Here is a 72,089-nt window from a genome sequence, read left to right on the forward strand (position 1 = left end):
AACTAAGCTTATAGCTTATCATCACATCCAACCATCTTAAGATACTCAGCTAGTGGGGAATGCTCTCTTCCCTGGTGAGAATTGCCCCTTTATATAGGGCTTGTTTGTGTAGTGTATGACATCACGCCACATCATCAGCTGTGGACTCTGTGATGTCATCGTATCTCCATATATGGCCATCTCCGTATATGGAGATATAAGTCGTCCATGCCCAAGTATGGGCTGGTGAGGTCAGACTTTGTGTGATTACACATTCCAGGTGTAACTATGGCTGCCCGTATGACGTGAGAGGTGGAGGTTGTGGATTGGCAGGCAAGGAGTGTGTGTGCAAAGTTTGGCATGTCTTGGGGCAACGGTGGCGGAGATATGAGTTGGGGAAAAGTGTGACATGACGGACAGACTGACTGACTGACAGACAGCCGGTGGAGGTTTTGGTAGTAAATGCGACCTGACGGTCGCAATAAATGAATACACAAATGAGCCGATTCCAGGATGAACACATGAACGTACTGTAGGGCTTGGATCAGAGCCGTGTTTGGTGTGTTGTTCAGGTCCCTGGTTCTCTGTGGAAGCCAAGAACAGAAAGTTGACCCCTTCTTCAGGCGTGGCCTACCTGAAGAAGCTCTATGTCACCGTGGAAAATGTCACCGTCACCATGCTGTTGGACAAGAAGATCCTGGTCAGTATGTCAATCAATCAATCAACCAATCAACCTTTATTCGTCACATGTCACAGGTCAGCCCTTCGGATAATAATCAATAAAACAAGACAACAGGACTAGACTAAGAAGATAAAATAATGAAAATAATGACTTATGCCTCATTCACACTACGAAAAGCCAAGCTAATGGTTTGCTTGGTAATTCAATGTATTCTCTATGCAAACCAGCTTTAAAAATCTCCAAGCTTTTTTTCCAGCTTGGAAATTCTAAAAGCTGGTTTGCATAGAGAATACATTGATTTACCAAGCAAACCATTAGCTTGGCTTTTCGTAGTGTGAATGAGGCATGAATCACGTTACTTCATTTTCAGTCCACAGTTCATAAAAATGTCCATTTAGGTCTGTTTAGGTCTTAAAGTCGCTAGTGTTTCCCTGGCGGGCCAGTACGTCACGCTGCAGATCACGTTCGGCCTGCTTGTGCACTAGGACGGGAACCAATACGCCCGATTTTGCCCTAAAATCATGCAAATCAGTACACAATAATTATGTCTACACTCATGTCATCTTGTTAGCAGGGGGTGGAGCAACACAGAAAGGTAATAATATCAATTCATACAATAAAATTGTTACAGTGTTCATAATAATTTGATTCATCAAACAGTGAACAAAACACAAGCAAAAAAGACATGATTATTACATATCAACTAATTAAAATCTAGAAAATCATGTCATGTTGGGCAACAACGACCCTCAGATACCAAGGTATAGAACATGTCAAATGTCCTAGAAGAGGTGGGGACCTAAACAAATTACTATTACAACGAGAATCTTTCTGGATTTTTTACTTTAAACACTATGTCTCCCAAGGGAATGAACGAGGAGTTCTATATAAGTCACTTTTTGTAACTGTCTCTATTGTATGTGTAGAGGTCTATATATGTTTCGGTATAGATTGTTTGCTTTTTCCATATATATATTTTTCTATTGTTGCCCAACATGACATGATTTTCTAGATTGTAATTAGTTGATATGTAATAATCATGTATTTTTGCTTGTGTTTTGTTCACTGTTTGATGAATCAAATTATTATGAACACTGTAACAATTGTGTTGTGCCCTGCACTGTCCCTCAGCGCCCCCTGTCTCTTCTTCCCCTCCACTGACCCTTTTTGCTCTGTGACTCTGATTTTTGATTGACTCTCAGCTGCACCTCGTTCCTTCTAATTTGTGTGTTTGGTGTTCTACTTATGTTGGGCTGCGTGCCTCATTCGGCACGCTTGCATTACCGTGTTTGGACGTTGCTCTGCCCGTGTACTCTGTGTTGGACTAAAGACTCAATATAACGCTTTCCTGGCCCCTTGGGCTCCACCGTTCTATTCCGCCCTGCGAGGCTCTCAGTTGTTTCGTTCTGCCCTGCGAGGCGCTCTGTTATTTCCTTCCGCCCTGTGAGGCTTTCAGGTAATTCAGTTCCACGGCCCTCTGTGGCGTCCTACTGTAAAGTGCTCTGCCTTTTGTTTCCTTCCGTGTTGAACATTATAGTAAAGTTTAAGTTCTCATTTGTACTCCTGCCTCCTCTGCATCATTATACTGCGCTGCATCTTTGCCTCTGCCTAGCAAGCCTAACAGAATGCAAGCGTCACAAGCAGTTAGTGTGGAGGTTGGCTCGGAGGAACTGGAGAATGTCGGGAGGCGGTTGAGTGAAATTCTGGGGAGCGTTCTGTACCTCTCCGACCGTATGGAGCAGCTCCAGGAAAAGTTCACCGGCCAGCTGGATGTTATTTTGACACGACAGATACATATGGAGAACCGTCTCCGGAGGATGGAGGCGGCGTCCTCCAAAAGTTCCTCTGGAGAGGTGGTGGTGAAGCAGGAGGTGGAAGTCGACTTTCCAATTCCACGTGAGTTCGGCTCTCTAGGCACCTCTCTCCGGTGCTGGGCTTCTGAACCCAGCGTCTCCCAGGACGTGCGTACCAAGCGCCGGAGCACCGAACCAGAGGATTCCTGTCCGTCATCATCTCTGCATCGTCGCCGCCGCCGAACCGTGAGGGTCGAGTCCCCGATCCCTACCCCCCCGTCATCCGACGGAGAATACCAGTCGGCGCGGCAGGGAACCCGACCCCGCACCCCGGTGCCAACTCGTTCCCGTTCCGCCCCGGAGATGGACCTGGACGAGCCGCGCTGGGAGCCACGGCCCGGCCATCGGCGCCAGCCCTTCGAGGAGAGGGAGCGCCGCATGAGGCAAGACCTCTGTCTTTACTGCGGCCTTAAAGGTCATTTCTTAGTGGAGTGTCCTACGAGGCCCGCTAGGCGTTATCAGTAATTCTGTTGGTCTTCCTCCGCTTTTTGTTTTTAGTCTAGGGTCCAGTTTAGCGTTATTGTGTTTTTTTTGTTTTGTTCCTCTGCTTAGTTCTACAGTATTTCTCTGCCGGCTTCTGAGTCCGGACTCTCTGTTTTTGAGCTAGTTTCTCAGTGCTCAGCCCTTAGCTGTTTTTCTCTCCCTACCGGCTCCTTGAGCTGTAGTTTTTGGTTCTTTCCCTGTCTAACTTGTTTTTTAGCTCCTTCCGTTTTTGACTATTTTTTATTTTCGTTTACGGCTGCTTAAATTATTATTTTACTCCTTGTTTTGTTCTCTGCCCTTTTGGTTCCTGTCTCACCTTTGTTTTTGCCTCCTCCTGTTCTTTTTCCTGTGAGTTTTGTGTGAGTGTTGTGCGTGTGTGTCCATTTGGACTTCTGTATGAGTGTTGTTCCTGTTCTGGCGTCTCTTCAGACCCCCCTCTCCTTCCCCCAGGCAGCCTTGACGAGGTGCTGTGAGGCCAGGTTGGCTTGCTGCCCAGGTGGAGCCCGGGACCCTCTTTGCTGGAGGGTCTGCTGTGTTTTTGCTGTACCTGCTGTCGCCCTGCTGCACCCAAGACTCTGGCTGCTCTGGTTTCTCTCCCTGGGGGGCCTCGCACTCATCCTGCAGTCTGCTGGGGTTCCTGTCCCGGTGCCGCCCCGGCTCTGTGTTTCGGTGGTGTCCTCCAGTTCAGTTCCAGTCCCCTGCTTACGCCTTGGATGGGGTGCCCCCCAGGTCTTCCCCCTGCCCTCTGCTTCTCCCCTCGCCCTCCTGAAGACGCCCCCCTGCCCCCTTCCCCCCCTCCCTGTTCCACGCTGGGACGCCTGGTAGTCGTCCCTTGGGAGGGGGGTACTGTTGTGCCCTGCACTGTCCCTCAGCGCCCCCTGTCTCTTCTTCCCCTCCACTGACCCTTTTTGCTCTGTGACTCTGATTTTTGATTGACTCTCAGCTGCACCTCGTTCCTTCTAATTTGTGTGTTTGGTGTTCTACTTATGTTGGGCTGCGTGCCTCATTCGGCACGCTTGCATTACCGTGTTTGGACGTTGCTCTGCCCGTGTACTCTGTGTTGGACTAAAGACTCAATATAACGCTTTCCTGGCCCCTTGGGCTCCACCGTTCTATTCCGCCCTGCGAGGCTCTCAGTTGTTTCGTTCTGCCCTGCGAGGCGCTCTGTTATTTCCTTCCGCCCTGTGAGGCTTTCAGGTAATTCAGTTCCACGGCCCTCTGTGGCGTCCTACTGTAAAGTGCTCTGCCTTTTGTTTCCTTCCGTGTTGAACATTATAGTAAAGTTTAAGTTCTCATTTGTACTCCTGCCTCCTCTGCATCATTATACTGCGCTGCATCTTTGCCTCTGCCTAGCAAGCCTAACAAATTGTATTGTATGAATTGATATTATTAACTTTCTGTGTTGCTCCACCCCCTGCTAACAACGTGACCTATGGGTGTCTCTACAAAAGCAGGCTGGTGGCACACATCTCGAGTTTGACCAGATGAAGAGCTAGTGCTCGAAACGTTGTCAATAAAATTCAGTCATTTGGAGCAGAGTGTGCGGGTTTCTCTTCAATCTTGCTATTTTCCACCCAGCACCTCATTAAGAGATGTGCGTATTTTTCTACTTTTGTACGCTCATGTCATCAACATGGATCTCTCCCATATAGCGCCACCATCAGGCCGATTTTTTTAAACACTTTTTTGGACACTGCTCCTACACACTTTGCTCTCAAATCACGCTGCGACCTGACAGTCGCTTATCTCCCGATTAGGGAGTCTTACTGGTGTATGCCACTAATTTACTACGGCACTATGACACATTATGACTTATAATAGTCTAGTACTATAGTGTTTCTTTAATGTTTTAATTTAAGTGAAAGGACCCCCATAACTCTGAGAGTGTACAAACACACACAGCGTTACAGACCTGTTGTGGTCATTCAGGGCTATCGCTTTATGTGTTTCTGGTAATACTAGTAAGACACCTCAGGGCGACATGAGGTCACGCCAATTCTTGGCCATCTGGCCAGTGATGTAAATGGGACCAGTTTACCCATATATGGAGACCCCTGCATGATAGTCAACAATGTTATGTCAAAACATGCCCATAAATGGGCATTAGCAAATATGGGCATTTCCAGATATGTACTTAATATTGATGACATTGGGACAGGGATTTCCATATATGGGCATAAAACGTATGCTAATTAGTAAAGCCAAGCAGGGCCTTGGCAAGTTAGGGCCTGGGTTTGATGCCTGGGGATCTCCATATATGGGCATAAGGGGGTACTCTAACAGGGCATCATCTGGAAATGCCCATACTGTATATGGACATTTTATTTATTTTATCCTTATATATATATATATATATATATATATATATATATATGATTGATTGATTGATTTTTCTTTATTTTAGTGCCATGCTTCCAAGGAAGCCCAGCCCATATGGACTTACAGGACACTTTTACATTTCATTTAACAAAAACAATTCACCGACATAACAATTCACACAAACAATGATCAAACACATAACCAGCTTTAACACTCAAGCTACTATTTCAAGAGCTGAGACTGTCTTCTACTCCAGGCTAGGGAAACAAAATGTGCCGTCTTAAAGACTTCATAATTAAACAACCATTCTAACTTCTGTCCATCATCTTCCCAGAACAGCTCAGGTTTTTGTTTTTGCATTACATCATATATATATATATATATATATATATATGGACTTAAAGGAGCTATAGTCAACTTTTTCATTGTAGGGCCGACACTTTGTTTACATCCTAGTCTATAGACTAGGATGTAAACAAAGTGTCGGCCCTACAATGGCCAAAATGATTATTTGATGATGATTATCATTATGTTACGCTTTTTGTGGTCATTTTTGAATAGAAACACATATATGAAGCTTATTTTTTTATAAAGTATTTTCGAAACATTATTTTTATTTTAGCATCCGGCATCCGTTTTTCAAGAAAAAGTTGACTATAGCTCCTTTAATATTAACGTTTTCGGGGAAGGTAGGGTGTAAATCAGAGTAAAGCAGGCTCTCGGGCCACTATCTAAAATATGAACCCTTTTTTTGTGAAAAAACAAAGTTGTCCTTTAATCTCTAATTATTTCTCCTCTCCTCTCCTCTCCTCTCCTCTCCTCTCCTCTCCTCTCCTCTCCTCCAGTCCCTACTATGACCAGATGCGCGGTATGTGCCGCAATTTCAACGGCAAACCGGACGACGACTTCACCATGCCAAATGGCATGCTGGCAGACGGAGGACGAGTACGACGAGGATGTGTGAGTTTTGGCCTCCCTGTGGGATTCTGGGACGTTAGCCATAAATCATAACTTCCAGGAGAGGGTGCTAATATTCGGACGTTATGTCTCTCCTGGAGTTATAAGGGAGAGTCATAGGGTTATCACTGGTTGAGCCCCAACATCCATACTCGGCTCAAAACATGTACAAATCAATAAGATGCTCACCGCGTCGTCGAAACAGCTTTATATATACCGGCGAGCCCACTCGTTGGCATGTGTTAGTCCATATGTTTCTAATAAATTAATGTTTACTCAAACTTCTCCGAGCACCATCTCTTATGCCTTAACTTAAGACCTGGAGGCAAATGCCTGCTGCTTGGCCACTCAAAACATCCAACGATATACGTAACAAAGGTATTAAACTGACACTATCGACAATCTTGTCAAATAAACAATTGAATCACAACAGCAAACTTTGAACCATGAGATATTTAATTGGTGTTATTGTAATGTTTCATCCTTGTGGTCTCTAAGGCCTGGGTTAATTAAATTACCATCTCTCTCTCTCTCTCTCTCTCTCTCTCTCTCTCTCTCTCTGTGTGTGTGTGTGTGTGTGTGTGTGTGTGTGTGTGTGTGTGTGTGTGTGTGTGTGTGTGTGTGTGCGTGCGTGCGTGCGTGCGTGCGTGCGTGCGTGCGTGCGTGCGTGCGTGCGTGTGCATGCATGCGTGTGCTTACGTGTGCGTTTGTGCGTGCATGCATGTGTGTGGAGCTGCCTGGCAGCTAAGGGATTGTAATTCGGCAACTGGTGAGTTGAAGATGCCCTGGGCTAGTGGGCTTTACTCTTGTTTTCTCTCAAACCTCAGTGGTAACTAGGAGAGTGGCCACTTGAGAAGTCTGGACACCTTTTTGTTTATTCTTTAGAATCAGGTGGATATTAGGCCTATTTTAGATGTTTTACTCAAGGAAGTGCAGTGCCTGACATTGAGTCGTTCAGATACAGTTGGTGGCTGTTGAGCTCGGCACGTTCTATGGGGCAAGCTGCCCATATCATGCCTGTCATGCCTGACTCCACTGTCCGCCACTAGGGGAGGGGCGGTTGTACAGAACCGCAGATCTGACCGCAGATCTGACAAATATGTCCATACAGGATATAGGCATGTATGGATATCCAGTTATCAAAACATGTACAAATCAATAAGATGCTCACCGCGTCGTCGAAACAGCTTTATATATACCGGCGAGCCCACTCGTTGGCATGTGTTAGTCCATATGTTTCTAATAAATTAATGTTTACTCAAACTTCTCCGAGCACCATCTCTTATGCCTTAACTTAAGACCTGGAGGCAAATGCCTGCTGCTTGGCCACTCAAAACATCCAACGATATACGTAACAAAGGTATTAAACTGACACTATCGACAATCTTGTCAAATAAACAATTGAATCACAACAGCAAACTTAGCAAGGCATTGAACCATGAGATATTTAATTGGTGTTATTGTAATGTTTCATCCTTGTGGTCTCTAAGGCCTGGGTTAATTAAATTACCATCTCTCTCTCTCTCTCTCTCTCTCTCTCTCTCTCTCTCTCTCTCTGTGTGTGTGTGTGTGTGTGTGTGTGTGTGTGTGTGTGTGTGTGTGTGTGTGTGTGTGTGTGTGTGTGTGTGCGTGCGTGCGTGCGTGCGTGCGTGCGTGCGTGTGCATGCATGCGTGTGCTTACGTGTGCGTTTGTGCGTGCATGCATGTGTGTGGAGCTGCCTGGCAGCTAAGGGATTGTAATTCGGCAACTGGTGAGTTGAAGATGCCCTGGGCTAGTGGGCTTTACTCTTGTTTTCTCTCAAACCTCAGTGGTAACTAGGAGAGTGGCCACTTGAGAAGTCTGGACACCTTTTTGTTTATTCTTTAGAATCAGGTGGATATTAGGCCTATTTTAGATGTTTTACTCAAGGAAGTGCAGTGCCTGACATTGAGTCGTTCAGATACAGTTGGTGGCTGTTGTTGAGCTCGGCACGTTCTATGGGGCAAGCTGCCCATATCATGCCCGTCATGCCTGACTCCACTGTCCGCCACTAGGGGAGGGGCGGTTGTACAGAACCGCAGATCTGACCGCAGATCTGACAAATATGTCCATACAGGATATAGGCATGTATGGATATCCAGTTATCAAAACCCACTGATCCAACCAATACGCCCATATGGGCACGCAAATACAGTATATGGCCATAGTGATGAGGTACAGTATTATATCGTCATAAAAGAGACAAGGACTGATGGTTACAGATATTGCCATATATTTGCATACATCATCAACAGACATCTCCATATATGGGCAGTGGGCACTAAAGGTACACAGACAGACGCTTATTATTATTACTAAAACCGCGCGTCGGGTCGGGTCGAGGCCCGGCACTGCACTCCGCGCCGCGGCGGGGAACGCGCGTGCCGAACCTGAAGCCGGTGTGACTAACGGTTCTCGAGATACGCGGATTACAGACAGACAGACAGACACACACACACGCAGACACGCAGAGACTTCTCGCATTTATAGATAGATTATTATTATTATTATTTGTTTATTTTTATCCCACGATTTTTGTAACCCATTTTTTCACCCTGCGTCAATTATCTAGTGTAATCCTGGGCGCTACACTCCCTCTGCCAATCTGGGGAGAGCAACGGATTAACCTCATGCTTCCTTCTATGCATGAGGAGTCCAAGCCACTTCTTTTCACCTGACAGGGGGGAGTGTCCCCGGTTGGACGTAGCGTGTGGAAGGAACACAGGTTATTCCAATCAGTTCCATTTTCCTCCATCCGGCGCCCCGGCTGGCCAGCCCTGTGGCGGCCTGCCACGCCTTGTTTTTGTCCGCCACGGCTTGATTTTTAGGAAATGTATATATTTTTTTATATGAGGCTCTTTGTGAGCTTGTAGGTGTGTCACACACCGGCATGCGACAAAGTATGAATTGGACCACCCGTGTTCTCATGCTCTCCTAGCTGGGTCTATGGGTCTCCTGTAAAACTCTGGACAAAACAGCAGGACAAAAAACAGGACAAAACCGGAAAAAACCCAAAAGCGGGCATGAGGAGCCCAGTCCGCCACAAAGTGCCACCCTTTGGCCAATGGTTGTGAGTTTCGTTTCTCTGTAGTTGTCCACTTCCCTCTAACCTACTGCTGAGTTTTGTAAAAATGTGACTCTTTCCCTTGGGTAAAAACATGCAGTAATCCTGGTCTCTATACTGCCTCCCCCTGGCCAGCCGGGGCGCCGGATGGAGGAAAATGGAACTGGTTGGAATAACCTGTGTTCCTTCCACACGCTACGTCCCCCCTGTCAGGTGAAAAGAAGTGGCTTGGACTCCTCATGCATAGAAAGAAGCATGAGGTCAATCCGTTGCTCTCCCCAGGTTGGCAGAGGGAGTGTAGCCCGGTCGAAATGATGGGCGTTCGCAAAAGCGAGATTTCCCCGTGTAGCGCCCAGGATTACAATAGTATTGTATTTATATAGCAACTTATAGTGTCATTGACACATTACAGGACACAAACAGTGGTGTAAAATATATAACTAAGTACATTTACTCAAGTAATGTACTTAGGTACAATTTCGAGGTATTTGTACTTGATTATTTCCAATTTCCAATATTCCAATTTGTGGATATTGTGAACTTGGTGAAGTGGAGAATGAAACTCACTTTTTATTGTACTGCCCTTTTTACCATGACTTAAGAAAAACACTCTTTGATAAAGTACATGTAGATATATTTCTGGATAGTGATTTAGTTAAAGCTATACTGTGTAAGTTGCTCAACTAGTGGTCAGTAGCGTTATAGCAAACCACGGTCGCGTCTGCTTTTTTCGGCCGTTTTTCGCCGCGGACCGGGCCTTCAGACCACCGCGTCCGCCTCGCCTCGCCGAGACCTATCCATAGAGGTCTTTCGTGTCCCTCTACGAGCCTCGGTTGGGGAGCTACATGCTAAACTCCTAGCCCAGTGTAAACACTGCAGTGTACTTCCTGAAGAGCTCGGCAGTGTATGATCTGGGCTTTGATTGGCCGGTAGGGAGACACGTGTACAGAATGATGCATATGACGTAATTTTGCCGGAAAAACAGCCCCGGTCACGGCCACCAGGGCTCAGTAGAACATATATAAAGAAAAGGCTTTGGGAGCTGAAATGAAGTGGGTGGGAGTGGGTGTTCTAAAACTTTAGCGATTTAATAATTAGGACAATTTTAAGATTTGTTTTATTAAAAAAGTTACATTGTATAGCTTTAAGTATTTATTTGATAACCATACATTTGCAATCTCCAATTTCATACATAAAGCCTGGAATAGAAGAAGACATGCAACTTACACATAGACAGTGGCACTGTGATGGATCATACCAACCTATTACTCAAGTCTGTTTCTTGTCCTGTTTCTTGTTCATTCTGTCTTTAGTCGGGGGCCCCAGGGATATTTTGGTTCAGATTCTCGCAAATTCGCCAAATTTGGCACAGATGTTGTCGATAACATACTTAATCATTTTAAGATGGGTGCCAAGATGGGCACCCCATGGTACTGCCGTATTGCGCAATCCAATTGGGCTCCCATTGACTTTCTATACAGGGTATTTAAGGAGGATCTGAGGGGTCTAACTAGGGGTTTGTCATGATGCTGAATCCATTGCAGGCATTTGTTTTGCACAAAAAACATTCCGTGGGCTAGAAATGGTCTCAGAAAACAATACACGTATGGAAGAGTATTCATGTTAGTCGGAGGCCTTAGGGTTTTTTTTCTCGTGCTAATCAGTCTAAAAGTTCAAAATTTTGCACAGATGTAGCTCAGGGCATGCTCTAATGATTTAGCTAGGGCGCCCGAGTCTGCGACATTCGGGGTCGCCACTAGGGTTGCCACCTTTCAGAAATTGAAATAAGGAACACCTCTTCCGGGCACGCGGTGCGTGCGTTCTGTGCGTTCTGTGCGCGTGGCACAGCCGCCGGCCGGCGAAGAAATGCAGTCCCAAACCCATGAAATGCATAGAATAGTTATAGGCCTAACTATAACACACAACATGATATAACCTATATTGTATTTTTGCTATGTTTGATTTGTTCTTTTCTTATTTAAATAAAAAATGAGAACTTCCCCATAGGGGTGCTGTAACACCTGCAGCATCCCTAGTTCCCATGCTGTTCCCATGCTCCTGCACAGTGACCACTGTGCCACAAAATCACATTCACTTTGTCTTTCAGCAGTGTGCTGTGGAGATGCGTGGAAGCAAAGAAAGTCATCACAGTTTGATTTGATCATTGCTTTAGTCAATTATGAAGGGATTTTAAAAATTAAAACGTCTCCATGTTGCTTGGGAAGACTACTTCGCAGAGAAACCGTGGCCTTTGCGATTCGCTAATCGCGGGATTTCACATCGCGATTTCGGTTTGAAAACGATTAACCATGGAGCACTAATTATTTTCTGCTTTTAAAGCGTGCGGTGTGCATCTGCCTGGTGGAAGGAGGAAGTTCAGTGATCACTGACTGTAACTAGGTAACGGTGATTGACAGCGACATGCAGCGCATTATGCAGACAGGGGCCGGGCAGCCCGGGCAGAGAGGAGAGGAGAGGACGAGGCAGAGCGCAGAGCGCAGCGACTGCGAGCCTCTCTCTCCTTTTGCTGTCTTTTCCTGTGTTTTATTTCATTCATTATTGTTAAATGCTGTGTTGAGGTTTGTGTGACAGGCCTTTATGGGGCATTTGGTTAAATACGGAACAAACCGCGTTCCGTATTGGTTCAATACGGAACGCATCTTTTAATTGTCCAATACGGAACGATTCCGTATTATACGGTACGGGTGGCAACCCTAGTCGCCACAGCGGCCAAATCAAGTTGGGCTCCCATCGACTTTAGTGATGAAAAGTGATGAGTCATCACTTTTCTGAGTTTTTTGGGTGCTGTGGCGACCCCGAATGTCGCAGACTCGGGCGCCCTAGCTAAATCATTAGAGCATGCACTGAGCTACATCTGTGCAAAATTTTGAACTTTTAGACTGATTAGCATGAGAAAAAAAACCCTAAGGCCTCCGACTAACATGAATACTCACCCATACATGTATTGTTTTCTGAGACCATTTCTAGCCCACAGAATGTTTTTTGTGCAAAACAAATGCCTGCAATGGATTCAGCATCATGACAAACCCCTAGTTAGACCCCTCAGATCCTCCTTAAGTACTGCCGTATTGCGCAATCCAATTGGGCTCCCATTGACTTTCTATACAGGGTATTTAAGGAGGATCTGAGGGGTCTAACTAGGGGTTTGTCATGATGCTGAATCCATTGCAGGCATTTGTTTTGCACAAAAAACATTCCGTGGGCTAGAAATGGTCTCAGAAAACAATACACGTATGGGTGAGTATTCATGTTAGTCGGAGGCCTTAGGGTTTTTTTTCTCGTGCTAATCAGTCTAAAAGTTCAAAATTTTGCACAGATGTAGCTCAGGGCATGCTCTAATGATTTAGCTAGGGCGCCCGAGTCTGCGACATTCGGGGTCGCCACAGCGGCCAAATCAAGTTGGGCTCCCATCGACTTTAGTGATGAAAAGTGATGAGTCATCACTTTTCCGAGTTTTTTGGGTGCATTTGTTTTTTTGTGCAAAACAAATGCCTGCAATGGATTCAGCATCATGACAAACCCCTTGTTAGACCCCTCAGATCCTCCTTAAATACCCAGAAAAAAAATATTTTTCTGGGTATTTTCCTCCTGTATAGAAAGTCAATGGGAGCCCAATTGGATTGCGCAATACGGCAGTACCATGGGGTGCCCATCTTGGCACCCATCTTAAAATGATTAAGTATGTTATGGACAACATCTGTGCCAAATTTGGCGAATTTGCGAGAATCTGAACCAAACGGTCCTTGTATTGCCTTGGGGCCCCCGACTTCTCTCTCTCTCTTGCCCTCCACTCTCGTTCAGAACAACAATTGATGTACTTTTGATCTTAATTATGCAGTATTACTTTATTTTGTTTATTTGTTTTTGTGTCAGCTTGTTGGCACTGGGAAAAGAAGAAAAACAAATGTATGTGAAAAAGAAAATGTTATGCAATTGTGTCTGAATAATCCCGTAAGGGATGGGCTGCGAAAGGCAGCCAGACACGAAAATAAAATCATTCATTCATTCATTCATTCATTCATTCATTCATTCATTCATTCCAATACTTTGCTTCTACTCCACTACATGTCGGATCCAATATTGTACTTTTACTCCACTACATTTATTTGAAAACTTTAGTTACTAGTTACTTACAAAACATATGTAAATCACTTAAGGCCTATTTTATACCTAGGTTATTTGAAAATAGCCGATCTACAAGCTCACAACATGTCACATCACAACGCGTTGTGAGCTTTTAGATCTGCTATTTTCAAACATCTAGTGTAACATCTACGTAGTTTTACTTTTGGTACTTTAAGTACATTTTGATGCGAACACTTTCATACTTTTATTCAAGTACATTTTGAATTCCGGACTTTAACTTGTAACAGAGCATTTCTATATATAAAGTAAAGCTATTGATACTTTTACTTAAGTAAAGCATTTGAGTACACAAAACATTATTTTCATATGATGAAAGATTACGTAATGCCATAAGGTGGCACAGGGGATGGCACAGCACTGCTGGGTCTTGGTGGTGTGAAAGATTACATAATGCCATACAGTGGCACAGGGGATGGCACAGCCCTGTGTATAAAACGTTTCAACTGGACAATTGGTTTAGAGAAGGGGGGAGGGGGTTAGGCGGAGCAGGACAGTCATGAGGGATTCTCTAGACACACACCTGCTTTCATACTTGATAGTGTTCTCTTCCTTTACTCCTTTGCCTTCCTCATCTTCCTCTTCTTGTGAGTTACAGGCAAAGTTTAATGTCAACAGAATTGACAAGGCTGGAGACGTGGTTCTGGGTGGCTTGTTTCCAATGCACTTATCCTCTGTGTTCCCTGGGCTGTCTTTCACCTCCGAGCAACAGGAGCCCTCTTGCAATGGGTGAGTATCACAAGCACAACAGGGACCTTGTTTTGATGTGCAGCACCAGGATTAGTTGATGTTGTACATTTTGACAAAGATGCATATTACATACCGGTACACGCTGAGATAAGATACACATAGGTGCATCTTAGGGTGCAGACCATGTATGTCCAAAACTGTTAATTTTCTGGAAAATGGAAAAAGAAAGAAAGAACTTGTTCTGATTGCGCCAATGTAGTTTAGTTACAGGCTCAGAAGCTTTTGTAAATACCCCAAATGACATTCTTTATTTCTTTTTTCCTTTTGCATTCCTAAGCCAATAATTTGATTATAATAAATGTACCCCCATTGAATTTGGATGGAATCATGAATCATGATTTATCATAATAACATTTTTGTCTTAGGAATGCAATAAAAACAAACAAAATTGTGTGTGTGTGTGTGTGTGTGTGTGTGTGTGTGTGTGTGTGTGTGTGTGTGTGTGTGTGTGTGTGTGTGTGTGTGTGTGTATATATATATATATATATATATATATATATATATATATATATATATATATATTAATGAACTCAAGTCTCAATGGGGTGAGTAATCGAAATAAATCATTCTGGGGGTGAACTACTTCTTTAATAACTTTCATATATGTATATACTGTAATCACTGATTGTGCTCATCTGTGAGGAAAATGCTGTGTGCAGTGGGTGTCTGGCATCATCCAGTATAGTATGGATACTGTCATAGCCATAAAAAGTTGAAATAAGGAGATACAATGATATTCGAGGCTACAGTGTAATCGTGTGTTAGCTTTTACATTGAAGGGTTCAAAGAGGCCCAGACCATGGCTTTTGCCATCACAGAGATCAACAGAAACCCCAGCCTGCTCCCTAATGTCACTCTGGGATACAGTATCTATGATAACTGTTACACGCTTGGAGTTACATTCCGTGCAGCGTTGTCTTTGGTTGGTGGGAGAGAGCGGAGAGAGGAACAGTTTCAATTGGATGAGAGCTGTGTTGGGTCCCCTCCAGTGCTCGGAATTGTGGGTCCTTCCACCTCAACAAGTTCTATTGCCATCTCTAGAATATTAGGTTTGTACAGAGTGCCCGTGGTAAGTTTCCGACTTGAATCCCCTTTTACCACAACATTTTAGTACATGCTTAATTTTGGTTACAAATCAAGAACACAACAATGTATTTGGTATTTTTTACAGTTTGAAAAACATAACTTATTTACTTGCAGCAGAGTGAGCAGAGAGGGCAGGTTGTGAACAAAGTGTGAAGCAGGTTTTCAAGAGCACAATGCATCTGTGTTAGAAGTTTGATTATTTGTCAGGAACTAGAACTCATACGGTCCTGAGTCAATTTGTTAGTGATATTAAGTGATATGTCACATTTGTAACATCGTATCATTAAACATATTGCACCTTATTATACTGTGCTCTATAAATAATAAAGCTACAAAAAGGTTATAATACTGACTACATGACACTTGTACCTTTAATTTGCCAAAAAAGTTGCTTATTTTGCTTTTTGCTTTTTTTTTTCCTATGGTGATCACCCTGGAGGATTTATTGTTATTGCACGTCTTGTGAAAAAGTCAATGTCTCACAGTAAAATGTGTAGCCTATTATTCATTGGGGGTTAAAAAAAGTTATGTTTTATGACAGTGTTGCTGCCCGATGTTTAAGGATGCATATGTGTATTTTATGTGTCATTTTGATTATGACGTAGGATGAGTGCTTGTGTTTCAGTTTTTCACAATTGTTAACACACAGCACAATTTGCACAACCTTAACTTGATGTACCTATCGCTCGACCCAATTTGGCACTACTTCACACTCCCTTTTCTGCATTAGACTCTGATTTTCCTTCTTTACACTCTGATGTCAATTACACATGACCTTGTTGTCAAAACACTAAACACAATGTTCAGTTAGTGCACGTATGACGTAAAATCTCTAAGCATCAACCAAAATGTGTGTATATCTAATGATATTTGGGCCACTGCTTCCACCGGGATTCGTCGAGGGAAATCTCGCTTTTGCGAACGCCCACCATTTGGACCGGAGGGTTAGCGACTCACTCCACGGAGGTTAAGGTTAGGGTTAGGGTTAGAGTCGGGTGTCGAAAAGATGACATGTAGTAACAGTGACACGCTCCCGTTTGTCGAGTGCGTGAGTGGTTCCAGGACCACCCCCATTTTTCTGTTCTGTACCTGTACCTGTACCACCTTATTCTCCTTTCCTAATTCCATTTGAGGAGTTCTTTTCAGCTTGGAGGTGGAAGGTTTATGAACGGAACCCATATAGCTGGGTCCCACTTCTCCAGGCCATGGAAGAGGCCTGTGGCAACGTCAGTTTTGAGGCCTGTCCATTTCTACGATTGTGTTTTCAATTTTGCACTTCAGTGTGCTGTAAATGCTTGGTAGTGTGCGGCAAATGCTTATAGTTGTGTGTACTTACAGTTTTTTTCGATTGCTAAAACACAAAAAGCAAAAATTAGGCACAATTTTCACAACCTTTACTTCTGTCTCCAATCACTTGACTCAATTTGTTACTACTTTAGATTTCCTTATCATATTAGACTCTGACTTGTCTACCACACACAATGTTCAGTTGTTGCACAACTGAACATTGAGACAGGAACCGGAGGCAGAGATGGGCACAAAATACAAAAAAATATTTGAAATACAAAGGTATAAATACCAGGATACTGTCACCAGGATAGTATCTTGGTGACAGTATCCTGGTCAGTATTAGACAAAGTACTGACCAATTTCTTTCAAAATATGTTTTAGTTTTTTGTGCCCATCTCTGACCAGAGGCCTGATGCCTAAATCTACTGTAAATCAAAACTTGTTTTGGATGCATATTTGTGTGCTGTTTTATGTTTGACTATGAAAAAAGTAGGCCTACACTGAAGTCATTTTACAAAAGGAGAAATATCTTATTCTCCAGAGCCATGGTCATTCTTATGTGTTCCATTTCAAAAATTGTGTTTTCAATTTTGCTCTTCAGTGTTCTGTACATGCTTGGTAGTGTTCAGCCAAAAGCTTAGTTGTGTTTATTCAATGAATAGTATGTGTGTGTCATGTGAAAATATGGCTGTGTTTACCAAATTAAAACACAAGTTCCATTTTGTGAACATGTTAAGAGATTTGATGGCAAAGAGTTGTTTTGCAAAGGGATGCCAGGGTTTAGCAATTTGTGTGTAATGTTTGGAGTTTTGTGTGTGCAGTTTTGAAAAGAACGTACAGTTTTGAAAAATGTGTTTTAGCAATCGAAAAAAAAACTGTAATGAATGGTACGTGTCATTAGAAAATATGGCTGTGTACAAAATGAAAACACAAGTTCCATTTTGTGAACACAGTGAAGAGATTTGACGGCAAAGAGTCATCTTGCGAAGGGAGTGTCAGATTGTCCCATTTTGAGAAAGCCTTTATTGTATTGAGAAACGTGTGTTAACAATTGTGAAAAACTGTAAGAGCATATTGTGTGCTTTCTGACGCGCGCGCGCGCACACACACACACACACACACACACACACACACACGCATGCATGCACACACGTACATATACTGGTATATAGGCATATATATATATATATATATATATATATATATATATATATATATATATATATATATATATATATACTGTATATATACTGTATATATATACTGTATATATAAATGAATAATAATAAATAACTGTGCCCGTAGGTCACAGTTTACTATGAAACCCGGCAGATCCTGTCCATCAGTGAGTCAGTCAGTCCGTAATGCCTCAATGTCTATAGACCGATTTCCTGAGCGCTTTTTTAAAATCTTTTTCAGATAAGTTACTATGCTAGCTGCTCCTGTCTGAGTGACAAGTATCAGTTCCCATCCTTCTTCAGAACATTCAACACTAATGTCTTCCAGGTGAACTTCTACACACCATACAGATTTGTTGCTATGCACTAGTTCATGTTCCACACACTTCTTCTAGTGCAGCCAATGTTCTTCTAGTGCAGAATTCCAAGACGTCCAGGATATTTCAAGTAAAATACTTGGGAATTGTATTGATAGTATATCATTAATATAAGGAGAAAACAATATGTTGAGAAGTTTTTAAAACTTAATTAAAAAGACAAACAAACATTGTGATACCGATAAATAGGAACTTGCGTTAGAAACAGCGTTGCTGTCGGACAGGAAACCATGACTTCCATATTTTAACTTTATTAAATTAATGCCCTACTTGATCATATTACACTGTCACACAAAAGCATCAAAGGTAGCCGATCAAAAATTATTATGGATTTTGTATTCACTAATTAACCGACTGTGTGTGACATTCTCTATCCAAATCAGGTGGAAGCTATGCTCCAGATTATGAGGTGGTTTGAGTGGACTTGGGTAGGAGTGTTGTTTAGTGATGATGACTATGGCCACGATGCTGCCCTAACATTCCAGTCCGACCTGGTCCAGTCTGGTCTAGGTTGTGTGGCTTATTCAGAGGCTCTGCCCTGGGACAATGACCTGGCTAAACTTCAGAGGATTGCCACCGTGATGAAGAAATCCACAGCTCGTGTGGTCATTCTATTTGCCTATGGGACTTACATAGTTAATATCATGGAGGAGGTCTGTGTAATGATCCATTCAATACAAAAAAAAAGAAAGAAAATAAAAATGTTTTTTTTTTTTTAACCTCTTTAATTTTTATCCCACAATTTTGCAACCCTTTTTCACCCAGTGCCAATTGCCTATGTAATCCTGGGCTCTGCTCTCCCCCTGCCGCGCCTGGGGAGACAACGGACTGACCTCATGCTTTCTTCAATGCATGAGTAGTCCAAGTTGTTTCTTTACACCTGAACACGTTATTCCAACCAGTTCCTTTCCCCTCCATCAAGCGCCCCGGCTGGCCAGGGGGAGGCATTGTTGAGACCAGGATTACTGCATGTTTTTGTGAGGGTATCAACCCTAGGAGACACGGGGAGAACATGCAAACTCCACACAGAAAGGCCCTATCGCCGACCCCACCTAGGGTGTGGGCGCTGATGACGCGGAGGGAGAAACACGCCCCCAGCACCCACAGCGTCCCCCGGCGGGAATCGAACCCAGGACCTTCTAGCTGTGAGGCGAAGCGCTAACCACTGCGCCACCGTGCCCCCCAAAATATGTTTTTTTAAGCTTTTATTAGTTTTACACAAGACTGTCAGGGTTGAGATTTGAGAAGGTGTCTTTTGAATCAGCCTCAGGTCTATGTGGATTCATAATAGAAGAATGTTTTATATTGAAGATGATTGATAATGTATTATTGTATTTCAACACAATCAACAGGTGGTAAAGCAAAATGTTGCAGGTATGCAATGGATGTTACCTGCCGATTCAGGTTGGACTACAGATACGACCATCCAGACTCCTCACTACTTGCCATACCTGAGAGGCACCCTGGGTTTTGCCATTCGTCGTGGAGAGATACCAGGTCTCAAGGACTTCTTGTTGAAAATACATCCTGAAAATGACCCTGACAAGAGCCATGAAAATAGCATAGTGAGTCTTTTGTTTAATCTGTTCTATATTTAAAATTGCCTAGACCTGGGTGGGTCGACAGTGGGCGGTGGACGTCACAAAAGTAATAACCAGACCTGTGAGGCACAATGTTGCTCAGAACCGCACCAAAGCTTGTCAGGGGTCTGCCATCAGAATAGCCACAGCAGAGGACACAGGCGCACCATTGCTCTGTCCCCTCTGTGTTTCTATTGGCTGGGGCTTGAAAAGCCAAAACTCCCAGCATGCTTAAGAGCGTCTGCTAAATGCCTAAATTGTAAATTGCTTAAAGCTATACTGTGTAAGTTGCTCAACTTGTGGTCAGTAGCTCTATAGCAAACCTCGGTCGCGTCCGTGTCTTTCGGCCGTTTTTCGGTTCTCTCACCCCCGCGTCTGCCTCCACCTCGCCGAGATCTATCTTTTGAGGGGTCCCTGGTTCCTGTGCGTTCAGCCATTCCGGAGATACACTCCTTCACCCATGCTTCAATAGCTCACCGCGCACCCGAGTATAGAGAGACACACGGGAGACTACAAATATTGCCGCCCTAGCGACCCCACTCCAAGATGCGCTGTGATTGGCCGGCAGTGTATAAACCTCGCTGTGATTGGCCGGTAGTATGATGACGTCATTTTGCCGCGAAATTCTCCCCCCCTCACGGCTCATAGAAAACATATAAAGAGAAGGCTTTTGAAGCTGAACATAACGGAGTGGGGGTTCTAAAACTTTAGCGATTTAACAGTTAGGACCATTTTAAGATTTGTGACCGCTCGTGGCGTTTTCAGACACAACGGGGCCATGGTCATTTTTCTACTTTTCACATTTTCCGAAAGTACAGAATCTAAGCTTTCATATGATGTATCATTATTAGAAATTTGACAAAATTTGAAGAAGATACGGTCATTTGAAACTTGTTGATCCAGAAACACCAAAGCAAAGAAAATGCCCTTGAAAGGTTTCTCTATTTTAACACCTTTTCAGGTCCCAGAAAATGGGAGTGATATAGTAGTTAACCCCACCTCTAACCACTCCCCAAACCACTCCCCCACTAGCTAGCTGTCAACTGTCTGTCAATATTTAAAACACATTTCACATGAAGACAGACCTTCAAGCCAATAGATCTAATAATACTCATAACTCATGAATGGTATTTAAAGCAGGGGTTCTCAAACCTTTTTAGGCTGTGACCCCCAAAATAAACAAATAAAATGACATTAAGCTAATCATCTGGGGACCCCCAAATATAATTTGGAGACCCCACAGTTTGAGAACCACTGGTATAAAGTAATTAAGTACATTTACTTAAGGTACTCTACTTAAGTATAATTTTGAGGTATTTGTATTTGTTATTTCCAGTTTCTAATATTTTTACTACACTACGCTGTGAGCTTGTAGATCTGCCATTTTCAAAGTATTATTTTATAGCTTACATTTTGAAAACATGAAATGAATAATGAAAGATGTCTACTTCATGAGTAGGCCTATTTCTATGTTTACTTTAAGTAGACCTAGATTTTGATGGAAATACTTGTATACTTTTAATCAAGTAAATTCTGAATATTTCTGCATTATAGTATTGATACTTTTACTTGAGTAAAGATCTGAGTACTTTTCCCACCACTACTCTCTTATTTCTTTGCCCAAAGACACGATTCTCTCTCTCTCTCTCTCTCTCTCTCTCTCTCTCTCTCTCTCTCTCTCTCTCTCTCTCTCTCTCTCTCTCTCTCTCTCTCTCTCTCCCCCTCCATACAATGCGATCGTCACTTTACCAGTCACTCCTCCCCCCCTCTCTCTCTTTCTCTCCATACAAAGCCGTCATCTCTCTCTCTCACAGAGAAGGTAGCGACGACGCGACAGGTTTTGTTACATGAATGAGACAGAAAGAGGGAGCTCAATGGTCATGTGAAACGGTGCATGCAACAAGAATAAACTTAATCTGACGCTGATTATAAACCAATTGATCCCCGGATCCTTCTATGCTAGATTGAACCACCGAGTCTTGACAAAGAAAGAGAGAGAGGGGGAGGGGGAGAGAGAAAAAGAAAGAAAGAAAGAGAAACGCTCCTTGAATAAAAGCGACTCAACTCCGCAGTCAAGCTGGACTTTCACTTTGTCGTACAACGTGTTGCAATGCATTCTGAAACTAGCTGATCTATAAGTTCACAACACGTCGCATTCGCAACATGTTCTGAGCTTACAGATCAACTCTTTTCACCACACTAAAACTTCTCACTTTTTCGACCTGAGTGATCGCCACTGTGGAGACAGGCAGCTGTCCTGTTGTGTTCCTGGTACATGATTCAACGCATTATAGCAAGCGTGCTGACACAAAGTGAGTAGCAAACTTAGCCATTAGGAAGATACATTGATATTGTTGTGTTTACTGTTAGAAACACGTGTGCTTAGGGGCGGTGCTGCGGTGCTCAGCCAGGAGGGAGAACAAAGGCGAGACCAATCGCAAGCACTCTATGTAAATTACGTGGAAGAATGTTACACCCCCAAACAACCACGGAAAATGTCTTAAACAGAGCCATGTTTAAGATTTAATTTTAACCATTTAGTGAACCTAAAACGCCTATCTCTTGTTATAAAAACCTCCTACAACATTCAAACTGTTTTATTTTGTCTAGAAACGAAAACCCCCCCAAAATATTTTCGAATGCATTTAGCTCTATTGTAGAGATCCATTACTGCCGACTTGTGTCTGAAAACACTGTGAGGGGACACATTTGTTTTATAAAAGAAGTTACATGGTATAACTTTAAGGCCCCAAACTTGGTGGGTAACTCCAGTTCCCAACATGCTAAATGCTCTTAACTTGGTGGGTGGTCCAACAGACTTCCAATTTCATAAAACAAATATAGCTGCAAGCAGCGATAAAGTGGCCAAGGCAGAAAAAGCAGGAAAGCAAAAAAGCATCAAGGGAAAGCAAAGAACAAATCAAAGAAAAACTGGAAGCAGTGTTCTTCCGAACAGGTCTCCGGCAGGTCAGGTGTTTTTTGTTTGGTTTTTTTTGGCCTAGTGGTGACTATAATAGGCCAAAGTGAAAAGGGTACCACGTGTTCTTGGGCATTTCACGGCAATCGGACGCTGCATGCAGGATTTGAGACATGTTGTTCCAAAAATGTGTTTTGCAAAAATTGACCCGCTGGTGGTGCTATAACAGGCCAATGTGAGAAGGGTGGCATCTGTTCCTTGGCCTAGTGGGAATGTGTGTGCAAAATCACACACACACACACACACACACACACACACAGGCACTCCTCTGTTGAATGTGCATGTCACGGCCCCTTGGCCTGGCCTGTGTAGCCCTATGTATGGTGGATCCCTGTATTTGTGCTTCTTCCACAGAGCCTATGGGTGTCGGCCAATGGAGCCTGATGATTAGGTGCATTGGGAGCACCTTGCCAGTGCTCCCTGGCTCCCCATAAAAGACTGGGTGGAAAGCCAGTCTCTCTCTCCCTCCCCAGATGACAGCACCCTTTGTTTGTGCAGTTCCTTTGAGTTTACACTCTTTACAACACCCCACATCATCATACTTACCACAGATACATGCATTGCTGACACTACTGATTACTGACTTAAACACCTCATACTCTAGTAAATATGAGTTAACCCTTTTAGTTAATAAATTGTTATTTATACCCCTACCATGTGTCCTCCTCAATTTGTCATTGCCTACGGGCCAGGTCGTGACAGTGCAAGTCAAACAGAACAGGGCTGTACCACTCCACTTAAATAGGGGTGGAGGTTGCCAATACTGTGGAGGAGGGGGGGGTGTTAGACAAAGACATTGAGCAAAGTTTTTCTAACAGCTCTGTACATGAATTCCAACCTGAATATGTAGTGTAAAACACTTTCACATTTATTGAAAGGGTAATGTATTCAGAGAGAGAGACTGTAAGCTGCTATATCAGCCATTTCAAGGTAATTGGTTTCCTGGTTAGTGGTAGGATCCACTCCTTTAAAGGGAGGCTGCTAACCAGGGCAACTCTGTTATGCTCAGCAGAGCGAGATGAACAAATCTCAGTGAGAGTTGCAAGGGCCCCATAGCCTAGTGCAGTGTTTGTTATTTTTGCCTTTTTCTTGAGTTTTGCCTTTTGTTCCCGTTCCCGAGTTCTCTATTTTTAGATTTTTGGCAAAGTTTATTTTTGCTATTTTTGAATTTTGGGTTTCACTGTACATGCATGGTGGGGGCTGGATAAATAAAAATCTTAAAGAGACACAAATTGCTTATTAAAAGCAGACATGGCAACCCAGGTACATTCAGAGCCCAGAACGCCAACTACTCACACTTTAATGCAAGGACAACAGGAAACCAAATTATGTTTTTCATGCCAGCTTTTTCAGCCTCCGCCTCTTTCAGGATATGAACAGAATGCCAGGAATAACGTATAGAGAGAAATATTTGTTACAAGTAAAAGTTCTGAATTCAAAATGTACTTGAATAAAAGTACAAAGGTATTGACATCAACTTGAAAGATTTTGAAAATAGCAGATCTACAAGCTCACAATGCAATACGTGAGCATGTACTGGAGTAGCCTAGAATTAAGAGTAAAGTATAAAATACCTCAAAATTGTACTAAGGGTAGTACTTGAGTAAATGTACTTGGTTACTTTTACACCACTGGCATTGTAGACCCAATTATATTATATCCAACCAGATTCTTGTACAACATGATAAAGAAATAGTCATGTAATAGTATGAATTTCAGTTTATTTACACAAAGGATTGGCAATTACAAAATATTATAGCAGGATTGTTTTCTGTAAGTGGCTAGCAGAGTCAGACTTAACCAAAATTAAAGGAGTAGTTCACCCCCAAAATGATTTTTTTTCTCTATTGATTAGTCACGCCATGGAGATTAGAGTTCAATGATATTTTTCGTTTTTTGTCGCATTTCTAAGACAAAAATGTGATAATAAATTTACCCCCATTCATTCCGGATGTCCGGAATCAATGGGGGTAAATTTACTCGATGTCTTAGGAATGTGACAAAAATCCAAAAATATTATTGAACTCTACTCTCCATGGCGTGACTAATCAATAGAAAAAAAGTCATTTTGGGGTGAACTACTCCTTTAAATTGTCTTTTTGAAAAACATTGAGGGGAAGGAGCTGGGGTCAAAACTTGAGGGGCTCACAGGCGGCTCTGGTGTCCTGTCAGCAGAGCAGAGAGAGCAGTGACTATGAATTCCAATTTTTTGGGGGGGGGGGGACTCCGCTTTCCCCCAGGGTGTTGGCGCCCTGCCAGCCTAGGTGGAGGAGGGAGAGAGAAATGAGTACTTAGGCTGATTGTCAGATGGCCTGCAGGTGTGAACACCCAGTCAACTGGCATGAGAGGCTGAGTTTCCCCTGGTTTGCCACAATGAATCAATAAATAAATGCATATATAAATATAATTATATACTCAAACATCATTACTTTATAAAGAAACTCAAGTCATTACTTCAAAATCTAATCAACTACTTCAAAACAAACTATTACATTCAAAATACTAATCAAAACTCAAGCAGTGGATTGTTTGCTCTGCTAGCGTTTTAGCAAAATGAGGAAATCCCATGTTAAAGTCAGCCTTTTTGCTAAATCAAACTAACAGAGTCCTTTCAACATATTTTAGAAAACCAACCAACCAAGCCATTGACAATAAATCATATAAATCATCATGTTAACTCACCGTTGAGTATGTATAGCCTACTGAAGTCAGCAACCAGCAGCATCAACCATGCTTCCAAACACACTGAGTGAGGAGGAAGTGGCCTCAACTCAACCACTATTTATACCCTTGCTTAAGAAGGTTGCCATGTTTGGTTGGGTTGCCATGTTTGGTTGCAAAACCAGGGTTTTCACGGCAAAATGTTGTAAAATGTATTTTAAATGCATGAGGTAAGGCTTGAACAGGGGACCTCTGGAATGATAGACAAAGACCATACCAGGTGAACTATGCACAGCTCTTCACAGTGAGAAAATATTACTTTAAATGTTTGTTTTAGAAGCAGAAGAATAATTTGCATAAAACCGCAATATGCATTGAATTATTAAAAAAGCATGTTTCAATTTTTAAAAAATCCGATCTGACAGATCTTTAGATATTGGTCCAAAGTTCATGTAAAAAAAGCTCTGTGCACGTGACGCAAAAGTTCCGGAATAAAAGCGGGTTTAAGTGTTTTACAAACTGCTCAAAATGGCGGAAAATCTAAGGGCGGAGCTTACTTAACAAAGACACAGATGTCTTCCGCTTGAGTCAAGGCACGCGTGTAAGCAAGTTGCATGTCTTCAAACAAAACGAGGCATGACTTATGCCCCTTTAAAGTTTGAGTTTTCAAACGCTTCGTATAGCGCCCCCCTTTGGCCAATTGGAGTAAGATTGCTTTCAGTGATATTTGGACTAACCCTCTACATATTTGCCAAATGCCATGAACGTGTCACTTTGCATGTATGATTTAGAGGCAGAAGAATAATTTGCATATAACTGCAACATTGAGTGAATTATTAAAAAATAATGTTTCGCTTTAAAGAAAATCTGCCTAACTCTCTGACCGTATTGGTCCAAAGTTCATGTAAAAAAAGTTTCGCGCACATTACGCGAAAATCCCAGGAGGAGATAGATTTTGACTGTTTTTCATATAATTCAAAATTGTGGGAGAGGTAAAGGTCAGAGGTCAAAAGTCAGAGTGTAAAAGTTGTTCGGCATGAGGAGACGCATAAGTGTATACAGGTTTCATGGCTGGACCTGAAACAGAGCATGAGCTTTACCTGTTCAAAGTTGGCATTTTTCAAAGGCTTCCTACAGCGCCACCCTTTGGCCGATTGTTGCGAGCTTCGCGTTTTAGCCGTTTGGCATATAGACAGGATCAATTTTCAGAAAATCAGAACCCCGAAGGCATTTTGCGAATATTTATTATATACAACATTTCTAGGAATATTAAGGGGTGCTGAATCCAAATTTGCTGTATATAATGCTCAAACATGTTCCTAAATGGCTCAAAATTGAGAAATCCAACATGGCCGCCACTGCAAGGCTGAAATCTATTTAAGTGCAAATCTTTTTGACTAAACAAGGTAGAAACTTGAACTAAATGTGTTTTTCTAGGTTAGCCTACATGGGGAATTTGAAATTCTATCCTGATTTTAGATCAGACGTGAATAAATGGCTTGAAACTCATACATGTATGGCAGAAAAGGTTCGTTATTGATGCATAATTCGTCAAACAGAAACAAAATACGAGCAGATGTCATAGGTATCTTGCAGCTGCATGCATCCAATTCCACTTTTCCTGAATAGAATAGAATGGATTATAGAGAGACAACGTTGATGAAAGTAGACTACCGGTATGTGTGTCTATGAAAGAGCATGGAGTGTTTCAAGATGGTGGTGACACGCTAAGAAACATAATCAACAAGGATGTAGTCACACCTGAGATTCAAGAATCTCTGCTTGGTGCAGAACACCTTGGACAGGCACAACTGAAAAAGTTTGTGGACAAACGTCTGTGTGAACCTCCAGAGAGTGACTAGCACCTGGACCTAAAATCACCCATTCGAAAGAACAAAGCCAAGACATTTTCTTCTTTATATGAAGTTGTGCAACTTGCCAAGAACAAGCAAAACACCATCAGATTCTGCAAAGGCTCATCACAGCTTACAGAGCAGGTCGTAAGGTAGACCTGGACCATATCCTCCAGCATGAACTCATGCCCATCCCACCATCTCTGGCTGCAACTAACGGAAGTCTACATTCCACCAATAAGTCTGTGTTAGCAAATATTCTAACCAAACAAGTGCAAACCCCTGCAGATATTACCCCTCAGGGACCCAGTTGCCTAGTCATTGATGGCCAAGCTCTGGTAATGGCCCTTGGAAAGCCACCTGACAGTGCAACATTCGGTGACTATGCCAACAACTTCACTGACACAGTGTTGAAGATGGGAGAGAAGTACCAGAGGGCTAACGTGGTCTTCGACAGGTACCATAAAGAATCCATAAAAACAGGCACAAGGACAAAAGCGCAAACAGCGACACAGACCAGTACGCCGTGAAATAGCCAATGAGTCCGTTCCAATTCCAGCAGACTGGTCAAGCTTCATGGCACTGGAGGAGAACAAGGCAGATTTTGCTCGATTACTCTCAAACCATCTGATAGAACACAGTCTGGAAAGTGAACCTGTGGTGGTAGTATGGGGTTTGCCGAAGCGACGACTGTCAAGTCAACAGATCCGGATCTTAAAGTCTCCTCCCTGAGTGCTGACCACGAGGAAGCTGTTACACCAGCCCATTCTGACCCCCTCTGTGTCACCCTCCCTTCCCAACTTGCTTTCTGCTTCACCCGTGCGACACTTTGGAACGTTTACAGCGTCTACGGTCAGACGAGAACGGAAGGAGAATGGAGAGTCTTAGTACACATGCGCCAACATGTGTTTACTGGAATATTTTCCAGTCACGGGGAATCGAACCCCCGGTCTCAATTTTAGCTGTCATCATGCTCTACCGACTGAGCTAAGGAGACGACTGGGAAATTTCTTTTTTTTTGTGCTTTTATCTTTGACAACGTGGATAATAACGTAGTCCCTTCTTTGAGCCGCATTCGGACGCGGAAGCAGTCCCCATGTCAAAAAATCAACTGGACACACTCCTTGCCTTCCATGCCCTTACTGGATGTGACAGTGTGTCTCAGTTCAGCGGCCACGGAAAGAAGATATCACACTGATCTTGCTGGCCTTGGGAAGGGCCCTTTCACAGAAGATATCGTGACATCATCAGAAAGATTCATTTGTAAGATCTATGGTGTGCCTGATGTTGATTCATGCAACAAAGCACGAGCGAAGTTATTCTGCAAAGGTCGTCCCCAAGAGACTCTGCCACCAACCACAGATGCTGTGAGGTGCCATATCATGCGTGCACACCATCAAGCAGCTATATGGAATCAAGCTCACCTGCCACACCCCGATCTTCCTCCAGTGGAGGAAATGGGATGGATAATCAAGGAAGGCCAGTTAGTGCCACGGCTACTCTCTCTGCCACCTATGCCCAAAGCCTGCAGGGAGTTCACTTCATGTGGGTGTACAAATGAGTGCCTCAGCCAACGCTGCAGCTGCAGGTATGTATGTATAATAGATTGTACTAATGGGATTTGTTAATTTTAGAGAATATCAGCTTACTAGACTGCATACTCTAGACTCTTAGATGTTGACAGATTGATGAACCCTACCCTGATGTACTTGTGCTGGCTATAAACATTGTATCCCCTTCTCTTCTCTTCTATTCTATCCAGAAAGAGTCATATGGCATGTATGGAAGCATGCAACTGCAAAAAACTCAACACTTGCCGGAACACTGAGGAAGACTGAATAAGCTACCACAGTAAGGATTACAGTAAGAAGTATTCCCATGTACATTTACTTTTATTGATATGGTAAAATACTATTATATTATATTATAATCCATTCTATTCTATTCAGGAAAAGTGGAATTGGATGCATGCAGCTGCAAGATACCTATTACATCTGCTCGAAATATTGATGACTATATATAATTTGCAATGTTCATAGATGCCCCCCGAGCGCCCAGAAGGAAGGATTATATCTCCAAACTGGCCTGGGAATGCCTTGGTATACTCCCAGAGGGAGTGGAGGAAGTTGCTCAGGATAAGGAAATCTGGAAGTCTCAGTTGAAACTGTTACCCCCGCAACCCGATTCCGGATAAGCGGTTGAAGATGGATGGATGGATGGATGGATGGATGGATGGATGGATGATAGCAAAATCTAAATCAAAAGAGTTTTGATGAATAAAACCATGGTTCATCCTGCTTTTGTTTCTGTTTGACGAATTATGCATAAATAACGAACCTTTTCTGCTATACACGTCTGATCTAAAATCAGGATAGAATTTCAAATTCCCCATGTAGGCTAACCTAGAAAAACACATTTAGTTCAAGTTTCTACATTGTTTAGTCAAAAAGATTTGCACTTAAATAGATTTCAGCCTTGGCAGTGGTGGCCATGTTGGATTTCTCAATTTTGAGCCATTTAGGAACATTTTTAAGCATTATATACAGCAAATTTGGATTCAGCATCCCTTAATACCCCTAGAACAGTTGTATATAATAAATATTCGCAAAATGCCTTCGGGACTTTATACAAGCACATTTTCAGAAATTCTGCCTTGTCTAATAGTCCTCTGCCATACTGCCGAGTTTCGTAAAAAGCGACTGCACGGTCTAGCCGCTAGAGAAAAAGTGGCGGAAGAATAATAATAGTGCTGAAGTCCAATACCAATAAGTCGCCTTCGGGCACTTCGTGCCTTGGCCACTAATGACCACCTACTTCCGGGTTGTCAGATTGCCTTGAAACCTCACCCACACACACGTGGGTGTGGAATTCAATGGCAACCCAGTCAAGTGGTCTGTGTACAAGGAATCCAACGGTAAAGACCAGAAGTCAATCCGACCACCGGAAGTTGGTGAAATTGCAATTTGTTCCCCACTCTGATCATTTCTTTGCCCACTACCTGCCAAATGCAAGGTTACACAGGTATGACAGTGGGCCTTGGTGCTGCAAGTGCATAGTTGCTCCAATTAGCACTATACGTGCCTCAAAATCTTTTCAGGGGTCTGCCATGACAACAGTCACCATGTGTCGGGTCCCCTCCGGGGCTACAGGCACACCAATGCTCCAATCCCCAACTCGCTGGCATTGCTCTGATCAGCGCAATATAGGACTGAATTTGCAGGCTAATTTTGTATATATTCTCAAATTATCATTGTTGTGACTTGCAGGTGAGGCAGTTTTGGGAGCACACATTTCGGTGTAAATTTACACCCTTTCCATCAGAGTGGGTGGATGCTGGTGGAAGGGTGTGTACTGGACAAGAGGACCTGGGAACAGCACAAACTAAACTTTTGGATGTGTCTGAACTCAGGTCAGAGTACAATGTGTACAAGGCTGTGTATGCTTTGGCCCATGCCCTCCATGACATGTTGCAGTGTTTGCCAGGAAGAGGGCCTTTCACTGGGCACAGCTGTGGCAATTTGAAGACGATACAGCCATGGCAGGTGTGGCATTAATTCACACTTAACATGGATTTAAAAAAAAAATGTTGATATTGGTGGAAACAAGATAAATGGACATAGTAGGATCTTTCATCTCTGGTCCTATGTTGAAGAGGCTGACTTTTGATGGTAGTCGGTATAGTGGGCAGACGGTAGTTATAGGTTCTCTTATTATCTTATACAAGGGGGTAGATAATATAACAGTTCCTGTCAACACACAGTAGGTTTTTAATGTCTCATGTTCTGCCTGATTCTGCTCATCACACTTTCTAGCTTGTGCATTACCTGGAAAAGGTAAACTTCACCACATCATTTGATGATCATTTTTCATTTGATGAGAATGGTGATCCTCTACCAATCTTGGATATCATGAACTGGGCGTGGCTCCCTGATGGAAGCACAAAGGTTCAGAATGTTGGTGTGGTCAAGAAGTCAGCCTCCGGAGATAAAGAACTCATCCTTGATGAAGACAGAATCTTCTGGAACTTTGAAACCAAAAAGGTCTCTTTGGGCTGGTTAAAATACCAAACGTTGAGCTCATGATGTGAATGTAATTAAGTTTGGACTTTGGAAATGATCATTGTTACTTTCCTCTGTAGCCTCCTCGGTCTGTGTGCAGTGAGAGCTGTTCCCCTGGAACCCGTCTGGCCAGAAGGAAAGGAGAACCTGTCTGCTGCTTTGACTGCATTGCTTGTTCTGAAGGAGAGATCAGCAATGACACTGGTAGGTTTATATTATATTATACACATGGGGGCTTATCTTAAGCATATACTATACTTGTTTGTGTCTTTAATCGTCTCTCCTTTGTTAGACGCTACAGAGTGCACCAGTTGTCCAGAGGACTTCTGGTCCAGTCCCCAGCGTGACCACTGTATCCCTAAGAGTGTGGAGTTCCTCTCCTACCACGAGGCCCTGGGTATCTCCTTGACAACCATCTCATTGCTGGGCACACTTATCTGTGCCGTCGTCCTGGGAATCTTCATCTATCACAGAGACACGCCCATGGTGCGAGCCAACAACTCAGAACTCAGCTTCCAACTTTTGTTGTCACTGAAACTGTGTTTCTTGTGTTCTCTTCTGTTCATTGGTCGTCCCAGACTGTGGACCTGTCAGCTGAGACATGCAGTGTTTGGGATTAGTTTTGTTCTGTGTGCCTCCTGTATCCTGGTAAAGACTATGGTGGTGTTGGCCGTGTTCAAGACCTCCAAGCCTGGAGGAGCAGACATTAGGAAGTGGTTTGGTGCTGTGCAGCAGAGAGGAACAGTTCTGGCTCTTACTTCCATCCAAGTAATAATCTGCCTAGTTTGGCTTGTGTCAGCCTCTCCAACTCCTCATAAAAACACACAATACCACAGTGATAAGATAGTCTATGAGTGTGATGTGGGATCAACAGTTGGTTTTGCAGTGTTACTGGGTTATATTGGTTTACTAGCACTTCTGAGCTTCATTCTAGCATTCTTGGCAAGGAATCTTCCAGACAACTTCAACGAAGCCAAGTTGATCACGTTCAGCATGTTGATCTTCTGTGCCGTGTGGATAGCCTTCGTCCCTGCATATGTCAGCTCTCCAGGCAAATATGCAGATGTAGTGGAGGTGTTTGCTATTTTAGCGTCTAGTTTTGGCCTTTTGTTGGCGCTGTTTGGACCAAAGTGTTATATAATGCTTTTGAAACCCGAGAGAAATACTAAGAAATCCATCATGGGTCGCGGTGCCACCAAGACATAGAAGAAGAAATTCAAAGATAATACATGTTCTTTAGATTGATTTGAATGCATATCCCCTTGTTAGTAATATGTTAAACTAAATCCAGTCAGAGATAAAGATTGCTTAGTTGTCAAATTGGGTCAGATCCTGGCCTTTTTGTGTGTGGTATTTTCATGGTAAAAAGGATTTAAATCAACATGTGAAGGTTTCATAACATTAGCAACCAATGTCCATTGCTGGCCATCCTTGTAGATTTTTCGAGAGCATTGTTTTCAATTGTCAAGGATTGGATTGGGGGTAAGTCCCTGCAACATAACGTCATGTCAATTTTAACCTGAAGCTGCCTCACGCTAAAGAAACAGGAGATAGGCTGGGATAGATGTGGTGTTGCCCCCTCTCCATTTCCTAATTTAAGTCAGTAGATTTGGTATTTGGTTTGCAGGGTCACAAATGAAATAAAATTCTGATCAAGGATCCTTGCCATCTGTAATCCACTGGTTTATTATTGCGACCGAAGGTCGCATATACTCTGAAAAACCGTGTCGCTTGAGTGACCTTCCTTCCTTCCTTCTGTAACCTTCCTTCTGTACGGGAGTGATGTCAGTGTGATGTCAGCGAGTTGTGACATCACTTCCTGTACGGGGCGGCTACACGAAATGTGGATAACACTATATATGGAGATAGTCCAGTCCATCATGTAATATGGGACTACCGTCATAGACAGTAGCCAAAAGAGAAGGATACACAAGACTAAGAAAGACAAAAAAAGGAGGAGGAGGATAAAGATACCAAAAGGAGAGAGAAGAAAGGGTGGATGAGGTACAATGTGTCTAAGAAAAGAAAATGTAACAAGGAGGTGGCAACGGGGCGGCTAGATAAAGTTATTAGGCCTGGATCCGACTTTAAGTCGACGCACAGGATTCCAGAAGTGTAGCGCTTATTCGCTCTTGTATCAAACTGGTACTCGAAACGTTCTTAGAATTTAATATATATTTTCTTAAGTAAATATGGGGGCGGCTGTGAAAAAAAGAGAAGAATAAAAAAGAAAAAAAGGAGGAGGAGGATAAAGATACCAAAAGGAGAGAGAAGAAAGGGTGGATGAGGTACAATGTGCAGTATCCTCCTTGTCAAGCTCGACGTTGAGCATTTGCACCTATACATGGAGAAATGGAGCGAACCTGTTTGGCCTAAACATGGAGATGTGGTACAGAATGACTCATATATGGGCATAAAAAGTATGTCATGTGACATCACTTCCTGTACAGACAGTCAGACAGACATTGACTCCGGCCTAGTCTCGCGTGGCCAGACGGTTGCCTCCGCGATTTGGTCAAATGCTCCCAGCATACAGTCTGGCAGACCGGGGAAGAAATGATGAGTGCGAGATGAGAGCGGAAGTGAAGCCCCCACGTCACTTCCGTTTCCGTCTCACATCACACACATTTATCATTATATAAATAAAAATCATATAAGCATGTTTAGCTTGCTGCTTAGCAGAAATGACATTTTAAAATGTATTTTTTTGAACGGTAATGCCCGTTTTCGATACTCGCCGTCAGGGAGCTGCTGTTCCAGACTCTATATAGCATTCAGAGATTGTGGAATAGTTGTCTGGCTACGCGAGACTAACTCTGGCCTAACAATGGCTACTGTCTATGACGGTAGTCCCATATGACATGATGGACTGGACTATCTCCATATAGTGTTCTCCACATCTCCATGTTTAGGCCCTATCGCTCACACCCTAGGTGGGGTTGACGATGGGGCCTTTCTGTGTGGAGTTTGCATGTTCTCCCCGTGTCTCCTAGGGTTGATACCCTCACAAAAACATGAACAAACTCCCCCCAGAATGACAACAACTAGAATCGTCAGAGAAACGCTGTGGTTGGCCAGATAGTCAAGTCGCATGTCACCCTGAGGTTGCATTCCACCCTGAGGTTGCATTCCACCCTCAGGTGTCTTACTAGTATACTGTATCTACTTGTGGGATATTTTCGATCAATAACCATTTTGATGTAGGGTTGCTCCCAATATGACACTGTACAATAAGGCCTAGTACAGTACATCATTGCACCTGTTGAGTCACTATTTCATCACCCCCGGGCCACATGTCATCAGTGCCTTTGCTTGCCCAGCTGATGTTTAATTTGTATCCACCTTGGTTTAGTCTGCTGTTGCCAAACGTTCAGAGATGTCAGCCTACCGATGCGTCTGGACTCTTCTGAATGATAGGGAGTTGCAGGAACACCGGCGAGAACACAGAGCTACGCCCACTGCTTTACAAACCAATCATATCACTGCTCTATTAGCCCTATTCACGGCCCGCCCACTCAGAAAATTTCTTAGCAACTTCCTGGTGCTGACGTCCGTTTTGAAGAGAAAATAAATTATAATGCTTTGTGCCTTTTACTATCTTGTGTTCTTGATCATGCTAGCCATATTTTATACTTTGCTATTTGGAAATTGCATTAAATTTGCGATTTCTGTGTTAACTCTAGTAGCAGCAGGAAGTTGCTGAGTGGGCGGGCCGTGAATAGGGCTAATTATGAAGGACATCGCCCTCAATCCATTGATTGGTTCTTTTATGCATGTGTTTTCTAATAGTTTCCACACAGTTTTAGCAACAGAAGTTGAGAGATTGCATCATTCTCTAGTTTTTTAGAGACTCACTGGTAATATTCCCATGTCATGGATGGAGCTCATAAATAAGCTGTTCCTCTAGGGACACTTGTTGCCAAATCTTTGTGTGATAGGAACCTTTTATTATTATCCACTTGTACCCTTGCATCCCCGATCTGTGGGAACATTGGCTGAAAATATGGGTATGACAGTGGACCCCAGGAAGGAAGGTGGCAACTAATGGAGATCCATATAATAATAATAATAATATTACATATAGCTTACATATACCTTCCATTCAATGTCATTGAATGGGTGGTCAACCAGCTACAGCTGTCAATCTTAACAGCTGAGTTCTCCCCCACACTTGCTCTCTCACTCTGTCAGCAAATCTGTAATGTGTGTAACTATTTGTATATTGTCCTTATCTTTAGTACATGATGTCCTTATAAGACCATGTTTAGAATAGCATCTCTGTTAGAATGAGTATAAGAACTGCATGAAAATGAGGCAGAGGGAGGGTTGTGCCCAGATGGGGCTGACAGGACAGGCCAGGAGGCCTTCTCCTCTGATGCTGTGAATGCTGTATACTTTGTTCGACTTTTATGCCTTTTTGAATAAATCTTTGTCAATTCTTCAAATCCTTCATCCTTGTGGAACATTAATATTTTTCTATCACACATGTTTTCTACAGCACTATCAGGTCTCTCTCTTCATGGCAAGTGGGAAATTCAAGGGGCTTGAAAATATAATGTATAGTGTTCCATTGCCTAGATAAAGGGGGTGTCTCAGTTTACCCGGTGTCTCAGTTTACCCCGCTTTCCCCTACTGTCCATCTCTGGCTGCAGCGCCTCAAGCCGGATTTATGCTCCACCCCGCGAGATCTACAAGCTCACAAAGTTAGCATTTGCAACGCGATGTGAGCTTGTATGTCAGTTGTTCTCAGACGTTCTCTGAACACTTCACCATTTCGTTGTGGGTAGAGGTGGGACGTCTGCGAACTAATCGAATCTTTTGAACGGCTCTTTGAAGTGAATGATGGGATGCGGTTCGCGGAGTAGAGAGCGCAAAGCGCTGTGCAGAACAACATGTTTGGGGATCTGTTGGGAATTCTTTTCCTCACAAACTTTATTTAGCAGTCATTTTTCACCGGGATAGTAACGTGTAGCATTTGTTGGACGCTACGTCACTACTGGGGTCTAAAAATAGCTACGCTACAGAAAAAGATATTTGGTTCAAAAGGAGCAGCGCTACCATGACGCTACTGAGAAATGTAGTTAAGCTATGTAGCGTCGCTACTTGTAGCTCGCTACTGCCCATCACTGAGTATTATTATCATTACAATACATACAATAACCACTTCAAGTAGCTGATCTACAAGCTCACAATGTGTCGTGATGCGACGCGTTTTGACCTTGTATTATCGATGTTCATAGTTGCAGAGACAGTGTTGTACCCGAACGCGTTCAAAGAACGGTCGTTCATGAACACGTTCATATTTTGGGCGAACGTGAACTGAACGTAATTGTTTTCGCTTGATGAACGATATTGTCGAACGCGGTCATTCTGACGCCCGTGAACGGAGTTCGTCGGCCGTTCATGCGGCGGTCCGTGCCTCCGCGATCGTCTGTCCTCTCCTCTCTCTTTTCATTCACATGCTCCAATAGCACACACTGCACGCAGCCCCTCGTGAACGTTGATATAAGGTGCTGTCTGCACTCTGCAGCTGCACTGTTAATCTCCTCCTCGTTACGTGTCTCACAAGCCTGACTATATACTTTGTCCTATGTGTGTTGCACGGCGAAAATAGCTGATCTGCAAGCTCACAACGCGTCGCATCCACAAGACAACGTGAGCTTGTAGATCAGCTATTTTAACCAACGCGGAAACATGCTGTGCGCGAGGTTTAGAAACGTATGCCTTCTAGTGGGGTTCCTTGTACATGTAATTTTTTGTTTTCATTTCAAATGTGTGTTAAAGTTTATTTTTCACTTCCAATTTGTAGATTATGGTCTATAGAACAATTTTGGTTCGAGTGTCAAGACAGTGGATTGAAGAAAAATATATTTTTTGCCCTATTTCCAAAATGACCAAAATCAGAATTGTGTTTTTTGAACAATGTCTTAGTTTTCCCACAACTGCTGTGTAATATTTTTTTTTTATTGCTATATCAAGTCAATACTGTGTGGGGAATCAATTGGAGTCAAATATTTGTTTTGAATATTATGATATTTCACACAATAAGACAATAACATGGTTATTACATTCAGCCCTTCACAATAAGGGTGCAGGAAGACTGGGAACTAGGCAGTGGGCACATAAATATTGTGGGCACCTCAATGTTAAGTTGGATGAAATTATTGCTGTGTGTGGTTCTATATGGGCTGTGTCAATAGTTTTGACAAATAATAGCATGCAGCAACGTCTAAACATGTATATAATATATATATAGACCTAGGCTATATCTTTTTTTTCTTCTTTTTTTTTTTTTTTTGAATAGCCAAAGTATAAAAAAAATATGGTAAAAAAAAGAACGAAAAAGAACTAAGTTAGTTCATTTTGGGGAACCATGAACTTAGTTCAAAATATAGAATTATGAACTATGAAATGAACTAGTTCATTTTAGAAGTTCTGAACTTGAACTTGAACTAGTTCGTTTTTAAAGTGAACTTTCCCAACACTGTGCAGAGATAAGAAGACACATAAAACAAGTTTACTCTGCAGCGTTTCGGTACACATTCGAGCAAGTCTTCGGACATCATTTACAGTAAATCTCGGTAGTTCTAGTAAACAACGTGTGAACCGCGATGATTCTTCCATTTCTGCAGTGAAGTCATCTTCAGAGTTTAAAGTGTTTAAAGACTCGCGCTCATGTATTCACCGTGGTTGTAAAGTTGTCTCAATGTCTCTTCAGGTATTCTCTTCTCCAGTTCTTTGGCTTTTGGAATCGGTGGAAAGTGGAAACCAGTGTCTGTAGTAGGCTACACTAAGCTAAAAAAATAGGTGGTATGCTTGCTTGCTGCAGTGTAGTCTCCTGTTTTTTTAGCTCCTTGCTCTTTAAGGTTTAACAGCCAATGGATACACATGATTCTTGCACAGTTGTACTTGACATAAAACAGTTGCTTTGATTGGTCTATGGTTCTTGTCGTCTAATCAGAGAGTCTTGCCACTGCGGGGTCAGAAACGGCGCTGGTCACGTGGTTCATTGTCACTTTACACCTCATAGACTTCAATGCATTTTGTAAACTTCCGGTTAGCCGTTTGTCACTATACGCCAATAGATGTGTGCGTAGAAGACCTGGCCCCATGAAGTGAACGGGAGTGACGCAACTCTCCGTAGGTAGAAGGCTCTGGGTGGGTGGTGCAATGCCTTACATCTGATATGATACAATCACATCAGTCACATGATGACTGCTCAGGGTAAATGCCAGGTGAAAACAATCTCAGTTGTCAATAAGTTGATAAATCAATAAAAAAAAACTAATGCACAGCTATTAAAACAATTTTATAATACATTTTATGATGACCTTTATTACATATAACGCTAATGTTTTGCCTAGATTAAAGCTATACTCTGGTCAGTAGCGGTATTGCTTTTTTCGGCCGTTTTTCGCCCGGGGTCGCCGCGGAGCAGGGCCGCGGACCACCGCGACGTCTGCGTCTCACCGAGACGCATCCATAGAGGGGTCTCGCGTCCCTCTGCGACCAGTAACAGGGGAGTAACAGGCTAGACTCCTTCACCAGCGTAAACACTGTTGCTGAGGCAAGCTACTTCCTGAAAAGATGGCTTCAAAACAATTGTGGGCTCGCTTCAAGTCAAAAAACAATGGCTATAAAAGTACAAAATGTCAAGATCGCAGGCAGTGCTCTCTTTGACGTTACTGATGCAATCGGACACTGCATGCATGATTTGAGGCATTTTGTTCGAAAAATGTGTTATGCAAAAGTTGACCCGCTGATGGCGCTATAACAGGCCAATGTGAGAAGGGTGGCATCTGTTCCTTGACCTAGTGGGAATGTGCTTGCAAAATCCCACGGCTGTGTTCATGATTTTAGGTGTTTTTTGGCAACTTTATCGCTGCTTGCAGCTATATTTATTATTATTGTTAATATTATAAAAAAAAAAATTTGCACTTCATAGGCATGTTAGATAAAGGTCCTTAGATTGCGTGTAGAATGTTTCATGCAAATTGCTCAAAATTCTCAGGCTAAAAACTGGTTTAAAAGCGTTTTACAAACTGCTCAAAATTATATAGCGCCCCCCTTTGGCCATTTGGGGTAAGATTGGTTTCAGTGATATTTGAACTAACCCTCTACACTATTTTGTCAATAAAATGTGACTTTGTGTGTATGTTTTAGAGGCAGAAGAATACTTTGCATAAAACTGCAATATTCATTGAATTATTATAAAAGAATGATTCAATTAAAAAAATCCGATCAGATAGATCTTTAGATATCAGTCCAAAGTTCATGTAAAAAAGGTTCTGTGCACGTGACGCGAAAATCCCAGGATAAAAACTTGTTTAAGCATTTTACAAACTGCTCAAAATGGCGGAAAATCTAAGGGCGGAGCTTACTTAACAAAGACACAGATGTCAAGGCACGTGTTACTTTGCATGTATGATTTAGAGACAGAAGAATAATTTGCATAAAACCGCAATATTCATTGAATTATTAAAAAAATAATTACCACATAGCCTGTGTAGATATAGGTCCAAAGTTCATGTGAAAAGGGTTTTGTGCACGTAACGCAAAAATCCCAGGATGAGATTGATTTTTACTGTTTTTCATAATTATAATTCAAGATGGTGGGAGATCTAAAGGTCAGAGGTCAAAAGTCAGATTGTCTAAGCTGTTCGGCATGAGGACACACATATGTGTGTCCAGGTTTCATGGCTGTACGTCAAACAGAGCATGAGCTATACCTGTTCAAAGTTTGCATTTTCGAAGGCTTCCTACAGCGCCACCATTTGGCCGATTGCTGTAAAAAGTAATAGCACACGTCGCCACAGTAAGCTGAACACATTGATGTTTTTATTTTAATTTTCTGTCTAAGTATGTAGGAGTAGAAAGGTGCCGAAGTTTTGAGGAGAACTCATGGGCGCCGCATAATGAAGGCCAGGGGAGGCTGTGCCTTCCCAAATGCTACGCTGGGTATTTTGCAAATTATATAATATATGTGCGCAGCATTATAGGCTGCTATATTGTGTGTTGTTGCTGCAGCAGCGTAGCCCCTTAGTGACCATCAGGTGGTAATTCAGAAAGGCTTAGGTTAAAAAAATAAAAAAGCATCTCAACTCCGAGTTGCCAATCACATCCTGTGATGTGCTGCCAGGAGCTAACCTCACGTCACCAGACTTTCCACCTCGGAGGAAAAGCCAGCAGCCTCACGCACAAACACCAGCTCAAAGTAAGCGAGAGAGACAGACAGATGGACAGACAGATGGAGAGAGCGGCCGCATTTACGCACCGTCCGCTACTGATTTGCAAATTGAATTGCACAGCAATATTATTTCATAATGACCTAAACATGGTCTGGTCTTAGGCGAAATGTCGTCCCTTTTGATTTTGAAACAGAAACTTTGTTGTTGTTATTATGATATCTATGCTTTTTAATACTATTGCTTGTTATTATTAGATCATGTTTCATGATCAGACGTTTCAAATTTCATCCTGACGCTGTGTATAAATTGGTCAAATTATGCTAAATAACTCATTGTTCTGCCATTGTGTGAGAAGAAAAAAAAAAAAAAAAAAAAAAAAAAAACGTTTGGCTCACCCGCCGCCTATGGGAGAACTCTTACTCTATATGACTGATAGATAAATAATGACAATATCTAAAGTGGCCCACAATAATGACAATATCTAGAGTTTGCTCGCCTTTCAGGTGAGCCCACAATAAAGTAAAAAATAAATTAAAAAAAGCAGATGACGCAAGACTGAAGCCAAATGTACCTTCAGGAGTCTGGGATCTGGTCCTGAGAGACGCCTTGCCACGATTCTCTATTGGGGAGGTGGTGGGGGAGGGAGAGAGAATTAAATTGTGCATCTTACTTGTGCATCAACAGTGATGAACGTGACAATGAAGTCACCAAAGTGTTGTTAGCATGAAGACCATGCTATTTTATAAATGCAAGATATGGAGTCAAAGATCTAATGTCAACTCCTTCACTTGTCAGGATGGGGATAAATAGTAATATGACTTTGGAGGTCTTGACCTGAAAAGGTTGAGAACCACTGTTCTAGACGAACTAGAGCATATTATTCCCAACTATAATGCAGACATAAAAAAAAGACAATAAAATACATAATTTTCTTATTCCTACGTAAGTACCTTGTACACTTCTCTTTGGTGTGTTGTCTGAACCTAGGGCACACAATTTATAAAACCATCATATGAAATTGATAAATTGACAAACTCACCTGAAATCAGAGTCTCAGAGTCTTTGGCTGATGGCTGTGCTGCTTATAAAATAGTTAGAAAATAAAATAAAAATCGTGCAACGCCAGGGATTATGTTATTCCCTCTGACTATGGGATTGTGGGTGGCATGTGATTGGGCATGTGGGAGGCATGAGAACATGCATATGTATGTACCGTCATTTCCTGCCCATTCTTTCTAGTAAACATGGTTGCACCGCTCATCCTCTCCTGTGTGTGATTTACATTTCCTCATATCTAAACTGGCGTGGTGGCAGCGGCGATTGGACTTACGTCTCAGGCCGAAAAAGGAGTTATTTAACAGTCTTATGATAGACGATCGCACGGTGGATTTCATTCTGCCGTCAGAACGCGAGAGGATTTAGAGCGCAACATAGCCTAATATGGCAACGTCACTCAGAGCGCCAAAGCAATGGTGCTTAACCAAGATAGAGAACGTGAACTCTTTTGAGAACTGGCGACAGAATCTACTGTATACGCTGTTACTGGACAATGAATTCGCTCCGTTCCTTGTGGACGGCGCAGCGTGGGAAAAGAAGACGAGAGCCTCCCCGCACCGAGGCTTCACTGACGACGGGGACGAGGTGCCCCGCCCGCAGCGACGGACAAAGGAGCAGAAAGTAAGCATGCTGGAATTGATGCTGGGGCAAATAGCCAATTATTGCCCTGTGATCTCACGTCAAAGTATAGTTAAAAACTCTACTTCCATTGACAGCATATGGCAAGCTATACGCCAGCATTATGGATTTCAGTGCACAGGAGCACATTTCATTGACTTTGCTGCTATTAAATTGGAACCTAATGAAAGACCAGAAGACTTATTTCAGCGCTTAATGGCTTTTGTGGAGGATAATATGCTGCACAAAGACTCGGGAATCAGTCACATGGGAGAAGTTGTGACAGAAGATGAGGAGCTCTCGCCATCACTTGAGAACTTTATTGTGCTTACATGGCTCCGCTTGCTGCATGAGGAGCTGCCCAGACTTGTGAAGCAACGGTATGGCACAGAGCTACGTTCACGCACACTTGCATCCATTAAGCCAGAGATTTCGCAGGCTCTTGATTCCCTGTTAAATGAACTACAGGCGTCAGAGGACGCAAGGGCTATGCGCACAGCTGTCTCTGAATTTTCTAGGTCTGGTTCTAGATTTTCTAGCTCTAGATTTTCCAAGCCAAGACAGATGAGTCAGGGTCCGAGGAGGAGGGTGTGCCCTCTCTGTAAGGAGGCCAGAAGAGCTGATGAGCACTTTTTGAGCAAGTGCCCTTTTCTGCCCCCGGAGGACAAAAAGTTCATGGCAAGGACACGGCAGGTTACGGGGGAGCTGAGTGAGTCTGAGGGCGAGTCAGACAACTTTGCTGGTGAAGAGATGACTGCAGCCAGTGTTGTCCAGCGTGTGGTCATCAAGGCATCCCCGTATCTTGACACCTTTCACGGTCACCTAGCTGTAAGGCTCACTATTGACAGTGGCGCTACAGGGAATATGATGAAGGCATCATGCGCTACGAGACTGGGCGTCACCGTTACAAAGACCACACAGTTGGCCCATCAGGCTGATGGTTCCTCTCCATTGAAAGTAGTGGGGGAGGTAAGAACAGACTTTCAAAGAGGCGGGCAGAACTTGTACTTTGAAGGCCTCGTCGTGGAGAACCTTGATTCTGACATCTTGGCTGGGATCCCGTTTATGGTGAAGAATGACGTTTCGATCAGGCCAGCCAAACATCAGGTGTGTGTGGGTGAAAACACCTACTATTATGGCAACCAGCACAAAGGCGACAGACATGCGGTGCGGCGTGCACACGTACTCAGCGCACCTGACAAGTCTACAGTATGGCCGGGGAAGTACATCGAGCTTGACCTGCCGGCCGACCTATGTGACGTGGAGGGCGAGTTGGCAGTCGAGCCGCATGTAGATGAAAGACACACACACCAGTGGCTTGCCCCAGCGCTGCTTCAAGGCGTGGCAGGGAAGATCCGAGTCCCTAACCTCACCAGGGAGCCACAGTTGATCCAGAGACATGACCACATATGCCGCGTCAGAGCTACATTCGCACCAGCATGTGAGGATGTTTCACTACCAGCCGAGACTCCTAAGAATAGCCTTAAGTCTAAATCTGCACCCTTTGCTGAGCTTGTAGCTTTGGACCCAGACAACATTATGTCCCCCGCCATCAGAGACAAGTTTCTGGCATTGCACAGGGAGTTTGACTCTGTGTTTGACCCACAGTTCAAAGGGTACAATGGTGCTGTGGGCCCCTTTCAGGCCAATGTGAATATGGGGCCTGTTCAACCCCCACAGCGTAAAGGCAGGGTCCCGCAGTATTCCAGGGGTCAGTTGCAGGAGCTTCAGGCTCAGTTCGACACTCTGGAGCAGATGGGCATCTTCAGAAAGCCTGAGGATGTCGGCGCTGCAGTGGAGTATGTCAACCCATCATTTCTGGTTAAGAAGGCAGGAGGCGGCTCTCGCCTTGTCACAGCATTCGCGGATGTTGGCCGGTACAGTAAACCTCAACCATCCCTTATGCCTGATGTTGACTCCACCTTACGGTTGATTGCGCAGTGGAAGTACATTATTGCTACGGATCTCACAAAGGCCTTCTATCAAATTCCATTATCCAGAGACTCTTGGAAGTACTGTGGAGTGGTTACACCGTTTAAGGGTGTTCGTGTGTATGTGCGCTGTGCCATGGGCATGCCGGGGTCGGAGACAGCGTTGGAGGAGCTGACATGCAGGGTGTTCGGGGATCTTCTTGAGCAAGGCCACATAGCCAAAGTTGCAGATGACATGTACTGTGGCGCAAACTATCTTGATGACCTGTTGGCCGTCTGGAGGAGGGTGCTGTCAGCCCTGCAGCATTGTGGGCTGAAACTTGCCGCCACCAAGACCACCGTAGCACCCGTACAGACTTCCATCTTAGGCTGGGTGTGGCGTCAGGGTACCATCCGTGCCACCCCTCACCGTGTGTCTGCCCTGGCCGCGTGCCCGCCCCCAAAGACTGTGACTGAGATGCGTTCATTCATTGGGGCGTACAAGGTGTTGGCTCGTGTACTCAAAAACTGTGCTACCACACTGGCACCACTTGATGATGTGGTTGCTGGCAGAGACTCAAAAGATGTGATCCAGTGGTCTGACGAGCTGCTATGTGCTTTTAGTAACTCCCAGAAGGCCTTGTCTTCAGCTCATGCCGTTACATTGCCGCGACCTGCTGACCAGCTATGGATTGTTACTGATGGTGCTGTCAGGGACCCAGGTTTGGCAGCTACGCTGTATATCACCTGTAAGGACACTGTGAAAGTCGCTGGATACTTCAGTGCTAAGCTGCGTAAAAACCAGGCCTCCTGGCTGCCCTGTGAGGTTGAGGCCTTGTCAATAGCAGCAGCAGTGAAGCACTTTGCTCCCTACATTATTCAGTCATCTCAGAGGACATGTGTTCTGACAGACAGCAAGCCATGTGTCCAGGCCTTTGAGAAACTGTGTAGGGGTGAGTTCTCAGCAAGCCCTCGTGTCACATCGTTTCTGTCAACAGCTAGCCGGTACCAGGTGCACGTGCGGCATGTGGCGGGGGCATCGATTTTACCGTCTGACTTTGCCAGCCGCAATGCAGCAGAGTGTGACAATCCAACGTGCCAGATTTGTACATTTGTGCATGTGGCTGCAGAGTCTGTTGTGCGCCAGGTGAGCACTGAGGACATTATGCGAGGAGCGCAGAAGCTGCCGTTCACCTCTAGGTCAGCGTGGCTGGCTATACAGTCTGAGTGCTCAGATCTCAGACGCACGGGCGCTCATCTCCGTCAGGGCACACGACCGTCAAAGAAGCTGACGAACGTGCGGGACGTGAAGCGTTACTTGAATGTGGCCACGTTGTCCAGGGACGGCCTCTTAGTTGTCCGCCGCCACACTCCTCTTGCGGCATCAACAGAATGCATTGTAGTGCCGAGGGCTGCTCTAGATGGTTTACTCACTTCTCTCCATATTAAGCTTGACCATCCGTCCACCCACCAGTTGAAAACCATCGTGCAGCGGTACTTCTATGCCTTGGACATGGATGCTTCTGTTCAACGTGTCGCTGATGGGTGCCATCGATGTGCATCCCTGAAAAAGGCCCCGGCGTTCTTGCTTGACCAGTCTACGTGTCACCCACCCGAGGTCGTTGGGGCCGCCTTCGCAGCAGATGTGTTTAGACGTGAACGCCAATTCATTCTTGTCGTTCGAGAATGTGTGACATCCTTCACACTAACCTCCATTATTGAGAATGAACGCTCAGAGACACTCAGAGATGCTCTACTTCGCCTGTGCGTAGGCGTGTGTCCACTTGATGGGCCCTTTGCAGTAATCAGAACTGACCCAGCTCCAGGGTTTGCTGCGTTGGAAGGAGATGAGGTTCTCGCCACGCACAGGCTGGTCGTGGAAGTGGGCAGGGTTAAGAACATCAACAAGAATCCGGTGGCTGAGAGAGCTATTCAAGAACTGCAGGGTGAGATCTTACGCATTGAGCCTAATTGTAAAGCTGTCACCCCCCTGCTGCTCTCCGTCTCCACGGCCCGCTTGAACAGCCGGGTCAGGTCACGTGGGCTGGCTGCCCGTGAGATGATGTTCCAGCGGGATCAGTTCTCTCATCAGCAGTAACCAGTGGATGACCAGGCTCTCATCAGAGAACAGCAGTCGCAGCGTGTGGCCAACCACCCTTACAGCATGAGAGCGAAAGCACCATCCGGCCGTGCAGGTGCGCCAGTATCCCTCCAACCAGGAGACCTGGTGTACCTATATGGGGATCGGAACAAGTCAAGAGCCCGTGACAGATACCTGGTCGTCAGTGTTGATGGAGCATGGTGTAACATCCAGAAGTTTACGGGTAATCAACTGCGCCGTACCTCCTACAGAGTCAGAGTGAGTGATTGCTACAAGGTGAGGGACCAGTCTCCTGTCACGGAACCAGTGGACGCTGGCCTGTCGTCCGATGAGGATCCTGTGGAGTCTCTACGTGGCCCTGATATTCCACCGGCCATAGCAGAGCCGCCCCTGTCACCCCAGTATCATGGTGGCACGTCAGCAGACGTGCCTGAGACATGTGAAATGGACCAGGCAGTGGAGAGTGTGCCTCCTCCTGAGGCTGAGAGAGAGGTGACAGTGCCTCGCAGGTCGGGGCGTCAGACCAGAGAGCCAGATAGGCTGAGATATTATTGGTGAATGGACAATGCACAAGTTGGGGTGTTATTTAAAAAGAAAAAAAAAAGAGAGAAAAAGGGTGGCGCCAGGGATTATGTTATTCCCTCTGACTATGGGATTGTGGGTGGCATGTGATTGGGCATGTGGGAGGCATGAGAACATGCATATGTATGTACCGTCATTTCCTGCCCATTCTTTCTAGTAAACATGGTTGCACCGCTCATCCTCTCCTGTGTGTGATTTACATTTCCTCATATCTAAACTGGCGCAAACTATAAATGATTGTCATGCAAGTTATTAATTGAAAAGAGTCTTACGTGTTTGTGTCTCATTATCTGTCTCAGAAATCAGGGAAGTATGCTGTTGAGCTTCTGAAATTCGGCAGAATAAAATTATTATATATATGTACAATTTACATAAAAATGCTTAAATAATAATAATACATAAAAAAAGAATAAATTGTAATCTAAGAGAAAATACCTAAAGTAGACCATCATGCAATCTAACATGTAAGGCCAATTATCCGGTGCTAACCGTGCGATGGGCTAGAGTAGAGTCTGAAGAGGTGAGTCTTCAGTTCACGGCAGAAGCTAGGGAGTGAGTCTGCTGTTCTTAGTGCGACAAGGAGATAATTCCAGTTTGTGGGCGAGGAGGGCAAATTGTCTAGGACTAGTGGATTTTCTTCCTGATGGTACTGTCAGCGTCCCTGTATTAGCTATGTATTAGACCACACTGGGGATGAGACAGGACGACATAGCTATTACAACAGTGTTCCATTACAAGCGTGAAGACATTGAATTGTACCTGTGGAAGTGCTGGCACCATTATTGACCTTTTCCGTATTTTTTTGACTGGCCCTTAAATATGATAAAATAAAGCGAAAATCTAAGGCGTGGTATACCTGGTGTTGCAAAGAGATCTTTGGAGTAGAAAATTCTATATCGGTTAAATAAAAAATACATCAATGCTTATTGGGCCATTATCATTTCACTTTGTATTTTTTGGTGGCACTTTTGGTTGCACTGGCCCTTAAATAAACAACTTAGCTAACATTAGTCCAAAATTAAGGCAGTGTTATGCCTCGTGTTTCAATCTGAACGTCAGGGTATCAATTTGTTGCGCCTAAAAAATAGAGAAATACAACTTTTTTTCATGCAAAATATGTGTGTGTTTATTCAAACTAATCGAATTGAAGTTATTGAGAAAAAAAAAGTTGTTTAACCGATTTTTAAATCTCTACTGAAAACAATCCATCCTAAAAGGCCACAACTTTGAGCTTGCTGATTAGCTTGTTTTATGAAATTATGTTACAAACGGTTAGGAATCAACATAATACCCTTTGTAACTATGGATAAACTCACCTGGAAGAAGAGGACGCCTTTTGCCTTTCCACATTTTCTTGGGACCTGGATCAGAAACTGTCATGGGACCTGGAACAGAAACCTTCATGTGAAACTAGTCAGCATTTAGCCACAAAAATACACAACCCAAAAGATCTTAATATATATATATTTTTTTCTTTTCCTTTTCCCAAATAAATGCACACTCAAATGTATTAATCAAACCTAAGCCCTAAACTTCTTTGGATCATTTTACAATTTTCAAAAACATTATTAAATACTCCAAATAGCCGGTCTATAACAACACTTTGAGAGCTTAGATCTGCTATTATAACTAGCTGGAAATGTTTTTCGAAATAGTAAAAAGAGGCAAAGAATTTTAGGGGTTTAGGGTTTTTGGTGGATGAAAATATAGGCCAAAGTATAATAATAATGCCAATGTTGGAGGGGATGAGACAGGACGACATAGCTATTACAACAGTGTTCCATTACAAGCGTGAAGACATTGAATTGTACCTGTGGAAGTGCTGGCACCATTATTGACCTTTTCCGTATTTTTTTGACTGGCCCTTAAATATGATAAAATAAAGCGAACATTCACAGTAAGACACCTCCCAAAGCTTATTAAATTCACTTACATAAAAATGACACTAAGGCTTATTCGACCACAACTATGTATATATATATATATATATATATATATATATATATATATATATATATATATATATATATTTACCTGTGGTGGTGGATGTTTTGTGACCATTTTCATTTGTCTTTGTATTGAATTGCGGCATTTTTGTTTGCACTGGCTCTTGAATAAAAATGATAGCTCACATTAGTCCAAATCCTCCTAAACCTTTGGTAAGGTTTCTATTCCGATTAAAAAAGAAACATAAGAGTATTCTTTATAAATAAATCATAATAATAATTAGGTCTCGTTGGGCCAAAAAATATAGATTATTTGTTGAGGTGCAACACGGCTTAGCTGTATGCTTGATTGTGATTGGTAAATCGTTGAAATCCGCGGTCTGTTATTTCTTGATAACAGCTTGGCTAGTCGTTATTCCTTACCTAAATTATGCATTATTACTTTCATCTCACCTGTTGTGGGTGCCGTAGTTCTCTTAAAAATCTTCGGGGGAGATGGGAAGGGATCTAGAAAAGTGCTTAATGTTGGTCAGAAAAAAAAACACATTGAATGAAACAGTAATTAGTGTAATGATAAACATTGATTACCTTGCACATAATCGGCGGCATATATCGTACTTTTGGTGATTAACCCCTTTGACCTCTGGGACATTTTGGTTCTGAAATTTGAGCGTAATGAGCTCTGTTATTCCATTCAACATATTCCCATTTGTTAGTTAACACAGCGGGTGCCCACGAGGTGTCTACGCGACAATTTCTTTGATGTCGCTGGAGGCCCACGACGCGTTGGACGCGTTTACTGTAATTACAGTATAACTTTATATCTCACCTGGATTATTAAATACTCCAAATAGCCGGTCTATAACAACACTTTGAGAGCTAAGATCTGCTATTATAACTAGCTGGAAATGTTTTTCGAAATAGTAAAAAGAGGCAAAGAATTTTAGGGGTTTAGGGTTTTTGGTGGATGAAAATATAGGCCAAAGTATAATAATATTGCCAATGTTGGGGGGGATGAGACAGGACGACATAGCTATTACAACAGTGTTCCATTACAAGCGTGAAGACATTGAATTGTACCTGTGGAAGTGCTGGCACCATTATTGACCTTTTCCGTATTTTTTTGACTGGCCCTTAAATATGATAAAATAAAGCGAACATTCACAGTAAGACACCTCCCAAAGCTTATTAAATTCACTTACATAAAAATGACACAAAGGCTTATTCGACCACAACTATGTATATATATATATATATATATATATATATATATATATATATATATATATATATAACAGTAATTAGTGTAATGATAAACATTGATTACCTTGCACATAATCGGCGGCATATATCGTACTTTTGGTGATTAACCCCTTTGACCTCTGGGACATTTTGGTTCTGAAATTTGAGCGTAATGAGCTCTGTTATTCCATTCAACATATTCCCATTTGTTAGTTAACCCTTAAGTTCTGTTCAGATTCACTACACCTTCGTTCTGTTCGGGTCATTTTGACCCGGGGGATATTTGGTTTAAAAAAAACAACACTAATATAAATTTTAACTTAACAAATCATCATGATACATTGACTTTGACTCAATACCAAACAATTCATATGATATATATGGTAAATGTTTGCATTTCTGCTTTGCTATATCACATTAAACACTGAAAGAGCTAGGCGTTTTTACTGATTTAGCTGAAATTCAGGTAAAAAAACTACTTTATTTAATACTGGGCAATATTGCTCATGCTTATAGGAAAAAATGTAAATCAATGTTTTTATGAACCCCCCCCCCCCCCCCCCCCCCCAATAGGCCCATTAATTGAATACTTGTGGTTCAAGAACAGGACATCATTCTCACATAGAGCTGAACACACTTGTGAACACACATGAACGTCGCATATGAATATACACTTGAACGTATACACTAGTACAGAGGTTTTCAAACACTTTGGTCTCAGGGCACCCCTGTAAACAACATTTTAATCCACAGCACCCCTGAATTACAGTGTTACTTTACAGCACCTTATGTTTATGTAAAATAATGTAAAATTTCCCCTAAGATACAGTACAGTCACAAGGAAAACTTCAGATAAGTGAGGGGTGAGGGTGAGGGTGAGGGGTGAGGGGTGAGGAGGGGAGGGGTGAGAGGGTGTAGGGTGTGTGTGTGGGGGGGTGAGGGCGATAGGAGGGAGGGGGGGGGGGGAAGGAGGTGACTGTGTCTTTGTGTTAGTATACATGCTTTTTTTTATTTCTGTGCATCTGGGGTGGCGGGGGGGGGGGGGTGGTGGGAGGGAGGTGGGGTTGGGTTGGGGGGTTTAGAGGGGAGGGGGTAAGGGTGAGGTGAGGGGGGTTGGAGGGGGGAGGGGTGGAAGGGGTTAGGGGGTGATTGTGTATCTGTGTTTGTACATGATTCCTTGTATTTCTGTGCATCAGGGGAGGGGGGGTTAGTTGTGGGGAGGGGGGGGGTGTAGGGGAGGGGGGGAGGGTTCGGAATGGGGCTTCGGAAGGGGGGTGTTAGAAGTGGGGGTGACTGTGTGTCTGTGTTTTGGCATAATACTGTGTATTTCTGTGCATCTGTGCTTCCGGGTCAAAATGACCCGAACAGCACTTAAGGTTCAAAAAATATGAGGGGGATGTACATGTTCATCTCAGAAGAATCTTTAAGGCCAGTGAGTTTCAGGTGGAAAAAATTTAAACTTCTACCTTTTTTTTCCAAATGAAAATGTAAAACGGGTCAAAATGACCAGAACAGCACTTAAGGGTTAACACAGCGGGTGCCCCATATCTCACCGTTAGGTCGGGGCTACGCCTGGATGTAGCCCATTAGCCGCTAGTCGCTTCGAGTCGACGCTGAGAGCATCGCACGGCCGTTTTTCTCCGTATACTCCAATGCATTTCCCCATCTTTAAAGCCCTTTATCTCCGATGTTTGTTTTATGGCTAAAACTGTGGCCGCATGCGGCAAAATCTCCAAATTTTGATCGGCAGTGAACAGCTATGATCAACACTAGCCCATACAGTAAGTTACACAATAACATCCTGTCTGCGCTCATGTGACCAAGTGACGTCATCACGCATGCATTGACGCAACAGGGCCTCGTATTCTTCTATGGAAGTGCTATGGGGGCACTCAGAGGGGATGACTGGCGCCTCCTGGTGGGCAGTCGATGTGTTAACAATGTTATGATAATAACTTGACCCTTAATATGACAATTAATATAGAATATTTTGAAGACGATGGAAGACGGCAAATCACCGTACATATAATACCTCCATTTACCTTGTGTTTCTTAAATCGAAAGAGCAGGTGGGCCGACCTTCCGTTGTCTCTTCTCATGAAGAGACAACGTCGATGTGCTCGATCCATTCTTCCGTCCACGTATGCGATGTTTATTATCTTGGACTTGCATGGTTTTTCGAACAGATCTTCAGCATCATCCTGTGTAATGACATCAGCCACCAGCTTCCCATCACTCCTTCTCTCCCACACAAATGCAATCCCATGATCAATGAGGAAGCAACTGTCTCGTGGTTTTTCTGAGACATTGTACCTTTGTTCGACGATTTTTTGCTTGGCACAGCATGTCCTTCAGCAATTCTTTTAGTGACTTGTGCGATAGGATTTAGGCCACTTCTAACCATTCTCTTGATTGATTGTAGATGGTTTTCGAAGGGGAATGCTGAAATTTCGTTCAGGGAACATCGGTAACGCACCTCCTCATGCAAGTGCAGTAAGGTGTGGATGGTGTATACACAAAAGGTGTTGCCATAAAACTCAGCCGAGTTCTCCACAAAGTGCTTCAGTAGATCTCTGGAGTAGTTCAGGTATGCCACCCTCCTCTCCAGATCAGAGTCAAGCAAAATAGAGTCTCAGCACAACTGGACCCGTGTACAGACGGAACTGCCGGAATTCTGTGGCCTTCCAACGATCGAGATCATCTAGAGACCTAGGTTGCCTGGCAAATTCTGAAGGCATTTGTCCTCTAAGTGATATTAATTTGCCAGACATTTTATCTCTGTATCTTTTAGCCATTAATTCTTTTCTCTGCTGGACAGTGAATCAGAAAGGTCAGTAGTCTCTTCACTGCGCCAAGGCAAACCACATGCATATAGTCCAACACAAACTGGCTGACAGAGCCGACTCCAGTCTCAAAGAGTGGCATGGCTCTCTTTTGGTGCACTGCAAGATTTTGATTTTTTTTTTTGCTTCACAAGGACCATCCTGTTGTTAACACGAGCGGCCATGGCATTGCAGCGTTCAATTTGAAATTCAAATTCAATGGTCTGTTCAGTTTGGTAAATTCCTAACATGAACGGTAGATATTTTTTGGCTAAAGCCAACCAATCAGAGGTATCTGTGCCTCCGTGTTTATGACACCATAGGCCTACTAATTTTTTTCCGGCCTAAACACGTTCTAAATCAGGGTAAACCAAACAGAAGCCTCTGTGCCTATGAAATCATGGACAAATCAACAAAATCGAAGTGTTTCATTGGTCTGGCGGGGCATAGGAGCGGTTTGCACCGCTCAAAAACACAAAGCTGCATATTGGAGCGGATAGCACCGCTTGGAAAATGTTGATAATCACTGAAATGAACTATCCTGCAACCCCAATGAGTTATGAGTTATAATCCTGAGTTATGATCCAACTCTAAGTCACAGACCTGTAAGAGTCCATTTGTAAGGCAGGTGGTCCCCTGGGAACCAGTGTTTTTATTGCATTACTTCCTCTTCCTCTATCTATCATTTCAAAAGGAATAGATCAGAAGGAGAGACACAAAACAAAGAGGTAAACAGACCAGGAAACATAGAGGAGGTCATACTGTAGCTTAGCCACTTCATGGCTGTTCAAGAGATGGAACTGGTTGGAACACTTGAACACACTGTTAACAGTGGAATCATCTCCACAGTGTGGATACGCTGGTGCCTCTTCAGGTGACCTATACCACTGAAACATTTCTCGCACTGTTTGCAGCAGAAAGATTTTTCTCCAGTGTGGATACGCCGGTGTCTCTTTAGGTCACCTGAGTGACTGAAACTTGTCACTATATTTACATTTGAAAGGTTTTTCTCCAGTGTAGATACGCTGGTGACTCTTCAGGTGACCTCAACCACTGAAACTCTTGTCACACTCTTTACAGTGAAAAGGTTTTTCTCCAGTGTGGATAATATGCTGTTGTCTCTTCAGGTACCTAAATGACTGAAACTCTTGTCACATTCTTTAACAGATGTGAGTTCTCTTCCCTGTATAAATCAGCTGATGTGTCTTTACTTCTCCTGGTTGAGCTAAAGTCTTCGTAAACCTTTGATGACTGTAAGATTTTGGATGGTTTGTGTCTTCTTGTTCCGGTCTGGTTACATTTCTGGTGATTTTCTGGAAGGATTCTGAGGGGATCTGTCCATTTGTGGGAATTTGGCAATAGAGGTCGTCATGGCTCGATTGAGATCGGAAGTATCAGAACAACATACCTTAGTCTTGGCAGATTGAGACCACACTCCTTCCTGGAGTGGCAGTTCATCATCAAATCTGCATCTACAGGCCTACATGGACTGTGATAGGGACAGAGTTTAAGGTTCTGTTGGGTAATGGACTATTTATTTATCGTCTTTCTGGCTCCCTATATTTTCTATCTCCTTCTCTCATGACACTGAGTAAGGTCAATTAATCCTTTGGTCTCTTAGGAGTGAAGGGGAATTACTAGGGGTGTAACGATACATTTTAATAGCGATTCGATACATATCACGATACGTGGTTGACGATATGATACATGGACGATATTGGTTCATTCATGGCGATACGATATGATTAGATTCAATTATTTAAAATCGATATAGTAACTATTTAGCAAAGAAATTAAATTTGTGTGAAAGATAGGATAGTGCAGGTTGTTAACTCTTACTCTGCGATCCCCGTCGAAACCGTTGATTTCCCGATGTACCTCTCTGCGATGCCCGTCGTTCCCGGAAATTTAATTAGCTTTAATCATTATGAAACAATTAAAAGTATGATCGCTGTATATGGCCGCTTCGGAGTCTTTGGCCCGCCCCCTAACTGTATCCTGCCCTATTTCCGGTCTGGACCGGATCTAGCTTTCCGTATCCAGTCTGAGCCTGGGCCATAGTCCCGCCTCCATTGGTTTACATTTTAACAGAAGAGGAAGCTACTCGGCGATGGAAAGGTCGTTTTTCAATCCGATTTTTGCGTTTGGAAACTTGATCCAGTCTCTACACGCCTGGATTATGGTCCCCGCACATATCGTGCGTTTTGTGCGCGAACTTGTCCACGTGTTACCATAGCGCACAGCTGGCTTTTTTCAATATTTTTTCACACTGGCGGATAAGGCAACGGATATATCTATTTCAATGGGGTTTTTTTTATTCGAAAGCTGTCTCCGAGTCTACACGTCTACTAGATGAGTCGCGCACAGATTGTGACGATGTGTGCGCGTGCCCACGTTAAAAGGTAAGGACAATTTGGCAGCTGCTTACTACAGCTATGTTTAAAATGGCAGCAAAATTATTAAGGGAAACATGTATTATTATGGATATAAATATGTAAACACAGTGATTATCTGCTGACAAATCTGCACCTTGACATGAACACAGAGATTACACACATTTATCGATGGACCAGTGTAGCTATATGGAAAGGAAAAGTAATTAAACGCCTAATTAAATTTTTTCTTCTTAAAATGCTAAATACAATGCACAAGTAGGTAGTATCGATACAATCGATTCTTTGCACTGCCAATACGATACAAAATCAAACGATACGATTCGACCTCACCAAACAACCGGTTGCCATGCATGCCTGACATGCCTGACAACACGGATGTGCGCAGGCTCAAAGTTTGTTGTGCGGCCAGGGTCCCATTGGCCAAGCTTCGTAGGACGCGCTGTGGACTAGTCTTGCATAGACGTCTCCTGCTAGATACTGCATTGTACAGTGATGCACGGTACGGCCACGATGCGGTACGGCGCGGCGTGGTCATAGCGATTTCGATGTGTAATGAATGAATAAGCTTCAACAAACTAGTTCACATGAACAATATCGATGAACTAAGGGAAACACACACCGGACGTGGAGGCGGCACGGAAGCGGCGCGTCAAAACATATGGCCCCATTATTTTCAATGAATTAACCCACACCGGCGGCGTCAGACGCACGCATCCGCGGGTCTGCCGCCTCGTCTGCCGCGCCGATACGCCACTGTTCTATTTTTCCAAATTAGCGACCTCTACTGGTGTTATGATATATGGCTACGCGAGTGGCACTAAACCTCCGGAAATCCCGGCCGCTCCCGCAAATGCCTGCTGGATTCGGTCTAGAACCGGATATGCGACCCGCGATGCAAATAAATGTGTTCTCATTCGTCTTCGAACTGTCAATCTGGCAAATGAATGATTTGTCATTCGCGTGGGAGATGTGGGCGTCTAAAAGTGACCAACCACTGGTCTCAGATGCAGTGGCGGACCGTGGGTTCAATACCCGGGCCTTCGCCATGGCTGCTGCGCATATGCACGCGCGTGCACATGCCCGCGCACGTGCACACGCCCGCGCACGTGCACACGCCCTCGCGTAGCCACGATCTGACAATTAATTGCGCCGTACTGCCACTGCCTGCACCAGTAGCAGAGCCCAATACAATAAACTCAGTCACAAACAACCATATTTTCATAGCAACACGAAAGCAAGCAAAATATATGTTGATATACACACATGATTCAACAGGCTTCATCACATACCAGCCAAGCTTCTGGGACTAGAGTTACACACTGCACAGTCTGCACACACGCACGCACACACACCCACCCACTGCTGAGCGCAGCGCAGTGAGAAGCTCAGTGGCGTCAGTTCAGAACAAGCTAAGGTATGGCAACATGACTGGTGTCTTGACACCAGTCATGTTGCCATACCTTAGCAACAGGCACGATGAAAAGTACATTTTTATTATTTCCCCCTGTAGCCAAGGTATGGCAGCTGCATACCCCTGCCATACCCAATTGACGCCCCTGGAGAAGCTCCACTGGCAAACACTCTGACATTAATATTCACACTACAAACATCACTTTGATGTTTTTCCAAAACAGCATTAAAAAATATCATCCATTAAGACAACTAGCCTAGATTAATGACAGCACAAGTCTTGCCCCAAAATCTTGTGTTGAAACGTTATATTACATAATGCGCACACACAGCGTGAGTGTTGTTTCTCTTACCCGAATCTCCGGTGGTGTTTGCCAGACACTACGGTAGGTTTCCTGATTAACAACCACGGTCGCTCGACTCGCTCATGTGTCCAAACGTCCTCGAAAAAAGATTGACAAATTGTCCAGTAAATCCATATCTGTTTCTTCTCCTCCTTCCGCCATTTTTCGTTTCTTTATTTGTGAATTGTTGTGAGTAAATGTATAAATGTAGCTCTCAATCTCTGCTCAACTCAAACTTATAACAACATATGAAACAGGAAGCAATTCACTTTTCTGATTGGTTTCCTCCCAGGGCTGGGATGTGAATATCAGCAGTTCTCTTCTCTGATTGGACAATATTTCTTACCAGAGATGGGATCTTTAGAACACTCTAGAAGGTGTCCCCCATCTGAAAAAATGCGCCCAGGAGGGCTGTGATTGGGTAAAGAACCAGCCAATAACAATACAATGCCCAACAACCATTCACTTCAAAGGCAGCAGGCACTCTAAGGGAGGTTCAGAGGGGCTCTATATCTTAACTGGAGACAACACAAGAAAACACCTGATTGGTTAAAAAAACGAATTGCTTTTTTAGACGTGCGCCCCTAGTGGAAGCAGTGTGTCCAGCCTGACTGAGTGAGAGAGAGAATGCAAGCAGAAAAATAAATGAATGAAAAATAAATATATATTATTAAATATAAATTTCTTCATCAGGCAAGTGCTGGACCTTCAGTGAAGGGCGCTCTCCATTCTGACAAGATTATTGGGGGGTCTTTTTTTCCTGTTTAGAATGGGTAGGTGCAATAAATCATTAAAAATGAACCCCATGGGACATTAGTTGACCATTAGCTGCCCTACTATTGTGATGTCAAGTGAAGCATGACCAAAAGCTTCACTTTTCTGTATCCCGCCCAACCCGGATAACATTACTCAGAAAGTTTACAAAACCCAGGTTCACTTTGGTTGGGAAAATATTCTCGGACCGCACAGCATTATTGATTGCAAGCTTATAGATCTGCTTTTTGGCAAATATTTTGTGTATAAAAAAAGCACACCAAGTAAAGTTGCAACCCTGGTCCATTTGTCTAAGTATAGAGGCTTTAAGTGATTAAAACACAAACCAATTTTACAAGCATGGGGTAAATTGTTCATGACTTCATATTCATAACCAATATCAGGCTGTGGTAGTGGGGTGTGATTTGGGCTCTGCTGTGGGTGGAGATGGGGGGAGTGGCTCGTGGGAGCAGTGCAAGGGTTTGTTGAAGGGCAGGTGTTTGTGTTTATGACTAACGAGGTTTGGCTCTATTTAATGGAGTGCTGGGGATCAGTGAGGGTTTGGCCACTTAGACTGAAGACTCTGAGGAGAGCTGAACGTGCAATGAAATCCATCTGAGCTGAATTCTGCATGGCTGCCAATGTCACCACCATGGCTGGGCTGACTTTATTTTGCACTAAGAGCATTACGTTTATGTTCAACTAGGGTCCATGTGAAGCCAATGAATGACTGTCCTGTGGCTGAGAGGAATCCACAGTAGCAACAGGCTGCTACACAGGGCACACAATTTAGGGTTGAGTGCCAAAAAAAGACAGATTTTATTGATTTATTTTGATTGTCCATTTTCTAAAATGGCAACAATCAGATTCCCCACAAATCTGCATTAAAAATAAATAACAATTTTCACAAAAGGCAGACGGACACAGTGTTTACCCACAGGCAGTGTGCTTCCTTCTTGCTCAGTGTGGTGTCAGTGCTGTGCTCTCTTATTGTTTGTTGTTGACTTGAAACAATGGCAAACCAACACATCTGGTGCCAACCCCGAGTTTCCCGAGTTTGTATTGGTACCACCCCTGTGCCAACCCTGAGTTTCCCGAGTTTGGGCCGTTTTTGAAGTTTTTTATTTTTTTCAAAAAAAATTTTTTGGACCTCCAGAAATGTATTAGGCATGATCGCGATCGCGAAATTGCATGTTTAACCCCCATACCAACCCATTCTTTCAAACATGGCAGCCATGTTTGTTTACATCTGAAGAAAACATAATGGCTGGTTAATCATGAACGCCTGAATGGATTTCCAAGCGGATTTTTTTGTTTGAAAGCTGTGAACAGTGTGCACACACGTGGTGCATCATCTAGGCATGGGCGTGCACGATCCGTGCACTATAAATTACATGGAGGTCTATGGAGACCATGGCATCGCGGGACATTGAAGAGAAAAAATCACTGCGTGCTGAAGCCTATCTTGGTCTAGCCCCTTTCGGGACCCTGTTTAGCTCTCTGTTGTGTTTGGGAAGGCAGTATCCATGCAGGGTCCCTTGAAAGTCAATCCACTCTCCCCGTTACGCACTGATACAACTCTGGTCATGTCAAAAACAAGATGGAATTATTTCTTGATTGAAAAATAAAAATATAATAAATGAAAATGCAAATTATCCTCAGGCTATGAAGTGCACACAGCCCTTTACCACAGGCTCATCAATATGTTCGTACACAGACATGTTCATATATAAACACATCCATGAAACCTGTGGTAAAGGGTGTGTAGGCCTATGTGCCTGTGGCAAGACTTGTCCTTGCTCGTGGCAAATTCTAGATTTTCTTTTTTACACAACTTTAATAATGTTCTTATTTTTGATCATAAGACCCAATTACTGAACGTCAAGTCTCCAGGTTTCTTTATAAAAATAAAGGGTTCCTCTCCCCAATTCAATGGGTAACTACACCTCTGAGACAGGCAAACACAAGTTATCTACTCCTACACCCAAAGACAGGAGACAACAGCAGCAGCTTATTATTCTTCGTGAGGTTTTATGGCGGTTGGCATCCTTAGGCCGGACTCACACATGTGCGTCACGCATCGAATCTTATCGTCTGAGAATGGCCACTGGGGGCGCCGTACTAATGCATTGTCAATGCAAGGTTGTTTGGTTTTTTGTCTCAAGCTCAACCGCAGCCTGTCTTTTGGCCAAGAGACACGGCAACGACAAAACACCAAACAACCTTCCATTGACAATGCATTAGTACGGCGCCCCCAGTGGCCATTCTCAGACGATACGGAGAAGATGTTTCACGCATATGTCTGTGGCGCGCCTTAGTAGTTGCATTACCGACTCTTCTGTTTCTGTTTATATTTTATCCCACAAACCGGTTTCTTTAATAAATCTAAACACTGTGCTTCTGTCCGCATTGTCTTCTGCTGCACTGATTATCTTTTTAAAAGGCTGCTCGTGTCCTTCCTGTCTCTGGGTCTACTGATCCATCCATGTAGATCTATACCCAATCACTGTACTCTCTCTTGACATAATTATAAACAAAATTACCAAGTCTATTTTCCCCCTTTCCCTCCTTTTCACTTTTAATAAGTAAAGGTCGACCTTTGGTGTTTCATGCAGCCACAGGGCCACTTTAGCAAACACTACTGTTTTGCTAAATTCTACTCACTCCCTTCACCAATCTACACGTTTGTTATCTGTTTAGGAAAGGCATATTAGGGGTGTGTGTGCGTGCGTGCGTGCGTGCCTTGCTAATCAGATCCTGTCTTTAGTGTGCTGGGTCCTGGTTGGAGAGTGGAGGCAATCAGGGATTGGAGGCAGCTGGCCAGGGCGGGCCTCCAATCACTATAAATGAGCCACATTTCACCAAGATACTCATTTGACACCAGGGTCTCAAAGCATGGACACAGAACTTTTTGTTTGGTTTTTGTTTGCTTCGATGATTTGGTTTCTTCTGCAGTCTAGTTTCCCTTACCGACTTTTGTTTGAGGCATCGTTTCTCTTGTTGACCTGAGGCTCATTCTAGAAATGCCTTCTAAACCAATGGCTCTCAAACATTCCTCAAAAATGTTCAAAAATAACAGATGTAGGCATACAAGCGTGCTGGGAGCTTGTAGATCTGCTATTTTACAAGCATGCTGCTATTTTTGAGAACCACTGTTGTAAACCCAAATAGTTTTATGAAAAACTTATGTTGCTATAATACAGTAGCTGACATCTAAGAATGACACTGATGCTTTTGGTTTCAGTGGAATAAAATGTTACATTTTAGTATTTACCCCCGCACCTGTTTCCCTATTTGCTGTGCTCTTAAAGCCGGGCCATAACGGTGTGTGCACAAGCAAAACACAGAGGATCCAGGCAAACTTCAAACTAGGCAAACATCAACCATGAATCCACCTCAACAACCTTTTCACCCTGATGAAGAGCTTTTTTCCAGAGGTCATCATGTTGAACATTGTTGTGAAATAAAACATGTTTTGCCACAGACGTACAAAATGATAATGTGTTCCAGTGGTGTCAATTCAAAGGCTACCCTATAGGGGGCGCTCTCCATTCAGACATGCTGCCATTCAGACATTGACTTCTAATTGTCTGAGTGGCGACACTTCCATAGAGGTTAGTGTCTGAATCGGGGAACCACATTATGGTATGCCAAGGTTACCTGAAGCATCATATCAATGTCAAGCAAACACGGTCCGGCGGCAGGATTGAGAGGGCAGTCGAAAAAAATGGCAAGGGGGAACATATTTTTACATGTTGATGTAACTATGCAATAGCTGAAAGGGTAAATAAAATAACAACTCCTACTGCTGTTAAATTGCATTTATTTAACTCAAGTGAATAAACCTGAGTGTCGGAAATGCAGCCTCAGGATTTTTTCTAAACCAATATCACAAACCAAAATAAATCAATACAATACAACATGTGCCAATAACATATACAATACATACTTAAAAACAAGCGCTCCCTTATCTTTCCCTGGACTAATGGCCCTCTAGGGCAGTGGTTCTCAACCTGTGGGTCGAGACCCCCAGGGGGATCCCCAAATTATTTGGGGGGGGTCCCCAGATGATCTTCAGGTAATGAACCTTTGTATTATGGTCCTTCTTCAGATGTCTCAACATCAAAGGAGTTGGGGTTTGGGGGGTGGTGATGACTTGCCAGGTCCATGGTGTCTATAGTAAATATTAAAAAGAAAAGCAAACATTAACATAATTACATGATTAACATTGCTAGGCTAAAAATGGCTTAAAATGGTTTAAAATGTCTGATAGCAGTGCTTAAAACCTACAAAATACAACTCACAACTTTAGATAGCAATGCCTTCATTATCAATCTCTTTTTATTTTGTATTTTTATCCCCCGATTTTGCTCTCTCCCTCTGCCACGCCTGGGGAGACAACGGACTGACCTCAAGTTGCTTCTTTTCACCTTACAGTGGGGATTTCCCTGGTTTGGACACACTCTAAGAAAGAATTCTGTGACCGAGTAAATAGCACTATTAGAAAAGGTTATATTTACTCAATAAAATCACTGAATATCATGTATGTGATTGTTTGAGTAGGTCACACCAAACAAAATGAGTAAAAATCCATTTGACCAACTGATTTTATTCATGAATTATACTCAATTTGTTTTGGTAATTTTCCTTCATAATATTTGAGTATGGAGTACTTATATGGATCAATTTAAAAAGACCCTTAATTATTATTCATTCCAACTTAATAATCTTTCATCTCTCACAACAACTTAAACAATTGAGTAGATATGACTAAGATTCAAAATTGTACACAAGGGTTCATGGGAAAGTTCTACTGGAACATTCTGTCAACAAACAGCAGCAGCACACATCTTCTTCAACAAGAAACCTGGAGAGTGTTTGCAAATATTGGTAAGTAGATTTACTGTATCTTTGTGCATATAGGCTACACAAATGTATTGGGTATAACTTATGTTCTTTACAAAGGTTTGCAGCTATAAGGTTACAGTGAGGGGAATGTGCAAGCCCTCTAGTCATTGTGACTTTTTGCATTTATTACAAGCTATGCACAGCTGCATACAATGGTGTGTACAATGAAGATAAAATGCACAGGTATAGGCCTACATTATTATCTACATGTCTTCTTTTTTACTCTTCCCCTCATCTCTGTCTTCCAGGTTAGTGCAAAGTTCAGGATGATCACCGCACTGAATCTTGAGCCAAAATGTATGGCAATGTTGGACTTCTATACCCCCAAACTACTGTCCATGTTCCAGTCCAAGAAGGGCAGTTTGGGCACAAATGAGTATTGTACTTCAGGTATGAAACTTTCATTTACTCTAACTGCTTTAATTATATTTCACCTGGCTAATGACAATAATTACTATATTAATTTATGCTAAACTCATCTTTATCCCCTGCAACTCTCTCTCCTGATTATTCATTTCTAAATGTATGTCTTAATAGCTACTAAGGACAGTCTCCCAGCTTCCGTTGCTAAAACTGGGTTGTGGAAACAATTGTATTGCCAAAGTTTATGTTAGTTATGAAAGTGCAGTCATACTTTTTCTTTATTGTTCAAATAATTATTTTTCTATTCTGCAGAGAGGAATCCCCAATCAACGAACACGAGAGGTCATCATCCGATGTCTCATCGACCATCTGGAAGAAGATAGTGTCAAGATCAAGGACTTTCAAGTTAGTAAAATAAATGTTTTGACGTTTTAATGTCATCGTGGATGAGACCATCACATGCAAAGGAACAGCATAGTGATGTCCAGAGAATGAGGTTGTGACATTGGCTGAATGGCTGTTGCATCCGTTGCATGTCTGGTCCAACTGATTCAAGATTATGCCCAGGGCTGCATGTGTGGAGACAGCTAGGATTGCTCTATGTGTGTCTGTGTGTCTTGTAACATTTAGCCTGAAAGTGAGCTCTAAACAATTATCTTCACAATGTGTGCAGGAAGGAAGCTGCTGGTGCACCTGTCAGAGTAGAAGAGAAGTTGACAGAGGAGGTGATGATGATGATGATGATGAAGATCTACCTGCTGCAGAACCAAGAGGACTCAATGAATGAACCTACTGATGTAGGTATTGTGATTAAGGGCATCACTGCCCTCAACAATCTTGGGGGTCTGCTGCTATCTGTTGGGACTGTTCTATGCCTTTAATCTGAGATACCCCAAGAACCTCAGATATGGTCTTGAGATGTTCCAAAAAGTACTAGTTGAGTTGGATCCTGGACACCTTTCAGCCAAAGTTCAGAGACTGAAAAAAATTCTGCTTGCCGACTACTGTTCAGCAAGATGCTATCAGAAAGTGGGTACTGAAAGTGGATTTATTGTCAAAACAGCATTTTTGCAATGGTATTTGTTGCTGATAGTAATTAGTTAATGTAAAGTGTTTGTTTCTGGTGCATTCGAGTCATAATGCAAACAGGTCAGTTTAGCATAGAGACATTACACGTGTGCATAGTCAATATGTTTAAATGTTGAGCTACTGTAAATGCTTATTTATTATTTCATATTCCAAGTTGTGATTTTCTTTCGTGCCAAATGGCCTCTGACTGTCTTCTTTAATGTATTTTGTGGTTATGACTTACTGTTCATTTGATGGGCTCATTGTTCTTATGGTGCATAATGTTTGACAGACTGCTTACTTACAGTATGCACAGTTCAATTAGAGGTACTTATATACAGTATTGTGAACACACACTGCTCTTTAGTAAACAGAACATTTTAAAAGTGTCAGGGATACCCCTTTCCTGATCATTATCTTTAAACATATTGTTTTTGCAGGCATTGTTGCATGTCATTTACATACTAAAGTATGTTGAATGTTCATACTTGATGTGGTGTTACACTGGTCAAAATTAGTTGATTAAAAACATAATTATCTGCATAATTATTTCATGTGTATTCATTTGACATCATGTACTCCTGGAGTAAAAGGTAAAGTAAATGAAAGGGGTAAATGGTACTATATGAATTAAATCAATAAAAGTAAATGAATAGAGTAAATGTGACATATTTGTTTTGTTAAATCATACTCTAATATTCAATTAGATCTACTTAATATTTCAATGTATTTACTTGTAGTCTTTTGTGGCATTGACTGAATAATGTAATTATATCTACTCAATTTCTTTAGGTCATTGTACTCAATTTTAGTTGTTAATAAGTACGTAAAAGTTTTGGTTACTTTTACTCAAATTAATTGAGTATCATCTACCTGATTTCATAACAGTAATATTTACTCAATATTTTTGAGTGTAAAAATGTTTCACCAATAAAATTGAGTAGAGCCTAGTTTTTGTTTTTAGAGTGCATACCGCGTGGAAGGAACATGTTATTCCAACCAGTTCCTTTCCCCTCCACCAGGCAGCCCGGCTGGCCAGGGGGAGGCATTATTGAGACCAGGATTACTGCATGTTTTTGTGAGGGTATCAACCCTGACATGGGGAGAACATGCAAACTCAGCACAGAAGGGCCCTATCGCCAACCCCACCTAGGGTGTGGGCGCTAAAAAAGTTGCATAACAATATAAAAATAATAAAAAGCTGTGTTGTATAAACTTGTTTGATTGATAGATATATTCCTTTATTGATCCTGTGGGGGAATTAAAGTCACCCAGAGGCTGCATTTTAATGATTGGATCATAGAACCCAAATCAAATTTGTGGTTATAAAACATTTTTGCTAGATCTTTATTGCAGAAATAATTGGACATGACAGTTGAAAGCTCACACTCAACAAAAACAATAGCCTACAATACAATACATCATAATAAAATAATGATGTCTGCCATTTTGGAAGGACCGCTAACATAATGTTAACATTGCGTCACCCAAAAGAGAGGGTGATAAGGGTCTACTGGAGACTCCTAGTAGTCCAGTAGCTGGCTACTGGCCCATTTCTAAGGTATGACAATTTTGATAATGAGCCCATTCCATGGAATGATAATGTGTGTATGTCAAAAACATTAACGCCTAAAGCATGTGTGTCACTGCGCACAAAGAAAAAACATAAAAATAGAACTCTTTCCTTTTGCTGGGTGCAAACTGTGCATGTATGTGCATGTGTAAATGTGTGTGTGTGTGTGTGTGTGTGTGTGTGTGTGTGTGTGTCAGAGAGAGAGAGTCTTCCGGAGCGCGCGCACATACTCTGAGGTTTTACCTTATAGAAGAAAATCTCATGTATGAGTTTTGACCTGTGCTTACCACCAATTGATCGACGGCCTTGTTTCGGAGGAGGTCCGTGTCCAGCGACCTCACTGAACAGAGCATTCCTAATATTAAATTGTAACGTGTTGGATCCTCCTCCATAAGCTCCACCAGTAGGCGTCCTAGCCCTTCCACATCTGTAAAAACGGAAGATGTGCAAAAAAAGTCACAATAAAGACAATAAAAGTATATATATATATATATATATATATATTTTTTTTTTTTTCCATTTCGCTATGAATTCATGTTTGTTAAGTCATCTGCTTTTCGTTTAGGCCTATAATTCAATGTCTAGTATAGCGGCAACATAGTGGAGACTTTTATCATTTGCTCATTACAGGTGCAATCATATGTGTCCTAGCTTTATATTATATATTACTTACATTTAACAGGCTCAATTATTGGAGAATCTTTAGGCGAGATGGCAGGAGGAATTTAAGACAGGGAGTTTACAGAGTTCAGTTATTTACTGGATGGGTAGGCGGGTCACTCGATAAAGGTTACCTTGTGAGCTGGAGCAACTATCCATAATGCATTATTAGTAATTACCAGCAAATAACATTGAGAGTCGGCAGTAAGGAATGTGCAAATGCTTGACTCCCTTGTTCCTGAGTTTTCTTTTAACCAAACGTAAAATAAATCCAATCAAATCAACTAAATAAATCCAATCAAATCGACTAAAATAGAGGTAGTGTTTAAACTTTAGGCTAAAGCTTTTGTTGGTTGTGGGGATTAAGACACTTAAAGGATTAGTTCACCCCCAAAATGACTTTGTCTATTGATTACTCATGCCATGGAGACTTGAGTTCAATAATACTTTTTCGTTTTAGACACATTCCTAAGACAAAAATGTTTTGCATAATCATCATAATAGTTTCCATGTTGAAAGATTCACAGATTTTCAAAAGTTTGGGAAAATTATATTATATTAAGTGGTTATTAGTCAATCTCTGTGCAACATCAAATAAATGACATTTGTATTCACATTCCAGTGTTCAATGCCAAAAACACAACTAAATTGTTAATCACAATTATTTGTGTGACAATGAATGTAAAATGTCATATTGTTGGCAGCCTTACCTGTGCGGCATAAAGGACCCCGTGCCCGAATCTGCCGTATGTAACTGGAATCACATGTTAAAAAAATAAAAATAAAACAATGCATAGCTTTTTTTTCCAGGACCTACCAGGACCCTTCACAGCCCACAACCGGAACTATTGATCCAATAGGATGTGGAAGTCTTGCGAGACAAGATTTAGAACGTGACTGAATCCTTTTTCTTTTCAACAGTAAATCTCAACAGTAATATTACCATGGAGTAACTTGAGAATGTTGTTAGCTCATCAGTGGGTTACCGAAAAGACTTTGGAGCAATGGAATAAGCAGATTTGCATTAGTCCCATTGTGGGCTGGGGTCGGGTCGGCTAAAATGGGCAATATTGTGTTTTTGTTGTTTTTTGTTTGTTTTTAACTACACATGGGGCCTCACAAAGGCAGAATTAGCTAATCCAGGATTTAAGCCAAATCCAGGTTTGTATTTGGTTTATTCAGTTCCACCAACGCCAAGCCAGGCTGAGAAGCAGCAGCTTTGGCGAGCCAGGATCATTAAAGCTGGCTAAAAGCTCCTTCACGCATCCCTTGAAAAGCCCATGCGGTCAAATGCCAATTCCTTGATCGTGACCAATCATGGAACCAAACAGAGCAGCTTCCCCCCCCCCCCCCATTGCCCTCTTGTTCCGCGCGTCTTAATGAGGTTAGGGTTAGGCATAGTTTTACTGAGGTTAGGGTTCGGTTTAGGCATAGTATTTTCACCAGGTTAACCTGTGTGTGTGTGTGTGTGTGTGTGTGTGTGTGTGTGTGTGTGTGTGTGTGTGTGTGTGTGTGTGTGTGTGTGTGTGTGTGTGTGTGTGTGTCCTGTTGTCACCTGTTGTCGCAAGGTTCTCTCTCTGCTGACGATATTATCTATGTCAGTGATAGTCTATTGGGGGAGACAGATATATTTGTATTATATTTATATTACGATTTACATCATCAGATAACCATCAGTCCATGCAGCAAAACACACTCAAACCATCCCACGCACGAGAGAGAGAGAGAGAGAGAGAGAGAGAGAGAGAGAGAGAGAGAGAGAGAGAGAGAGAGAGAGAGAGAGAGAGAGAGAGAGAGAGAGAGAGAGAGAGAGAGAGGCAGGCCCCATCATACCATGTGATGGGTTGTTGCTAGATGTTTGCGGAAATGGTCTTTCCTCCCGAAGGGTTTCTTTCCGATGCAGTGGTGGTGGGGGCATGCTCCCTCTGCAGGAAGAGACGTTTTAACCCTTAAGTTCTGTTCAGATTCACTACACCTTCGTTCTGTTCGGGTCATTTTGACCCGGGGGATATTTGGTTTAAAAAAAAAAACACTAATATAAATTTTAACTTAATAAATCATCATGATACATTGACTTTGACTCAATACCAAACAATTCATATGATATATATGGTAAATGTTTGCATTTCTGCTTTGCTATATCACATTAAACACTGAAAGAGCTAAATTGCAAATTGGGCATTATTAGCGCATATAATGCCTCATTTGCATATCTAAACATATGATTTCAGAAAACTTGTAATTCAAAAGATCTTAGTTTTGATGTAAGTAATCAACAGGAAAAGTTTCATTGTGGTAGCTATTAGTTATTTTTTTACCCTATTCACCTGTAGTGTCTCGCCTTAAGGTTCAAAAAGATATGAGGGGGGTGTAGCATGGTTGTAGTGCAAAAATATTTTTTTTAAATGTTCATCTCAGAAGAATCTTTCAGGCCAGTGAGTTTCAGGTGGAAAAAATGTGAACTTCTACCTTTTTTTTCCAAATGAAAATGTAAAACGGGTCAAAATGACCCGAACAGAACTTAAGGGTTAAAGCATTTAAATGCATGATGTGTGTATACACATACACATACATATTATATACATATATGTCACAGTTAGTTTGAGATTCAGTTAGATTGAGAACAGGAGCGCTTGTTTTTGTGCAGAAGGTGGAGCAGGCGCCGCCTCCTTCGCGGAACTAGGAATAATTTGACTGAGTTTAGGGTTAGGATTAGGTTTAGGTTTAGGGTTAGGATTAGGGTTAGCATTAGGTTTAGGTATAGTTTTACTGAGGTTGGGGTTAGGATTAGGGTTAGTTTTACTGAGGTTAGGGTTAGGTTTGGGGTTATGGTAAGGTTTAGGGTTAGGCATAGTATCATTCACCAGGTTAGCATTCACCAGTGTGGGACTAATGCAGTCAAATGCTCTACCACTGGGACGAGCTTCTTCCACATCCAGGTGAACAAAAACAAGCGCTCCTACCCCAATCTGAGTTACCCAAACTATTATCTCCACGAGTTTCCAACGCCCCATAGTGCATTGCGCAGACGTCTGTACCGAGCTTCCGGCGCCGATTTACAAGCTCACAACCGGTTGCATCTGCGACGCCACGTGAGCTTGTATGTCTGCTGTTAAACCCGGAAGTTTGGTCCCGATGGTCTCCAGTAAACTCCCGCGGAAACTTGTGGATATATATATATATTTTAAGGCTGGGAATTTAACTGATTAATTGTGATTAATTAATTACATAAAATTAACGTGATTAAAAAAAATTTAATCGCTCTTAGTTTTTGCACCCCAGAACCTTCAGTTTCGGGCATACCGATCATAACGATGCACCAACCAAGAAGAGACAACAAAAGCAAAGGGAGAAGTAGCCGATCAGAGCACTTTGCTTGGCCCAGTGGATGTGAAATTTAGATTTAGAAAACTCACTCATTGATTCAGTCGTACAACAAAATGTGTTTTACTTGAAAAAGACATGCTTCTCAGGTTAGGGTTAGGTTAGGGTTAAAAAGGTTAGGGTTAGGGTTAGCCAGATAGATAGATCCTGATAATTCAACCCTGGCAGTGTCTGCACACGTTTATTAACTGTAAAAGTCTAAAACATTTGACATGTTTGCAGAGTCGTCACAACTCTATAGCATAGATCACAGACTCAATATTACCACTGACTACACATGAATATACTGTACATAGCACACTTACTATTACCACTGACTACACATGAATATACTGTACATAGCACACTTACTATTACCACTGACTACACATGAATATACTGTACATAGCACACTTACTATTACCAGTAAGACTCCCTAATCGGAATAGGCCAAAAGTTTGTTTTACCAATTATCAAGACATACGGGCAGTTGACAGTTTGCCATGGTTACTCATTGAAGTTGAATCTCCATATATGGAGATAACCTACGCATCACACTAAGTCTGACCTCACCAGCCCATATTTGGGCATGAGCAACTTATGTCTCCATATATGGAGATATGATGACATCACACAGTCCTCAGCCGATGATGTGGCGTGATGTCATACAATACACAAACAAGCCCTACAGTATAAAGGGGCAATTCTTGCCAGGAAAGAAGCATTTCTTCGACTCAGACCTTATCGCCAGGGTTGGCTTATAGCAGCTGTCGGTAGATAATGCCGGTCTTATATAAGGGTTATTTGTGTATGGTGTGATTTGCCATGGTTACTCATTGAAGTTGAATCTCCATATATGGAGATAACCTACGCATCACACTAAGTCTGACCTCACCAGCCCATATTTAGGCATGAGCAACTTATGTCTCCATATATGGAGATATGATGACATCACACAGTCCTCAGCCGATGATGTGGCGTGATGTCATACAATACACAAACAAGCCCAGATATGAGCAGGGCAAAGGTGTGACGTGTGACGTGTGACGTGACGGACGGCCGGTGGAGGTTTTGATACTAAACTGCGACCTTACGGTCGCAACCACTGACTACACATGAATATACTGTACATAGCACACTTACCTGTGGATATCTCTATAGACGCAGACGCTCCGTCCCCTACAGCCCGGTACACAGGCACCACTGTAACAGTGTAGTCTGTGTTGGGCTGTAGGGAACAGGGCGTCGCAAACCATCTGAACCTTCAGCAGGGAGACAAAAGCAAACACATGCACCATAAACACATTAACATCGTCTCTGCAGCTTGAGGTTTTCCCAGAACCATTATGGAAGGGAACACATTTTATAGCAGGGAGACACAAGCAAACACATGCACCATAAACACATTAACATCGTCTCTGCAGCTTCTACTTTTCCCAGAACCATTATGGATGGGAACACATTTTTGTGTAGTACAGTGCATGTAAAGTACAGGTATTGTAATTTTTGAAGACAAAAAAAAGTTTTCTGCAAATCTTCTATGAAAGCCAAAGGTGTAAGCTATGAAATAGTCTTGGAATTTTGTTTCTAGCTGCTACAGAAGCTGAATAATACATTTTCCAGAAAAAAAAAAACAGGGGGTAAACCTTTTTTCCTCCTCCAGCCTTGGGCTCAGCCTCGATCCTATACCGCTGAACGTCGCCCTCTGCCGCGTCCCAAAACACTTTCAGGTTGGTGTAGGTGGTTCCGCAGGGGACGACGTTCAGGTCGGTGACTGCTCCTGGAATGAAGGTAGGATTCATTAACAAACAGATGTCTGTATCACCTTTAAATCATCATCTTCTATGTCAGTGGTGCTCATAGTAGATTCCAGGGACTCTCTGGGTTCCTTTAGGGGGGTCTAAATTGACCCTTACGAGTCTGTAACTCAGTGGACAAATGGACAGTGTCACTGTCAGAGTTAATGGGAGCTTGAAAATGTAAAGTTTTGAGAACCATTGTTATATGTCTTAAAGGATGTCTTCACCACTTTTCAACCTTATCTTGAATATAATTGGTCCTCACTAATGTTCATGATAAAATAGCAAAAAATAAAATCTGTGTCTCTTCGATATTAATTCACAGATTTGCAAAAATGTTGTGGAAAGGCTGGCCAAATAACAGCTCAGTAACTGTTCATATCATCTTCCCACTGACAGGGGGTGTGTCAGTGGGAGTGGCCTATGGGGCTAACAGTTCTACTGCCAGATTTATTATTTATTTATTGGGGCTTACCTTTGCGATGTTATAGAAAATGATCTATTCATTATTTCTTATTTCTATTAATTTCTTTTCCATTGGATGTATTATATTTGTACTTTAGCCAAGCTGGCGGCAGCCTTATGCAAGGAACGAATGTGCATTCACCCTTTGTCAAGTCCCACCCGTTGTCCCACCCCTCTTCACACCCATTGGTT

General features: G+C 42.7%; 1 protein-coding gene across 1 annotated transcript; it reads left to right on the forward strand.

Moving 5' to 3' along the window:
* Nucleotides 1-2,286: 2,286 nt before the first annotated feature.
* Nucleotides 2,287-32,536, forward strand: LOC308289569 (extracellular calcium-sensing receptor-like; the record flags this gene model as incomplete). Its single annotated transcript, XM_080731301.1, has 10 exons — nt 2,287-2,897; nt 6,162-6,261; nt 14,119-14,249; nt 15,036-15,192; nt 18,585-18,801; nt 19,606-19,766; nt 30,539-30,814; nt 31,085-31,312; nt 31,411-31,534; nt 31,623-32,536. The coding sequence occupies 10 exons, from the start codon at nt 2,287-2,289 to the stop codon at nt 32,534-32,536; spliced, it is 2,919 nt and encodes a 972-aa protein (XP_080587427.1).
* Nucleotides 32,537-72,089: the final 39,553 nt, after the last annotated feature.

The sequence above is a fragment of the Nannobrachium achirus genome, assembly GCF_963921795.1.
Source record: "Nannobrachium achirus genome assembly, chromosome: 1".
NCBI classification, from domain to species: domain Eukaryota; kingdom Metazoa; phylum Chordata; class Actinopteri; order Myctophiformes; family Myctophidae; genus Nannobrachium; species Nannobrachium achirus.